General features: G+C 45.9%; 2 protein-coding genes across 3 annotated transcripts; one reads left to right on the top strand and one right to left on the bottom strand.

Annotated features, from left to right (window-relative positions):
• The first annotated feature begins 28513 nt into the window (after positions 1-28513).
• LOC101881119 (ficolin-1-like) lies at positions 28514-37156 on the top strand. The gene is made up of 9 exons (XM_031044150.1): positions 28514-28607; positions 29403-29516; positions 30242-30295; positions 31465-31495; positions 32810-32847; positions 34301-34428; positions 34844-34973; positions 35878-36012; positions 36894-37156. Exons 1-9 carry the CDS (start codon positions 28529-28531, stop codon positions 37139-37141), a joined length of 957 nt encoding a protein of 318 aa, XP_030900010.1. The 5' UTR covers positions 28514-28528; the 3' UTR covers positions 37142-37156.
• A 7122-nt stretch (positions 37157-44278) lies between these two features.
• On the bottom strand, positions 44279-71299 carry LOC101881288 (dual specificity testis-specific protein kinase 2-like). Of its 2 annotated transcripts, XM_031044148.2 has the most exons (10): positions 71170-71299; positions 60409-60576; positions 54343-54542; positions 50844-50965; positions 50643-50691; positions 49808-49957; positions 47741-47914; positions 47104-47187; positions 45935-46021; positions 44279-44431 (listed from the first exon to the last, which is right to left on the bottom strand). In XM_031044148.2, exons 3-10 carry the CDS (start codon positions 54529-54531, stop codon positions 44330-44332), a joined length of 957 nt encoding a protein of 318 aa, XP_030900008.1. In that variant the 5' UTR covers positions 54532-54542; positions 60409-60576; positions 71170-71299; the 3' UTR covers positions 44279-44329. The 2 variants fall into 2 exon arrangements, with proteins under 2 accessions (XP_030900008.1, XP_030900009.1); XM_031044149.2 differs by lacking the exon at positions 60409-60576.
• Positions 71300-71556: the final 257 nt, after the last annotated feature.

Below are 71556 nucleotides of genomic sequence, written 5' to 3'. Positions count from 1 at the left end.
CCAATGTACAGGGGGGTAATACAGAGAAATTGTACAAGGGAGTTAAAGGAATTCCTTTGCTTAAACAAAAGTATTGTCTGTCCTAAGTACCTGCCATTGCCACCTTGCCAAGGCATTGATTACTGCTAGAGGGGAAGCAGCAGATGCTAATTCTACTGACAAAAGCAGATGAAAGGTTCTGCTGATAAGCCGGGGAGAGGCAGACTGGGCGATCAAGCCTTAAGACCATGACAAAAACACAGGTGTTTGGTCCTATTAATAAGCGGCAGGAGAAGCAGACTGGGCGCCGACTAACCCTAAGTCCATGTCTGGAGATTAAAAGGTGTAAAGGTTAAGAAGAGGGAGACTCATTTACTTCATCCTGAAAACCTTGCCCATGATCAGAAGGGGCACTGCGCAAGTGCAAAGGACCTTCTGGCTCATTATAATACGAAGCGGGGATAGATAATACATATGTATAGGCGGATCGGGTGAGCCCGGGTTTTCGCTATATCCCAAGTTTTGGGAGCCAGGACGGACCTGCTAGGGGGGGCAGGTGAAGGGTAAAGCGAACCCACCAGGTTTCTGCTGTATCTCAAATTCTGAGAACCGTGAGGAGAGTAAGCGGAACCATAGTGTGAGTGGGGGATCCCATGTGTAACTTTGTGTTTCTGTGTGACTGAGACGTAGCATAGCTACGAAGCGAGTGTGGAGTCCCAATCCGCGGTTCCGTGTCTCCGCGAGGAGAGCGGCCGGAGACTGACGAAGCGTCTATATTTTTTTTGCACCTGTGTGTCCTGTCTGTGAGCGGGGGCCTGGCTGCCCCTCCCGCTATCCTGTCTGTGTAACCCTGTGTGTGTCCTGTCTGTGAGCGGGGGCCTGGCTGCCCTCCCGCTGTCCTGTCTGTGTAACCCTGTGTGTGTCCTGTCTGTGAGCAGCTTAGAAAAGGGCGGAGGGGGAGTGTCCGGCTGCCCCTCTCGCTGCTTTTTTTTTCTGTCCTGTGCATCTTCTTGTGTGTGTACAGCCATTAAATTATAGATACCCAATCGGTAATTCTCTGAAAACAGAAATAAAATGATTATTTTGTGGAAAAAGCCACAAAAGTTCTGGGAGGTTAAAAAGAAAAATTGGGAAAGGGTTTGTAAAAAAAAAAAAAAAAAAGTATCAAAGAAAATTTGAAGAGGCATGATTGTAAAGGAAATTTTGCTGTAACCGAAACTATGATCTAACAACAGGGGAGCCGATCTTCAGAACCCAGAGATATTATTGTACTGACCCCCTTAAGAATATCATACAACTTGTGTGTAGGTGCTCTCATTTTCATAAGTGCATTTGCAGAGTACTGGGAAAGAGAAGCTATAGAGATCTATAAAAGATTGGCTGAAATGGGAACCGGTCAAGACAAGGAAATTCTGAAGAAAAGCCCATTGGGTTACATTTTGGCACATTGGAAAGAACTGAGAGGGTCTTCTGGGGCCTCTGTAAACAAGAAAACGTTGGTAAAATATTATAACCAATGCTGACCTTCATACACTTTAGAAGATCAGGAAAAATGACCTAAAATGGAACTTTGAATTATTATACATTGTTATAATTAATGTTGTTTTTGAGGTGATAAGGAAAATGGAATGAAGTAATGTATGCAGATATGACAGAGTGCAAAATTAATATACCTCTTCCTGATCCCTTAATTTTGGCTTTGGAAAAGGACAGGAAAAACTAAAAACTAAAGAGATGTTGTTCAGATTGTGATACTGGGGAAAGATGTTAAGAAGTTAAGATGTTAAAAGGAGGAAGCTCGAGCAGCTCCTGTGTTTGAGCATGGGATGGGTGCCGGGATAGGCAAACAAATGGAAACAGACATGTTGATAGATAGGACTGAAGAGTTGTTGGATAAATGTGGACTGGGAGTAAAGGAGGAAACATGAAAAGTGGATAAAAAGAAAGCGGTTGCTTTAAAACTGGTGGAGAAGGAATGTTGAGCAGAGGTGGGGGAGTAGGCTCTTCTGTGGAACCAGATTGGTGTGTGTGCTATGGGGAGTCTGGACCCTGGAAGTGAGACTGCCCTGGAGGGGAGTGCAATGGGGCGGCTGCAGTGAATGAATTAGAACTAGAATTACATAAAAGCTGAAAAGAAGAGAGTTTATCCCCTCGTTGGGAGGGACCATTTCTTGTTCTTTTAACTACAGAAACGGCGATAAGAGCTGCTGAAAAAAAGGCGGACATACAAGTCTCGAGTAAAAGGACCCATAAAAGAATGGAAAGTTGTGACTGAACCCAGAGACGGCCAAGCTGACCCTCTAGAGGACTTGGATAAGTAACTGAGAGAATTCATATTGACTCCTGTAAATCTGATATGGGAAATGAAAATATAGTTGAAATTATTTTAAGAAACCATAGGATAAGGGCCAGTATTAGTCCATGTCCTCCTATATGCAACCACTGCAATTTGTATATTAGAGCCAAGTGTCCCAATTGTTTGAAGCATATTATTACTCATAGGAGAGACCATGAACAATTTTTGAGAAATCAATTACAGTTCTTTTTGCATTCAGTGTGAAATTACCACTTCGTTGGAACAGTTGTTGTGGGTCAAATACTACTGCCATAGTAGCCGACGGGGAATATACCTTTAACCTACCAGAGAGGGCAAGACCGGAGGGAGTCTGTGCTGCAGCTGAAAAGGTCTGCCGAGGGCTGCAACCCCTGGGGCTGTGACCGCTGAGCACTATGATCCTGACCGGACCTCTTTTGGTGTCGGTTCTGATAGGAACCATATGGGAAGATGCCGTGGCTTTTAAAAACATTCACAACAATTGTAGTTGAATGTATTACCACAACTAAATGAGGGATAATAATCTCTAAAACCTTGGTATATCACACTGTTTATGAATGCAAAGGAACAAAGATAGGCAGTTGCATCAAACCCAGTATGAATTGTGTCAGGAAAAACAAGCAAAACTGTGTGTTATGATCCAAAGGAACTTCCAACCTTGTATTGGGTAGAAATGAGAACAAATTCAGAAGAAGGGAAATTAATTGGAATAAGTGAAGTTATAACCAATTTGAGTACCTCACTGCCAATGATTTTTGATGCATGTGATATTATAGGTGAGGATTTAGATACTAATTGTGGAAGTTTAGAATGGAGGCAGTACTACAGTAGCCAACCAAAATATATTTATCCAGGTGGATACCAATGTCATATATGTACCTAATCAAACAACTAGGTATCAGTCATCACACCTCTGTGGAAGAAAAGGGTGGTCTTGTGTATGCTGGAATACTGCAGGCTGGGGATATGACTGTCAATGTAAGACTCTATGAGGTTTAATAGCAGGAATAGCTGTACAACCTGTGCCTGCAAGCCAGTACATTTAACTGAAATTTAACTGAAAAATTGAAAAAAAAAAAAAACAAAAAAAACAACAAAACAAAACCTAAAATTGGACTTAAAATATATGGAACTGGAAAAAGACCCAAATGTAATTATTAGTATTAAGATCAAAGAAAATATAGAGAGTCAATACAACTTTATTTATTATTCAATTCTTTTTATAATGAAATGGAAACTGGAGTCAAATATGAAATTCTCACAGTTGCTAAAAATCTCTTTATAAATCTTGCTGAAAATATATCTAAAGCATTGAATGTAACTAACTGCTATGTTTGTAGGGGAACTAACCAGGGAAAGAGATGGGCCTGGGAGGCAATGGAGAGTGATATAAGCGACCCTACAATCTGGAAAAATCGAAAAGGAAACAAAAGGAGACAACAATGGATCTTGCAAACGGGTATAATCTGAAAAAGTTGTTGGCAAAATTTAAAAAATGGTGTAAAACCAATAGGAAATTTACTTTGTAAAGGGGGTTATATGTGGAAGAGAGCAAAGAAAGACTGGGGAAGATGGGGAAATCCCATAGAAATAAATCACCAATTCAGTAACTGGACTAATGGAACTACCATACCAAACAGTTGGCCTACTCCAAATGGATATTATTGAATCTGTGGTAAAATAACCTTTGCATTTTTACCCCAAAATTGGACAGGTTCATGTATATTAGGAATGATCAGACCTAATTTCTTCTTATTAAGGAGAAAACAATATAAAAGAGAGCTACAAAATGGAAAGACAATGAGTGGCCACCTGAATGAATAATCTTATAATTTGACAACTTGGACTGAAAATGCATCCTGGGGATACAGAACTCCTATATGTATGTTAAATAGAATTATAAAGTCACAAACTGTGGTAGAAATAGTAATAAATAAAACAGAAAATGCATTAGGATTAATTGCAAAGCAAAATACTAAAATGAAAACTGAAATATATCAGAATCGTGTGGTTTTAGATGACCTGTTGGCTCAAAAAGGAGTGGTCTGTGGAAAATTTAATCTCAGTGATTGCTGTTTAGGATTAGATCTATTGTTTTTAAAAGAAGGAGGGTTATGTGTAGCTCAATGAAGAATGTTGTTCTTTTGCTGACCATACGGGAGTAGTCCAGAACACCATGTCTGAACTCCGGAAAAGGTTAGATCAACGTAAGAAAGATCGTGAGATGGGCAGGTCATGGTATGAAAACTGGTTTAATGTTTCACCTTGGCTAACCACTTTGTTGTCTGCTTTAGCAGGACCGCTTATTATGTTGATTTTGGAACTTATATTTGGGCCTTGTATATTACGCTATGTTTTACACTTTATTAGAGAACAGTTTGACATAGCTAAACTGCTTATTTTAACTATGAGGTCTGGGGCAAAATATAAGAGTGTATCTATTAATGAGGATGAAGATTGTTGTGAATGCGTTATGCCACATGAAAGCTATGCCTATTGTAATTGTGAGGTATTACCTTGTGAGTGTTATGACAAATGTTGGGATTGTGGAAAAAGGTTTGCTCGCAGTGCTGAGAATGAAAGTAGCATCTAATAAACAATAATAGGATAAAAAGAAAAAGGGGGGATTGTAAGAAACTATAGACTAGAATATTGTTTATTAAGATTTATGTTAAGCCCAATTTAAAAAGTAGCCAACAGACACTGATAAGATCACCGCCAGGTGCCCAGGAAATCGCATATGTGAATAGCCAAGATGACCACCAGGTGCCCAGGAAATCGCTTATGCAAACAGCCAACAGACACTGATAAGATCACCGCCAGAGACCCAGGAACCGACATGAACACAGAAGTAAAGATGTATAAAAAGGGGCTGTTTTAACTGCTCAGCACGGCAGTTGGTGGAGCGCAGACTCCCCTGTCGTCCAGCGCTGTATTTGCTCATATTCTACTTGCTATAATTAATAAAATTTTAATTGGATTATGACCCGTTGTGGTCTCAATTTATAACAATAAGCAAAAAAAAAAAAAGATAGAATATTGTACTAAGATATGGGGAGGGAAGACGGGTCCCAGTAGAGGTCCCAGTCCCGGGGGCCCAGGCAGAGGTCCCCGGAGTAAGACAATGGGTCAGAGTAAGAGTCGTAATTATAACCCAGAAAAGGATCCAAGGAGAGATCCTAAGAATAAAGCAGGGAGCAGCCCACCGGATGCACCACCGGACGGTCCCCTGGGGTTAATGATAAAGTACTGGGACATTCAGCCGTCCCAGGAAGGAAAAAAGAGTAAGGAAAAAATGGTCCATTACTGTATGAAAGTATGGGCAAAAGAAAAAAAAAAAAAAAAAAAAAAATCCACCCGATATTTGGGTCCGCAAGACACAGTGGGTGTCTTGTACAAAAAGGTTTTATGCACAAGAGGCAGCGGGCGTCCTATGGTTTGCAATCACAGGAGGCAGTGGGCATCTTGTAGTTAGGATCCTGCAAGACACAGTGGGTGTCTCATAGAAAAAGTTTTGTTTTTTAGGCAGCAGACATCTGATGGTCTGAATCCTGCAAGGTATAGTGGGTGTCTTGCAGAAAAGGTTTTGAGGATTTCAAAGGTATGTGCTGCATGAAAGTAATCTGACCATTCTGAATCAATCCATACTAAGCTGGGAAAACTGCAGGAGAATATGCAAAAGCTTAAAATTGTTGGAAGTGGATTGGATAAGGAGTTACTGGATGGTTCAGAGATATACTTAACCAAGGCCTTCTCCAGGTAACATGGATAGGTCTGTCATAAATAATAGAGTAAAAGAATTTACTCACTTTATAGAAAAAGGGGGAACTGATACACGGGTAACCAATGTACAGGGGGGTAATACAGAGAAATTGTATAAGGGAGTTAAAGGAATTCCTATGCTTAAACAAAAGTATTGTCTGTCCTAAATACCTGCCATTGCCATCTTGCCAAGGCATTGATTACTGCTGGAGGGGAAGAAGCAGATGCTAATTCTATTGACAAAAGCAGATGAAAGGTCCTGCTGATAAGCCGGGAGAGGCAGACTGGGCGATCAAGCCTTAAGACCATGACAAAAACACAGGTGTTTGGTCCTATTAATAAGCGGCAGGAGAAGCAGACTGGGGCGCCTACTAACCCTAAGTCCATGTCTGGAGATTAAAAGGTGTAAAGGTTAAAAAGAGGGAGACTCATTTACTTCATCCTGAAACCCCTGCCCATGATCAGAAGGGGCACTGCGCAAGTGCAAAGGACCTTCTGGCTCATTATAATACGAAGCGGGGATAGATAATACATATGTATAGACGGATCGGGTGAGCCCAGGTTTTCGCTGTATCCCAAGTTTTGGGAGCCAGGACGGACCTGCTAGGGGGGCAGGTGAAGGGTAAGCGAACCCACCAGGTTTCTGCTGTATCTCAAATTCTGAGAACCGTGAGGAGGGTAAGCGGAACCATAGTGTGAGTGAGGGATCCCATGTGTAACTTTGTGTTTCTGTGTGACTGAGACGTAGCATAGCTACGAAGCGAGTGTGGAGTCCCAATCCGCGGTTCCGTGTCTCCGCGAGGAGAGCGGCCGGAGACGGACGAAGCGTCTATATTTTTTTGGACCTGTGTGTCCTGTCTGTGAGCGGGGGCCTGGCTGCCCTCCCGCTGTCCTGTCTGTGTAACCCTGTGTGTGTCCTGTCTGTGAGCAGCTTAGAAAAGGGCGGAGGGGGAGTGTCCGGCTGCCCCTCTCGCTGCTTTTTTTGCTGTCCTGTGCATCTTCTTGTGTGTGTACAGCCATTAAATTATAGATACCCAATCGGTAATTCTCTGAGAACAGAAATAAAATGATTATTTTGTGGAGAAAGCCACAAAAGTTCTGGGAGGTTAAAAAGAAAAATTGGGAAAGGGTTTGTAAAAAAAAAAAAAAAAAAAGTATCAAAGAAAATTTGAAGAGGCATGATTGTAAAGGAAATTTTGCTGTAACCGAAACTATGATCTAACAACAGGGGAGCCGATCTTCAGAACCCAGAGATATTATTGTACTGACCCCCTTAAGAATATCATACAACTTGTGTGTAGGTGCTCTCATTTTCATAAGTGCATTTGCAGAGCACTGGGAAAGAGAAGCTATAGAGATCTGTAAAAGATTGGCTGAAATGGGAGCCGGTCGAGACAAGGAAATTCTGAAGAAAAGCCCATTGGGTTACATTTTGGCACATTGGAAAGAACTGAGAGGGTCTTCTGGGGCCTCTGTAAACAAGAAAACGTTGGTAAAATATTATAACCAATGCTGACCTTCATACACTTTAGAAGATCAGGAAAAATGACCTAAAATGGAACTTTGAATTATTATACATTGTTATAATTAATGTTGTTTTTGAGGTGATAAGGAAAATGGAATGAAGTAATGTATGCAGATATGACAGAGTGCAAAATTAATATACCTCTTCCTGATGCCTTAATTTTGGATTTGGAAAAGGACAGGAAAAACTAAAAGCTAAAGAGATGTTGTTCAGATTGTGATACTGGGGAAAGATGTTAAGATGTTAAAAGGAGGAAGCTCGAGCAGCTCCTGTGTTTGAGCATGGGATGGGTGCCGGGATAGGCAAACAAATGGAAACAGACATGTTGATAGATGGGACTGAAGGGTTGTTGGATAAATGTGGACTGGGAGTAAAGGAGGAAACATGGAAAGTGGATAAAAAGAAAGTGGTTGCTTTAAAACTGGTGGAGAAGGAATGTTGAACAGAGGTGGGGGAGTAGGCTCTTCTGTGGAACCGGATCTGTGTGTGTGCTATGGGGAATCTGGACCCTGGAAGTGAGACTGCCCTGGAGGGGAGTGCCATGGGGCTGCTGCAGTGAATGAATTAGAACTAGAATTACATAAAAGCTGAAAAGAAGAGAGTTTATCCCCTCGTTGGGAGGGACCATTTCTTGTTCTTGTAACTACAGAAACGGCAATAAGAGCTGCTGAAAAAGGTGGACACATGCGTCTCGAGTACCCATAAAGGAATGGAAAGTTGTGACTGAACCCAGAGACGCCAAGCTGACCCTCTAGAGGACTTGGATAAGTAACTGAGAGAATTCATATTGACTCCTGTAAATCTGATATGGGAAATGAAAATATAGTTGAAATTATTTTAAGAAACCATAGGATAAGTGCCAGTGTTAGTCCATGTCCTCCTATATGCAAACACTGCAATTTGTATATTAGAGCCAAGTGTCCCAATTGTTTGAAGCATATTATTACTCATAGGAGAGACCATGAACAATTTTTGAGAAATCAATTACAGTTCTTTTTGCATTCAGTGTGAAATTACCAGTTCGTTGGAACAGTTGTTGTGGGTCAAATACTACTGTCATAGTAGCCGACGGGGAATATACCTTTAACCTACCAGAGAGGGCAAGACCGGAGGGAGTCTGTGCTGCAGCTGAAAAGGTCTGCCGAGGGCTGCAACCCCTGGGGCTGTGACCGCTGAGCACTATGATCCTGACCGGACCTCTTTTGGTGTCGGTTCTGATAGGAACCATATGGGAAGATGCCGTGGCTTTTAAAAACATTCACAACAACTATAGTTGAATGTATTACCACAACTAGATGAAGGAGAATAACCTCTAAAACCTTGGTATATCACACTGTTTATGAATGCAAAGGAACAAAGATAGGCAGTTGCATATATAATCAAACCCAGTATGAATTGTGTCAGGAAAAACAAGCAAAACTGTGTGTTATGATCCAAAGGAACTTCCAACCTTGTATTGGGGTAGAAATGAGAACAAATTCAGAAGAAGGGAAATTAATTGGAACAAGTGAAGTTATAACCAATTTGAGTACCTCACTGCCAATGATTTTTTATGCATATGATATTATAGATGAGGATTTAGATACTAATTGTGGAAGTCTAGAATGGAGGCAGTACTACAGTAGCCAACCAAAATATATTTATCCAGGTGGATACCAATGTCATATAAATCCTGATTATGTACCTAATCAAACAGCTAGGTATCAGTCATCACACCTCTGTGGAAGAAAAGGATGGTCTTGTGTATGCTGGGATACTGCAGGCTAGGGATGTGATTATCAATGTAAGACTTTACAAGCTTCAATAGCAAGAATGCAAACAAACAATAACTGTACAACCCGTGCCTGCAATCCAATAAATTTAACTCTCATAGATTTGAAAAAAAAAAAAAAAAAAATGGAAACAGAAGCAAGTAACTAAAATTGGACTTAAAATATATGGAACTGGGGAAGACCCAGCTGTGATTATTAGTATTAAGATCAAAAAAACTGGAGTCCAATATGAAATTCTCACAGTTGCTAAAAATCTCCTTGTAAATCTTGCTGAAAATATATCTAAAGCATTGAATGTAACTAACTGCTATGTTTGTAGGGGAACTAACCAGGGAAAGAGATGGGCCTGGGAGGCAATGGAGAGTAATATAAGCGACCCTACAATCTGGAAAAATCGAAAAGGAAACAAAAGGAGACAACAATGGATCTTGCAAATGGGTATAATCTGAAAAAGTTGTTGGCAAAATTTAGAAAATGGTGTAAAACCAATAGGAAATTTACTTTGTGAAGGGGGTTATATGTGGAAGAGAGCAAAGAAAGACTGGGGAAGATGGGGAAATCCCATAGAAATAAATCACCAATTCAGTAACTGGACTAATGGAACTAACATACCAAACAGTTGGCCTACTCCAAATGGATATTATTGAATCTGTGGTAAAATAACTTTTGCATTTTTACCCCAAAATTGGACAGGTTCATGTATATTAGGAATGATCAAACCTAATTTCTTCTTATTAAGGAGAAAACAATATAAAAGAGAGTTACAAAATGGAAAGACAATGAGTGGCCACCTGAATGAATAATCTATTATGATTTGGCAACTTGGGCCGAAGATGCATCCTGGGGATACAGAACTCCTATATGGATGTTGAGTAGAATTATAAGGTCACAAGCTGTGGTAGAAATAGTAGTAAATAAAACAGAAAATGCATTAGGATTAATTGCAAAGCAAAATACTAAAATGAAAACTGCAATATATCAGAATCGTGTGGTTTTAGATGACCTGTTGGCTCAAGAAGGAGTGGTCTGTGGGAAATTTAATCTTAGTGATTGCTGTTTAGGATTAGGTCTATTGTTCTTAAAAGAAGGAGGGTTATGTGTAGCTCTCAATGAAGAATGTTGTTCTTTGGCTGACCATACGGGAGTAGTCCAGGACACCATGTCTGAACTCCGGAAAAGGTTAGATCAACGTAAAAAAGATCGTGAGGTGGGCAGGTCATGGTATGAAAACTGGTTTAATGTTTCACCTTGACTAACCACTTTGTTGTCCACTTTAGCAGGACCGCTTATCATGTTGATTTTGGGACTTATATTTGGGCCTTGTATATTATGCTATATTTTACACTTTATTAGGGAACGATTTGACATAGCTAAACTGCTTATTTTAACTACGAGGTCTGGGGCAAATTATAAAAGTGTATCTATTGATGAGGATGAAGATTGTTGTGAATATATTATGCCACGTAGGGGCTACACTGATTGTAATTGTGACTTATTGCCCTGTGAGTGTTGTGATAAATGTTTGGATTGTGGAAAAAGGTTTATTTGCAGTGCTGAGAATGAAAGCAGCATCTAATAAACAATAATAGGATAAAAAGAAAAAGGGGGGATTGTGAAAAACTAAAGAATAAGGTATTGTTTATTAAGATATATGTTAGGTATATATATGTTAAGCCCAATATAAAGGTTAGACAACAAAAGATATGAAATTGCTTATGCACACAGTTAACGGACACAGTTTATGCAAGATAAGATAACCGCAATCGCTTACACCAATTAAACCACAACCGCTTACACCAATTAAACCAGAAACCGTTTATGCAAACATAAGATGACCACAAGGTGTTACAGAAACTGGCTTGCAAGATGTTCCAGGAACTGGCAGAAATAAGACAAACCACTCCATATAAGGACATAAATGAAGGGTCAACTATGGAACAAAGGAGGAAAACTTCTTACTTCGGCCTCACCGACCACCGGGAGGCAGAGGTCGACCCCCTAGCAACAGCTGAAGCATGCGCAGAGTACCTCAACTACGTCATGAACACGGAAGTAAAAGATGTATAAGGGAGGGCTTTTTGAACTGCTCAGTACGGCAGTAGGCGGAGCGCAGACTCCCCTGCCGTCCAGCGCTGTCTTTGCTCATATTCTACTTGCTATAATTAATAAAATTCTAATTGGATTATGATCCATTGTGGTCTCAATTTATAACAGGAGGAAACATGGAAAGTGGATAAAAAGAAAGCGGTTGCTTTAAAACTGGTGGAGAAGGAATGTTGAACAGAGGTGGGGGAGTAGGCTCTTCTGTGGAACCGGATCTGTGTGTGTGCTATGGGGAATCTGGACCCTGGAAGTGAGACTGCCCTGGAGGGGAGTGCCATGGGGCGGCTGCAGTGAATGAATTAGAACTAGAATTACATAAAAGCTGAAAAGAAAAGAGTTTATCCCCTCGTTGGGAGGGACCATTTCTTGTTCTTTTAACTACAGAAACAGCGATAAGAGCTGCTGAAAAAAAAAAAAGGTGGACACACGCGTCTGGAGTAAAAGGACCCATAAAAGAATGGAAAGTTGTGACTGAACCCAGACACGCCAAGCTGACCCTCTAGAGGACTTGGATAAGTAACTGGGAGAATTCATATTGACTCCTGTAAATCTGATATGGGAAATGAAGATACAGTCAAAATTATTTTAAGAACCCATAGGATAAGGGCCAGTACTAGTCCATGCCCTCCTATATGCAAACACTGCAATTTGTATATTAGAGCCAAGTGTCCCAATTGTTTGAAGCATATTATTACTCATAGGGGAGGCCATGAACAATTTTTGAGAAATCAATTACAGTTCTTTTTGCATTCAGTGTGAAATTACCAGTTCGTTGGAACAGTTGTTGTGGGTCAAATACTACTGCCATAGTAGCCGACGGGGAATATACCTTTAACCTACCAGAGAGGGCAAGACCGGAGGGAATTGGTGCTGCAGCTGAAAAGGTCTGCCGAGGGCTGCAACCCCTGGGGCTGTGACCGCTGAGCACTATGATCCTGACCGGACCTCTTTTGGTGTCGGTTCTGATAGGAACCATATGGGAAAGTGCCGTGGCTTTTAAAAACATTCACAACAACTGTAGTTGAATGTATTACCACAACTAGATGAGGGAGAATAATCTCTAAAACCTTGGTATATCACACTGTTTATGAATGCAAAGGAACAAAGATAGGCAGTTGCATATATAATCAAACCCAGTATGAATTGTGTCAGGAAAAACAAGCAAAACTGTGTGTTATGATCCAAAGGAACTTCCAACCTTGTATTGGGTAGTGTTATAAATTGAGACCACAATGGATCATAATCCAATTAAAATTTTATTAATTATAGCAAGTAGAATATGAGCAAATACAGCGCTGGACGGCAGGGGAGTCTGCGCTCTGCCAACTGCCGTACTGAGCAGTTCAAAAAGCCCTCCCTTATACATCTTTTACTTCCGTGTTCATGACGTAGTTGAGGTACTCTGCGCATGCTTCAGTTGTTGCTAGGGGGTCGACTTCTGCCTCCCGGTGGTCGGTGAGGCCGAAGTAAGAAGTTTTCCTCCTTTGTTCCATAGTTGACCCTTCATTTATGTCCTTATATGGAGTGGTTTGTCTTATTTCTGCCAGTTCCTGGAACATCTTGCAAGCCAGTTTCTGTAACACCTTGTGGTCATCTTATGTTTGCATAAATGGTTTCTGGTTTAATTGGTGTAAGCGATTGCGGTTATCTTATCTTGCATAAGCTGTGTCCGTTAACTGTGTGCATAAGCAATATCATATCTTTTGTTGTCTAACCTTTATATTGGGCTTAACATATATATACCTAACATATATCTTAATAAACAATACCTTATTCTGATACGCGGATAGACTCCACAACTAGTTAAAGTTGTAAAGTAGGTATGCTTTATTCAGCGCTGAGGTGCATGGGGATAGCTCCTCCAAAACATGCACACCTCAGGGTGGTTGTCCCTTTACACTTATTCTCTTAAGGTATACATATACATGAGATTGCTCAATCCGCCTATACATATTTATTACCTATCCCCGCTTCGTATTATAATGAGCCGGAAGGTCCTTTGCACTTGCGCAGTGCCCGTTTTGATCATGGGCAGGGGTCTCAGGATGAAGTAAATGAGTCTTCCTCCTGTGGGCAGGGGTCTTCAAGATGAAGTAAATGAGTCTTCCTCTTCTTAACCTTTACACCTTTTAATCTTCAGACATGGATTTAGGGTTAGTTGGCGCCCAGTCTGCTTCTCCTACTGCTTATCAGTAGGAACAAACATCCGTGGTTTTTGTCATGGTCTTAAGGTTTGATCACCCAGTCTGCTTCTCTTGCCACTTATCAGTAGGAATAAACATCCGTGTTTTGTCATGGTCTTAAGGCCTGATCGCCCAGTCTGTTTCTCCCCGGCTTATCAGCAGGACCTCTCATCTGCTTTTGTCAGCAGAACTAGCATCTGCTTCTTCCCCTCCAGCAATAATCAATGCCTTGGCAAGGTGGCCGTGGCAGATACTTAGGACAGACAATACTTTTGTTTAAGTAAAGGAATTCCTTTAACCCCCTTGTACAATTTCTCCATATTACCCCCCTGTACATTGGTTACCCGTGCATCAGTCCCCCCTTTTTTTCTATAAAGTGAGTAAATTCTTTTACTATATTATTTATGACAGAGCTATCCATGTTCCTTCTATTGATTTATGGAGTGATTTTGATATAAGGTACAATCAGTAAAATGAGTAATATTATAATTAAGATTAGAAGACCTTGTTTAAGTATATCTCTGAACCATCCAGTAACTCCTAGGTTGTTTAGCCATTCATCCAATCCACTTTCAGCAATTCTAAGCTCTTTCATATTCTCCTGCAATTTCTTAAGCTTGGCATGGATCGATTCAGAATGATCAGATAAGTTCATACAACACATACCTTCGAAATCCTCAAAACCTGTTCTACAAGACACCCACTGTATCTTGCAGGACTCAAACCACCAGATGCCTGCTGCTTAAAAACTAAAACTTTTTCTACAAGAAACCCACTGTGTCTTGCAGGACCCTAACTACAAGATGCCCACTGCCTCCTGTGATTGTAAACCATAGGACGCCCGCTGTCTCTCGTGCGTAAAACCTTTTGTACAAGACATCCACTGTGTCTTGTGGACCTAAACCACAAGATGCTCACTGTCCCCTGTGACTGTAAACCACTGGATGCCTGTTGCCTCTTGTGGGTGTATACCAAACGGACACTAGCAGCCGGGTATACACCTAATTAGGCCAAGCTTCATGTAGTATGTGCAGCACTTGTACTGCCCTTATCTCATTCAGGTAGTAAGTGATACCTGGATTTATAACATTGTGTTAACACTTATGTATCACTCTATCTTTCACAAATTTGTCTGTTATTACCGCTCGATGTGATTTTCCAGGGAGCTTTGGAGCCTTTTTGAATTCAGACGCTTTGTTCTCTAATTTTGATAGTAGTGAAAGTTGTGAGTAATACTTGGAACGGCCCCTTCTACCTTGGTTCGAGATCTTCCTCTGTGGTCTGAAAGATTTTATGTATACATAATACTGGACTCTCCAGTCCTCTGCTTCGGGTTCCAGCCACATGGTTTTCTTCTCCCACTTGGAGAGGCACTCCCTGTTGGACCCCATATGGTCTTCCATATAAAATTTTACATGGTCTAGCCTTTTCTTTCGACCGAGGTTTAGTTCAAAGCCTTAATAGAGCCAGTGGTAAGGCTTGGTACCAATTTCCTGACATATTTTACCAGTCTGATGTTTTGATCAGATGAATCATCTTTTCTACTTGCCCACTGACCTGGGGCCTGTATGGTACATGTAGTTGCCAATCAGCTTCTAATTTTTGCTAGTTTTTTTTGTAACTATTTTGCTCTAAAGTGGGAACCTTGGTCGGAAGAAATTGCCTCTGGTACTCCAAAACAAGGTATATCATACAGCGATGTTCCAATTACTTGTCTTACATTATTTATTCTACAAGGGAATGCTTCTGGCCACCCTGAAAAAGTATCCGTTAACACCAACAAATATTGGTAACCTGTTCTCGGTAACTCAGGAAAATTTATTTGCCAGTACTGTCCTGGGTAGCTTCCTTCCCAGTTGTATCAATTTGATTTCTATTTTCTCCTTCCTACAATTTGCCTGTCTAAGTATTTATACAAAGAGTTGCGACCCCAGTGAGTTTTATTAGGTTCCTCCTGAAGTATTTTCCATAGTTGATTATGGGGAATTACAATTCGCCCATCATGTATCTGAACCCAACCCCCTTTTTTCCTGTCCTTTGAGATCTTCAATCAATTTTCTATCCTCCTTTGAATATCTAGGTTTAGATTTCTCAATTGTTAGTTTGCCATCAGGGATTCAGCTTCTTGTTTGGCTTCAATATTGGCCAAATTATTTCCAGTTTCCTGATCAGAGTCACCAGCTTAAATTTAAAAACCAAAAAAAAAAAAACCCATGAAGGAGATAACCAGTGGGCTTCTTTCTGTTCCAGAACTGCTAATACAACATGGGACACTAGTACAGTAATCTTTTTGTCCCAAGGTAAATTTGCAAGCCTCTTCAATGTTCATGACAACTGTAGCCACAGCTCTTGGGCATCTGGGCTATCCTTTGCTTGCTTCATCCAGCTGTTTTGAAAAATGCACCACTGTCTTCTTATAGGGTCCTAGTTTCTGAGCAAGGACCGAAGCTATTCCCTCTTCCGGAAGTCACAGAGCTGCAGTTCTCATTAGCTCTGTTTTAAAGCCCTCCTCTACAGAATTGGTCTATTCCAAAGAGAGAGGTTTCTTTTAACAGTTCATATAGTGGTCTTACCAGAACACCATAATCATGTATCCATGTCTGCATCATCCAGTCATTCCCAGGTACGTACTCCTTGATGGCTGATGGTCGTGGTGTTTGATAAATGGCTTCTTTTCTAGCAGTTCCAACTTCTATGTTCTCCTGTTGTTTCATATCCTAGGTAGGAAACTCAGGTTTGAATTAGTTTGGCCTTTTGTCTGGATACCTGATAATCATTCAGTCCCAGAAAATTCAACAATCCCACCATTAACGAGACATATTCTTCCTTTGTTCCTGTAGCAATTAATAGGTCACATATTGTAAGAGGGTCCCTCTGAGTGGGTGGATTCCATGTTTCTAGTTCCAGTGTTAACTGATTTCAAAACTCGTCGGACTGGTTTTAAACCCTTCAGGTAATACTGTCCAAATTAGTTTGAGTTTTCCTTACTGTGTCAGGATTTTCCTTATTCAAAAGCCAATAAATTCTGGTTTTCTTTGGCCAATATTAAGCAAAGAAAGAGTCCTTTAAATCCAAGACAGCAAACCATTTGATTATTATTCAATTTAGTAACAAATGCCTATACCCCCCTTCCTTTCAGTTCTGTAAAGTCAATCTGCCATTGTTGGCCTGGTCCATTTGTTCCCTTTTAGATTTTTCCAGACTGCAGGGTCACTTATATTACTCTCCATTGCCTCCCAGGGCCATCTCTCTCCCCGGTTAGTTCCCCCAAAAACACAACAGTTACATTCAATGTTTTACAAAGAGATTTTTTTTAGCAATTGTGGGAATTTCATATTGGACTCCAGTTTCCATTTCATGATAATACATGATGTTGTATTGACTCTTTATATTTTTCTTTGATCTTAATACTAATAATCACATTTGGGTCTTCTCCAGTTTAAGTCCAATTTTAGTTACTTTTTTTTTCTGTTTCCAATTTTTCAGTTAAATTTCAGTTAAATTTACTGGCTTGCAGGCACGGGTTGTACAGCTATTCCTGCTATTAAATTTCATAGAGTAGTCATATCTCCAGCCTGCAGTATTCCAGCATACACAAGACCATCCTTTTCTTCCACAGAGGTGTGATGACTGATATCTATCCGTTTGACTAGGTACATCATCAGGATTTATGTGACATTGGTATCCACCTGGGCAAATATATTTTGGTTGGCTACTATAGTACCACCTCCACTCTAAACTTCCACAATTAGTATCTAAATTATCATCTATAATATCACATGCATCAAAAATTATTGACAGTGAGGTACTCAAATTGGCTATAACTTCATTATAACTTATTCCAATTAACCTTCTTTCTTCTGAATTTGTTCTCACTGAGTTTGATTATATATGCAACTGCCTATCTTTGTTCCTTTGCATTCAATAAACAGTGTGATAGACCAAGGTTTTAGAGGTTATCCTCCTTCTTCTAGTTGTGGTAATGCATTCAACTACAGTTGTTGTGAATGTTTTTAAAAGCCACGGCATTTTCCCATATGGTTCCTATCAGAACCGACACCAAAAGAGGTCCAGTCAGGATCATAGTGCTCAGCGGTCACAGCCCCAGGGGTTGCAGCCCTTGGCAGACCTTTTCAGCTGCAGCACCGACTCCCTCCGGTCTTGCCCTCTCTGGTAGGTTAAAGGTATACCCCACAACAACTATTCCAACGAGGTGGTAATTTCACACCGAATGCAAAAAGAACTGTAATTGATTTCTCAAAAACTATTCGTGGTCTCCCCTACCAGTAATAATATACTTCAAACAATTGGGACACTTGGCTCTTAAAATAATTTCAGCTATATCTGCATTTCCCATATCAAATTTACAGGAGTCAATATGAATTCCCTCAGTTACTTATCCGAGTCCTCTTGAGGGTCAGCTTGGTGTCTCCGGGTTCAGTCACAACCTTCCTTTATGGTTCCTTTCACTCATGACGTGTGTGTCCACCCTTTTTCAGCAGTTCTTATTGCCGTTTCTGTAGTTAAAAGAACAAGAAAAGGTCCCTCCCAACGACGGGATAAACTCTCTTCTTTCCAGCTTTTATGTCATTCTTGTTCTAATTCATTCACTGGAGCTGCCCCATGGCATTCCCCTCCAGGGCAGTCTCACTTCCAGGGTCCAGACTCCCCATAGCACACACACCGATCTGGTTCCACAGAAGAGCCTACTCCCCCACCTCTGTTCAACATTCCTTCTCCACCAGTTTTAAAGCAACCGCTTTCCTTTTATCCACTTTCCATGTTTCCTCCTTTACTCCCAGTCCACATTTATCCAACAACCCTTCAGTCCCATCTATCAACATGTCTGTTTCCATTTGTTTGCCTATCCCGGCACCCATCCCATGCTCAAACACAGGAGCTGCTCGAGCTTCCTCCTTTTAACATCTTAACTTCTTAACATCTTTCCCTAGTATCACAATCTGAACAACATCTCTTTAGCTTTTAGTTTTTCCTGTCCTTTTCCAAAGCAAAAATTAAGGGATCAGGAAGAGGTATATTAATTTTGCACTGTCACATCTGCATACATTCCATTTTTCTTGTCACCTCAAAACAACATTAATTATAACACTGTATCATAATTCAAAGTTCCATTTTGGGCCATATTCCTTGATCTTCCAAAGTATATGAAGGTTACAATATTTTACCAACGTTTTCTTGTTTACAGAGGCCCCAGAAGATCCTCTCAGTTCTTTCCAATGTGCCAAAATGTAACCCAATGGGCTTTTCCTCAGAATTTCCTTGTCTTGACCGGCTCCCATTTCAGCCAATCTTTTACAAATCTCTATAGTTTCTCAGTGCTCTGCAAATGCACTTATGAAAATATGAGAGCACCTACACAAGTTTCAGTTACAGAAAACCTTTGCAATCATGCCTCTTAATTTTTTTTTTTGACATTTTTACAATTTTTTTTTTCCAGTTTGTGTTTTTTCTTCTTTTTTTTTTTTCTTTTCTTTTAATCTTATACACAGGACAGAGACAGGACCACAAAACATAGACACTTTGTCCGTCTCCGGCCGCTCTCCTCGCGGAGACACGGAACCGCGGATTGGGACTCCACACTCGCTTCGTAGCTATGCTACGTCTCAGTCACACAGAAACACAAAGTTACACATGGGATCCCCCACTCACACTATGGTTCCGCTTACCCTCCTCACGGTTCTCAGAATTTGAGATACAGCAGAAACCTGGTGGGTTCGCTTACCCTTCACCTGCCCCCCTAGCAGGTCCGTCCTGGCTCCCAAAACTTGGGATACAGCGAAAACCCGGGCTCACCCGATCCGCTCCCAGGATCGCTAGCAGCCGCTCTATCGGTCGGCGAGCCCCCCGCTTGCAAGCCATACCAACCAAGGGGAACTTCGCTGTGCGCCAGACGTCTCTGCGCGCCTTACCAGCAGCCCCGGGCGACGCGTACTCCTTACAGGCCACCTAAATTACCAAAACCTAAATTACCAAAACCCAAATTACCAAAACCCCAAGCATACCGTTTCTCCGCAGCCGGCACAGGTTGTTGTCTGTCCCCGCAGTGAGCAGACGAGAAGTGGAGGTCCTCCAGGCAAACAGCCTGTGGCGCCGAGGATGTCCACCCCTTGGCCGATCCTGCAGCCGGACAGAGGCCTCCTGCCTGGCTCGCCAAATTGATACGCGGATAGACTCCACAACTAGTTAAAGTTGTAAAGTAGGTATGCTTTATTCAGCGCTGAGGTGCATGGGGATAGCTCCTCCAAAACATGCACACCTCAGGGTGGTTGTCCCTTTACACTTATTCTCTTAAGGTATACATATACATGAGATTGCTCAATCCGCCTATACATATTTATTACCTATCCCCGCTTCGTATTATAATGAGCCGGAAGGTCCTTTGCACTTGCGCAGTGCCCGTTTTGATCATGGGCAGGGGTCTCAGGATGAAGTAAATGAGTCTTCCTCCTGTGGGCAGGGGTCTTCAAGATGAAGTAAATGAGTCTTCCTCTTCTTAACCTTTACACCTTTTAATCTTCAGACATGGATTTAGGGTTAGTTGGCGCCCAGTCTGCTTCTCCTACTGCTTATCAGTAGGAACAAACATCCGTGGTTTTTGTCATGGTCTTAAGGTTTGATCACCCAGTCTGCTTCTCTTGCCACTTATCAGTAGGAATAAACATCCGTGTTTTGTCATGGTCTTAAGGCCTGATCGCCCAGTCTGTTTCTCCCCGGCTTATCAGCAGGACCTCTCATCTGCTTTTGTCAGCAGAACTAGCATCTGCTTCTTCCCCTCCAGCAATAATCAATGCCTTGGCAAGGTGGCCGTGGCAGATACTTAGGACAGACAATACTTTTGTTTAAGTAAAGGAATTCCTTTAACCCCCTTGTACAATTTCTCCATATTACCCCCCTGTACATTGGTTACCCGTGCATCAATTCTTTAGTTTTTCACAGGTAGAAATGAGAACAAATTCAGAAGAAGGGAAATTAATTGGAATAAGTGAAGTTATAACCAATTTGAGTACCTCACTGCCAATGATTTTTGATGCATGTGATATTATAGGTGTGATACACGGGTAACCAATGTACAGGGGGGTAATACAGAGAAATTGTACAAGGGAGTTAAAGGAATTCCTTTGCTTAAACAAAAGTATTGTCTGTCCTAAGTATCTGCCATTGCCACCTTGCCAAGGCATTGATTACTGCTGGAGGGGAAGAGGCAGATGCTAGTTCTGCTGACAAAAGCAGATGAAATGTCCTGCTGATAAGCCGGGGAGAAGCAGACTGGGCAATCAAGCCTTAAGACCATGACAAAAACACAGATGTTTGTTCCTACTGATAAGTGGCAGGAGAAGCAGACTGGGCGCCAACTAACCCTAAGTCCATGTCTGAAGATTAAAAGGTGAAAAGGTTAAGAAGAGGAAGACTCATTTACTTCATCTTGAAGACCCCTGCCCACAGGAGGAAGACTCATTTACTTCATCCTGAGACCCCTGCCCATGATCAGAAGGGGCACTGCGCAAGTGCAAAGGACCTTCCGGCTCATTATAATACGAAGCGGGGATAGATAATAAATATGTATAGGCGGATTGAGCAACCTCATGTCTATGTATACCTTAAGAGAATAAGTGTAAAGGGACAACAACCCTGAGGCGTGCATGCTTTGCAGGAGCTATCCCCATGCACCTCAGCGCTGAATAAAAGCATACCTACTTTACAACTTTAACTAGTTGTGGAGTCTATCCGTGCATCAATTTGGCGAGCCAGGCAGGAGGCCTCTGTCCAGCTGCAGGATCGGCCAAGGGGTGGACATCCTCGGCGCCACAGGCTGTTTGCCTGGAGGACCTCCACTTCTCGTCTGCTCACTGCGGGGACAGACAACAACCTGTGCCGGCTGCGGAGAAACGGTATGCTTGGGGTTTTGGTAATTTGGGTTTTGGTAATTTAGGTTTTGGTAATTTAGGTGGCTTGTAAGGCGTACGCGTGGCCCGGGGCTGCTGGTAAGGCGCGCAGAGACGTCTGGCGCACAGCGAAATTCCCCTTGGTTGGTATGGCTTGCAAGCGGGGGGCTCGCCAACCGATAGAGCGGCTGCTAGCGATCCTGGGAGCGGATCGGGTAAGCCCGGGTTTTCGCTGTATCCCAAGTTTTGGGAGCCAGGACGGACCTGCTAGGGGGGCAGGTGAAGGGTAAGCGAACCCACCAGGTTTCTGCTGTATCTCAAATTCTGAGAACCGTGAGGAGGGTAAGCGGAACCATAGTGTGAGTGGGGGATCCCATGTGTAACTTTGTGTTTCTGTGTGACTGAGACGTAGCATAGCTACGAAGCGAGTGTGGAGTCCCAATCTGCGGTTCCGTGTCTCCGCGAGGAGAGCGGCCGGAGACGGACAAAGTGTCTATGTTTTGTGGTCCTGTCTCTGTCCTGTGTATAAGATTAAAAGAAAAGAAAAAAAAAAGAAGAAAAAACACAAACTGGAAAAAAAAAATTGTAAAAATGTAAAAAAAAAAATTTAAGAGGCATGATTGCAAAGGAAATTTTGCTGTAACTGAAACTGATCTAACAACAGGGGAGCTGATCTGCAGATATTGTACTGATCCCCTTAATATCGTAAAACTTGTGTGTAGGTGCTCTCATATTTTCATAAGTGCATTTGCAGAGCACTGAGAAACTATATAGAGATTTGTAAAAGACTGGCTGAAATGGGAGCCAGTCAAGACAAGGAAATTCTGAGGAAAAGCCCATTGGGTTACATTTTGGCACATTGGAAAGAACTGAGAGGATCTTCTGGGGCCTCTGTAAACAAGAAAACGTTGGTAAAATATTGTAACCTTCATATACTTTGGAAGATCAAGGAAAATGGCCCAAAAATGGAACTTTGAAGTATGATACAGTGTTATAATTAATGTTGTTTTGAGGTGACAAGAAAAATTGAATGTATGCAGATGTGACAGTGCAAAATTAATATACCTCTTCCTGATCCCTTAATTTTTGCTTTGGAAAAGAACAGGAAAAACTAAAAGCTAAAGAAATGTTGTTCAGATTGTGATACTAGGGAAAGTTGTTAAGAAGTTAAAGAAAGTTAAGGAGGGAGCTCGAGCAGCTCCTGTGTTTAGGCAAACAAATGGAAACAGACATGTTGATAGATGGGGCTGAAGGGTTGTTGGCTGGGAGTAAAGGAGGAAACATGGAAAGTGGATAAAAAGAAAGCGGTTGCTTTGAAACTGGTGGAGAAGGAATGTTGAACAGAGGTGGGGGAGTAGGCTCTTCTGTGGAACCAGATCGGTGTGTGTGTGCTATGGGGAGTCTGGACCCTGGAAGTGAGACTGCTCTGGAGGGGAAGGCCATGGGGCAGCTCCAGTGAATGAATTAGAACTAGAATGACATTAAAACTGGAAAGCAAAAAAATTTATCCCCTCGTTGGGAGGGACCATTTCTTGTTCTTTTAACTACAGAAACGGCAATAAGAACTGCTGAAAAAGGGTGGACACATGCGTCATGAGTAAAAGGACCCATGAAAGAATGGAAAGTTGTGACTGAACCCGGAGACACCAGGTTGACCCTCAAGAGGACTTGGATAAGTAACTGAGGGAATTCATATTGACTCCTGTAAATTTGATATGGGAAATGCAGATATAGTTGAAATTATTTTAAGAAACCATAGGATAAGGGCCAGTACCAGTCCATGTCCTATGTGCAAACACTGCAATTTAAGTATATTATTACTCGTAGGGGAGACCAGGAACAATTTTTTGAGGAATCAATTACAGTTCTTTTGCATTCGGTGTGAAATTACCACCTCGTTGGAACAGTTGTTGTGGGTCAAATACTACTGCCATAGTAGCCGACGGGGAATATACCTTTAACCTACCAGAGAGGGCAAGACCGGAGGGAATCGGTGCTGCAGCTGAAAAGGTCTGCCAAGGGCTGCAACCCCTGGGGCTGTGACCGCTGAGCACTATGATCCTGACCGGACCTCTTTTGGTGTCAGTTCTGATAGGAAAATCATTCACAACAACTGTAGTGAATGCATTACCACAACTAGACAAGGGAGAGTAACCTCTCAAATAATGATCTACCACACCGTTTATGAATGCAAAGGAACAAAGAAAGGCAGTTGCATATATAATCAAACTTAGTGAGAACAAATTCAGAAGGAAGATTAATTGGAATAAGTTACAATGAAGTTATAACCAATTCGAGTACCTCACTGTCAATAATTTTTGATGCATGTGATATTATAGATGATAATTTAGATACTAATTCTGGAAGTTTAGAGTGGAGGTGGTACTATAGTAGCCAACCAAAATATATTTGCCCAGGTGGATACACCTCTGTGGAAGAAAAGGATGGTCTTGTGTATGCTGGAATACTGCAGGCTGGAGATATGACTATCAATGTAAGACTCTATGAGGTTTAATAGCAGGAATAGCTGTACAACCCGTGCCTGCAAGCCAGTAAATTTAACTGAAATTTAACTGAAAAATTGGAAACAGAAAAAAGTAACTAAAATTGGACTTAAAATATATGGAACTGGAGAAGACCCAAATGTGATTATTAGTATTAAGATCAAAGAAAAATATAAAGAGTCAATACAACATCATGTATTATCCTGAAATGGAAACTGGAGTCCAATATGAAATTCCCACAGTTGCTAAAAAAATCGTGTGGTTTTAGATGACCTGTTGGCTCAAGAAGGAGTGGTCTGTGGGAAATTTAATCTTAGTGATTGCTGTTTAGGATTAGGTCTATTGTTCTTAAAAGAAGGAGGGTTATGTGTAGCTCTCAATGAAGAATGTTGTTCTTTTGCTGACCATACTGGAGTAGTACAGGGCACCATGTCTGAACTCCAGAAAAGGTTAGATCAACGTAAAAAAGATCGTGAGGTGGGCAGGTCATGGTATGAAAACTGGTTTAATGTTTCACCTTGACTAACCACTTTGTTGTCCACTTTAGCAGGACCGCTTATCATGTTGATTTTGGGACTTATATTTGGGCCTTGTATATTATGCTATATTTTACACTTTATTAGGGAACGATTTGACATAGCTAAACTGCTTATTTTAACTACGAGGTCTGGGGCAAATTATAAAAGTGTATCTATTGATGAGGATGAAGATTGTTGTGAATATATTATGCCACGTAGGGGCTACACTGATTGTAATTGTGAGGTATTACCCTGTGAGTGTTCTGATAAATGTTGGGATTGTGGAAAAAGGTTTATTTGCAGTGCTGAGAATGAAAGCAGCATCTAATAAACAACAATAGGATAAAAAGAAAAAGGGGGGATTGTGAAAAACTAAAGAATAAGGTATTGTTTATTAAGATATATGTTAGGTATATATATGTTAAGCCCAATATAAAGGTTAGACAACAAAAGATATGAAATTGCTTATGCACACAGTTAACGGACACAGCTTATGCAAGATAAGATAACCGCAATCGCTTACACCAATTAAACCAGAAACCGTTTATGCAAACATAAGATGACCACAAGGTGTTACAGAAACTGGCTTGCAAGATGTTCCAGGAACTGGCAGAAATAAGACAAACCACTCCATATAAGGACATAAATGAAGGGTCAACTATGGAACAAAGGAGGAAAACTTCTTACTTCGGCCTCACCGACCACCGGGAGGCAGAAGTCGATCCCCTAGCAACAACTGAAGCATGCGCAGAGTACCTCAACTACGTCATGAACACGGAAGTAAAAGATGTATAAGGGAGGGCTTTTTGAACTGCTTAGTACGGTAGTAGGCGGAGCGCAGACTCCCCTGCCGTCCAGCGCTGTCTTTGCTCATATTCTACTTGCTATAATTAATAAAATTCTAATTGGATTATGATCCATTGTGGTCTCAATTTATAACACAGTGTATCACTGTAAGGAGAGTTAACCAAGGCTCCCCCACACCAGCTCCTAGAGGAAACCAAGCAAATACCAAACCAAAGGTTCAGCAAGGGCATGTAGCTGGTGTGCAATAACTGATAGAGACCTGTCCTAATTGAAATCAGGAAACCACTGATTAGGGAAGAAGCCCCTAAATGCAAGTTCAAAGTGAGTGCTCTGCATTCATAAATCACTGCGCTGCCAGGCTGCCCAGTACTGAGACATGCTACAGCCACCATCAACTATGGGAAAGACTGGCTTTCCTCTGCCCAGCAGGAAGAGTCTGTGAGCACCAGTTAAGACCAGTGAAACCAGCAGCCTGACCTCCTTACAGCCAGGAGTTTCCACTGAAGCTGCAGAGAGTAAAACCTTGTTCAGGAGCACAGCATGTGAAACACAACGGTGAGTATGCTTCCCCATATTTCCCCTGCTTGGTGAGGACAACTATCTTTAGAAAATCTACTAGTTACCTGTGCCTTTTTGAAGCCTCAGGAACTCATTTGAACTGGTTTTTTAGTAAGGATGAGGGAAATGTGCGGCAGGGTTCTTTGCCCTGTGTTCACAAAACCTAGAATCAGGAAAGGGAAACCAAGACACACCTTTTGAAAAACCTGCTGCCTTAGCTTGGGCAAATGTCCCCACCACAGATACTAAGACTGGTTATGGACTGAAGTCTGCTCTGGAAATACAAATATTCATCAGAAAAAGTCCCTGAAAACTCTGTTATTCACACATAGTGAAGAGTTATAAATAGCACAGCCCACAAAAGGTAAAGCTAGAACATCTTTTCTTGTTGCTTTGGGTGATAACCCACCCTTGGAGGTTGACATTATTCCTTTCTCAGCAAGGCAAGCCTCTAAACCACATGGAAGCTCCCCTTTGAGCACCTGCTATAGTGCCAACTCTCGAGCAAGATCTTACTTCACACCAGTTAAAGTCAGATCTGTCAGAGTTTACCTCCCAGCTCCCCCGTGCCAAATATCTGCCCTTCTTGTAGCTTTAGGAGTTGTATAGCAACGTCCTTAAGGCAGCACAGAGCAGAGGAATGTAATGACTGGGCTTGCTTCCTGGTTTAGGTACTTAACAGCTTTTGCAGCTTTCCCCCTTTGCGCAGCTCTAACCTCCTGGTGGCAGCAAAGCCCCAGGACACCACCAGGAGCTAAGATTTCACAGAGAATTTTGCATTAATAATTTCTAAATCTTCTTTATCACACAGTATGATGCTCCCATGTGAACTTTTTGAAGCTCTTCTGTCATCTTGCCTTCTGCTTTGCTAAGCTTAATTTCTTGGGGATTTGCAGATCAGTTCAGTTCTGGGGAGTTTGCTCTTGCATTTATGTCTCTAGAGGTGAAGTGACAGGTCACAGTGTTCAGAGGTGCTCTCCATAAACCCAGTGTGCTGAAAACCGTTGTTTTCTTGTCCCCAAACTGATCCTGGACTTTCAAGACTCACCGGGGAAATTTCCCAGGGCTCAAGGGAGAATCTGCAGAGAAAAAAAGAATTGCTGATGGTGTAAGTGATCAGCCCTCTGCAATCTTCACTGGGTCATGGGATGAGGAAAAACAAATAAGGACATATTGATCACTGGGCCAATTTCAAAATCTGCCCTCAGGGGCCTGACCTACTTTGGACTAAGCTCATTTACTGTCAGTTTCTCCCCCTTCTCCCTGCATCCACAAGGGCACTGCTGTTTTCCTCAGATGGAAGTAGGTTGATATCTCCAGGTATCCCCCAGGCTGGATGGAGCCACAACTGCTAACACCTAACTGGATGCATCAGGATGAGCAGTTATATGACATCTGCCTACACAACATGTGTTCTCAGCCCAAACCAGACCTGGCCATCCAGCTAAGTGGCAAGCAGAAAGAGCAGAGTAAAGCCAATCTTACTACTGGTTTTGGCAGGAAAGATCTAGCAACTATGACAATGCATTAATCCATACGGCCATTGCTTTTTGGAGTGATAGATCAAGTAAAACAGCTGAGAACAGCAGCTTTTGCCTCCACAGAGTTAAAATAAGGTATTGCAACCTTTTTCAGGCACAGAGCACAGGATATAAGGCACTGGGCAGAAGGCTTCTCACACTAGGGGCTGACTCTTCTTCCTCTCCACCTGCTCCATAGGGCAGACATGAGTCCATGTCTCTGAACTAGCTTGCAACAATAAGGAGGATAAAAATGTTAATTCTGACCTCTTCTAAATCTCATATACTTTACAGGCTCTGTGTCTGAGGGTAACATGGGGGTCAAACTGAGGCAGTTTGGATCTAACACAAGTGAGCAGAGCACAAGGCATATAGCAAAGCAAAACCTTATTACTATTACAGTGAACAGGGACTGGAGAAAAAGGAACACAGGAGGGAAAGGAAAAAATCAGGGAGGTTCTCCCCACATAACCTTGCCTAGATACACAGTGGTTTAACTCTGTATTAGTCATGGATCATATATAAATTGAAGCCTCTGTTTGAAGGGCTGCAAAGTGATGTTAGGATGCCAGACATGAGCTAAAGCTGTGAAAATTCTTTCTGCCAGTGGCCTCAGCTGACCTTGTGCTTTTTGGCTCTCAGTGCCTTGGTTTCCCCATCTACACACTAAGCCATGCTCTTTGTAAAGAGTCATTTGTAGCAGGCAGCATGAGAGGAACCGTCTGCACTTAGCTAAACCTATGATTTTGCTGGTTCATTTCCTTTAGAAATAAAATATGGGAGGGAAAAGCATACAAAATTTGCAGAGGACAGAGGCGAGGCAGGCTGGGGCAGTCTGATGGGAAGAGCTTACCCATCAGACTTGTGAGAAGTGGCTTATTTGGGAAATACCTTGAGACCCAGCTAGAGTCCCAGACCTGAGAGCAAGCAGTGGGCAAGCGCAGAGCTGGAATTTACACTGGGTTTTTTTGTTAGGTATAAAAAGCTTAGATGGATCAATGCTAACCACAGAGCCTGGGATGTGGATGAGGGGAGCTGTGCAGAGAGCAGAGCCTGCCATGGGGCAGGCAGCCCAAATTCTCCTAGCACTGCTCAGCCTAATGGCAACTATTTGTGATGCCCAGGACACCTGCCCAGGTGAGTGAGGCATAAATCCTACTGCAATCCCATTGAGATAGCCTGCTTCAACTTCCCCCATAACACAGGGAGATTGGGTGAGGGTGGAGGGGTGTGATTATTTTCCTTCTGTGCTTTTCTTAATTCAGCTGTAAGTGGGGGGGGGGGACACACTGACATCTCAGCAGCCACTTTACAAAACTGTTAGTTCCACCCAAAGATGTGGCATCCTTTTCAACTTACCAGTGTCATCTCCAGGAACAGGCTATTCCAGCTGAGGTTTTTCCATCCTGGTGAAGGGGTTTTTGTTCATGGCACCTTGGCCTAGTTACTAAAGGATGCAGTGCAATACAGAGGATTGGTCAAGTGCTTGCTGGGTGCCAGGAACCCTGGCAGCTTGGGGATGCTGCACAAAGCTTTTTGTCTATATTCCTTGGGAAGGCAATAAGGGAGATGTCCAACTGACCTGCTGTTAGGAAATTTAGTAGAACCTTTACTGTCCACAGATCCGTCAGTGTCACTCTGCTGTCAATACTCCCTCAGGGTACCTATCAGGTGTTTTTTTTTATTAAGCTACAGTGTATTTGTCATGCATGTAATGTCATATATAACAGCCTTCTCTCCTACTGAACTCCCCTCAAGCCAGAGGTTCATTGTGTAGATCTTCTCAATGCCATCGGTTGATCCACACATCTCCAATCTCCCACCCTCATTTCTTTTGCTTGCACTGTTTCTCAACTCCAGAGGGTTCAGTTTCCTCTCCAAAACATTTCAGAGCCCTAATAATCTCCACAAAGACTGTCTTCATTTCCTCAGAGGTGAGAATAGTGGGACTCGGTGATGCTGACCAGCTTGCCATTCTCCAAGGATGCCCAGGGAACCCAGGTGCCTCTGGTCCAAAAGGAGAACCAGGTCTCCCAGGAACAAAAGGTGAGACCCCAAAAGCCAGCAGTGAACACTCTGAGATGAAGTAGCTTTGTTGCTTTGGGTAGGGGAAGCTAATGCTGGAGCAGTGGCTGTCCTGGCACTGGCTTCTGCAACTGGAGAGTCAAGAGTGGAAACACTACATCTAGAGATGCACTGGTGCACATGGAGTCACCTTTTTTCCCTCAGTCCTTTCACGAGTCTGAACTGGTCCTGGGGTGTGAAGTGCTATAACTCAACTCATTTGTTTCTTCTACAGTGAAAACATCTGTTTATTTTCTGAGTCTTTATTGAACTGTTGGTTGGGAGGGAAGCTGTGACGCTCCAGCATGTTTACCAGGAACAGCTGGGGAGCTGTGCAGGCACCCCATACCCAAGAAGCAAGGGAGATGGTGTCCTTAGGGGTTTCATAGCCAACTCATGGAGAACGTGAATCACATTAGCAGAGGGAAGAGATCCACGGCAGCAAAATCCATGGTCTGGCTTCAGGATGCACAAGGATTGTAGGAATTCCTACATGAACTGCAAATTAGGATTGGCAATGGCAGTACCAGTGTAGTGTAGCTTCAGTAGAAGAAAACGAGTAAGATAGGTTGCAGGATTGAATCTAATTAACAAAACCCAGCTTCCTTGTTCCTGTGAAAGCCAAGGCCCAGCTGCCCGGGCTTCTGTATCCCCTGCCCTCTGGCCAGTTTGCTATGTGCATGTACAGATTGCGTCTTTCCTTGCAGGAGAAAGGGGAGCCCAGGGACTCCCTGGGAAAGCAGGACCACCTGGTGTAAAAGGTAATGTGCAACATATGCAGGTCTAACCCATAAATCTACCCAAGTTCAGGACATACTGGGACACAGAGTCTATAGAGATGAACTGTAGTGCTGGTCATAGTCCAAGAAAGAGCCCTGAAGTAGTGTAAGCAAAGCAGAATTTGGGGGTATGGATCTTGCATGGGGTGAGTAGTAGAAAGAGTGTCCTTCAGTGGGGCCATATTACAGAGGAAGATATTACTCTTCTTATCGAAGTTCCCCACTGACCCTGACCACCCTAAAATCAGACCTCTCCTCATTCCCACCCTACCTGCCTCTACACAGCAAACCTGCCCAAAAACCTCCCCTCTTTGAAGAGCTTTACCATGCTTCCTCCAGGATGCCTGATGAAGAGACTCAATGCCAGATGTTTCCAGCAGACTCCAGGCCTGGTCTTGGTGTGCAATGCATTTGTCGCTCACTTGACCAGGAGGATGAGATCAAATCTCTAGGAAACAGCTGGCGCAGGGTGAAGCAAGGATGGAATGGGGGTTCTTCGCAGTAGTATGAGCCCCTGAAAAGAGGACAATGTGTGCTGAGAAATCAGCTTCCACTCCATCCAGGCTGTACTTGAGGTCCTCAGCAGGATCTGTGTGCTGCAGACTCTGGAAAATTGTCTCTTCTAGACAAATCGGTTCCCAGAACAAGGTGACACCCAGGAACTGAGCACAGATGCACTGACTACCTGGGAAAACAGCCCTTTTTGCATGATGAATATGTAGCTATCTCCTGGCCAAAAGCACTAAAGACTGCAGCTGAAACTCCAGCAGGAGATGAATGAACCCACTGAAAAAACAGCTATTGCCCCAGATTTCACAGGTGCCTGACTGAAAATGGGAAGTTCTGACAAAAGGTCACTGAGATGAAGCTGAGAGTCCCCAATACACTCCAGTAGATGGAGGAGCATTTCGCTCTCCCCTCTGTCCTGCTCCTCCTGAGCTCTTCTGAGAGATGCTGCTGATCAAAGAGCAGACAGGCTGGGTGGCAGCACCAGCTGAGACACAGGAGAGCACCATGGCTTCGCACCACTTGAGACCCCTCACCTGTACATTTGGGACATATGTAGGGGGTGGAGCAGATACCTGGGGAGTCACAGTAATCCCCTTGCTTTGTATCATCTGTGATAAGCATTTTCATCCTGTGTCTTGCAGGTTCAGCTGGAGAGCCTGGCTTCCCAGGTAAATTACACTGTGCTGAATTTATTATGTGAGCTGGTTTAGTTAAAATACTACTCTGTGATGTTCAGGAACAACATGCCAGGTGGAGAAACTACAGAGAAATAAAGCCCCCACATGGGGGGCTGTTTGGTGGCAGTTGTGCCCCACTGTAGGCTCAGCCCTGGACCAGATGGTGTAAGCAGCAACTCTCCCAAGCCAGCTCTTAAGCAAGAGGGGCTGCCCTCAGTTCCCCATGCTGCTGAACAGCACCATCACCTGCAGAAACCACAGGGCTTCCCATACCCCAGCCTGAGGGACCAGCCAGATTTGTGCAGACCTCTGACCTTCCTGTGCTATGGCAAAAGGCAGAGACTCAGAGGAAACTCAGTCACTGTCAGTGCCAGGGGAACATGTCTTTCTACCAGCACAAGCAAAAGCGTAGAGAGGAAACAAAGCTCTTTTCCCTAATGCCACCATCCGCATGTGAGGGCCACTGGCACCCATCACTGAGCATTGGCTGCACTGAGGCTGCCCTACAAGTTTGGCTTGTAATAGCTGTGGGCCAGGCACTGCTGATCTCGTGGCTCATCCAGCACAGCTGTCTCAGCTGCTCCCAAGCCATTGACTCTGCCATCAGCAAACATTCCCACCTTGGGGCTTCGACCCTGCCTTCCTACATGTGTGTTTCCTCCTTCCCACACCCATCTGCTCCTGTCGCAGCCCAATGGGACTCACTGGCATGACATGTTGATACCCAACTCCATGGGCTGGCCAGCAGCAGGCAGAGAAAGCAGGTCCAACAGAGACACATCTTGTGTCAGTCTTGCCATTTGGACCTCCCAGCCCCAGATCAGATGTCAGGGGAAAATATATCATGATAGGTCCAACAGTCTGAGAGGCAAGGCTGCTGCTCATTGTGGATCTGTAATGTGTCCTAGCCTCCTGGTAGCCACCCTGTGTGCCTGTTGGATGACCTGGAGATTTGCTCCCAGTGATTGAGGGTACTGGCTATCACTGCTGTAATAACAGGACTCTGTGACTTAGGTTCCCACCTGCCATTGTCCCTCTGTGCTTTCCTGGGTCTGTGCAAATAGGCTGGTGGGTCTCCTCGGGTGGGCATAGAACCAGCTGGGGCAGAACTTTTATTGAGTTACTCATCGTGCCTGGTTTCTCTGTGCCTCTGTTGTGTGCACAGATGAGTTAAACCCTTCCCATAACATCACAGCTCTTTACCAGTGCAGCAGAATTTGTTTTGAAAAGCAAATGATGTCACGTGCTGGAGGAGGGGAGAGCAGGGTGTGGAAGGTGAAGAGCAGCTGATTGGTGTTGTGTGTCCAACAGGAATGAAAGGAGAACCTGGATTTCCAGAAACCTGGGGTAAGTTTCATTCTAAGATACTTCATGACACTGGGCTTTCCAGAGCAGATAGTGGTGGAATCCCTGCACCAGAAGTCAGGATAGTGCAGCAATAAGTGACACTGAAGGACAGAGTAAGGAAATATCACTGTTAATCCATTTGCTTCTGGAAGCCATATACAGCTTCTGTGTGTTTACTCTAATCCAGCCAGGGCAAAAAAGTCCTGTCATCTGAGCACTACCTGAGTCACCTGCCTTCTGTGTGTCTTAGACATCTGTCAAGTTTTGAGAGTCTCTGTGTCCTGGTTTCCAAGATGAAACCACTAGAAACAGCTCTACAGACATGCTGCCACTTCAAAGGTAGTTATACCACCATGCTTGGAGTGGCAGGTACAGTAGATGCAGTGTTCACATGTGTGAGAGTGCTCAGATTAACTTAACCATTGGGAAAAGAAAGAAAAACAAGCTTCAGTTCACCCATCTGTCTCCATGAGCTAAAGCCAAAGCAGAACTATAACACACTCTGGCTATACTTGGACATAGGGCCACAGTCATGTGCAGAGACAGACTCAGGCACATCAGAGCTGCTGTAACACCAGATGCCAGTGAACTGGCCCCTTGCTGCCCCAGACTCTCCTCTGCCCTTTTATGTTTACTGAGCATGTAAAAATATTTCACTAATAAGGAACAGGCCAAGTCCAGCACCATCCCTCCCTTAGGAAGGACACCTGTGCCCACAAGACAGCCTGGTACAGCTCTGGATTCACTCATCAAACAGCACACTCAAGACACCCACTCCACCAGCACCACTGTCTCAGGTCATCTCTGAAGGCTTTCCCCTGTGAAAGCCACAGAGGCAACTGGAAGATGGGACATTTGAGAAGGACCATTCCAGTCAGTCCTTTCACAGCTGTGAATCTGAGTTTCTATGATTAGGTGTGGCTTTTGGGAGGAAGAATAAATTTATACATAATATATATGATTATGGTAAAAAGTGACACCTGTCCAACCTTCAGAAGTGACATCTGCTCAACATGAACACTGTTTCAGGTAGGTGTTTTCCTGTGTCACACCTCCTCTGCTGCTAACTACCCAAACATTCCCTGTACACCCACACACACACACATTCCTGAGCCTGAGCAAACTCTTGGAACATGAGTTTGTCATCCTGCTCAGAGCAGCTCCATCACCCACACCTCCAAAAGAGTCACTGCAGATGAGAGGAGTCTGCGCACCTTAGGCCATCTCTTAGAATGTGCCCATCTTTGCTATGACATATGGATTACGGACTCAGAAGCTGCAATGGGGTTTGCCTCCCAGCACCCTTGTGCCAGAGCCCTGCAGTGCAAAGAGCCAGCTGGGAGACTGAAGGGCTCAGAGCCACAGGTTTAGGGCATGAGGTTGATGGTGCTCCCTGGATGCAGTGAGCCCACTGTAATTCTTTCCACTCAATCTCTTTCCCTGATTTGCACAGAAGCCAGGAACTGCCAAGAGCTGTTGGATAAAGGCAAGATCCTGAGTGGGTGGTACACCATCTATCCCCAAGCCTGCAATGCCACCACTGTCTTCTGCGACATGGACACCGACGGCGGAGGGTGGATTGTGAGTAGAATGAGGAGAGGGAAGTTTCTAAGTTCCTACAGAGGTTTTTATTAAGGCTGCAAAGGATGGCACAGAAATAGAAACAAAAAGGGAGGAAAACACACACTGAGAGGACAACTGAGGCTCATGTCAGCAAGCCTGGGTGAATCCCTGTGTATGTAGGGGGATACTCCTGGGAGGTATCTCTGGGAACAGGCTGAGTACAACAGACCCATGCCCTGCTTAAATCAGAAAATCTTTTCATCCTCATTTTAAAGGGCAGATGGAAGAGGTCTGTGAATGACAGATTCCTCTGGAGTTTGGTTCCCAGAGAACTGCAAGTGTCCTGACACAGGTGGAGCATTTGCTGGACCACATGAGCGCTAAGGATGCTTTTGGGTGTGGGTAGCAGGCCTGTGGTTCTCCTTTCCTGCAGGTTTTCCAGAGACGGTGGGATGGGTCAGTGAACTTCTTGCGAGACTGGGATTCATACAAACGAGGCTTTGGCAACCAGCTGACTGAGTTCTGGCTGGGGAATGACAACATCCACTTCCTCACCTCACTGGGTAAGGTCTGTCTCTGTCCTGGACTGGGGCCCTCACAGTCCAACCCCTGTAGCACACTCGGTCTTTAAAGGACTGGACTTCCTGCATCTATCTGAGGTCCCAATAGTTAATCCTAAACAGCATACAGGCCCTTGCAGCCCATAGCACACAGGAAATTGCATTCTAAAAAAAAGCAAAAGTAGAAGCCAGGGAAGAGAATGAGCTGGTTACATGACCTATCCCAGAGATAGGCCAAAACTTCTTCCCATCTTCCTACTAGGACTGGTTGTGATGGCAGTCATCTTGCTCACATACAGCCTTGGAGTCACAGCTGTGTGCAGGAGTTCTGTGTGTGTAGATCTCATTGCCCATGACCACCCAACATCAGACCAGAAAAGGTGCTTCATAAGAAAGCCATCAATGCTTCTGCAGCAATTTCAAATAAATCATGATCTTGAGAGACAGTAGTAGAAGCTCCAATTAAGTTCATAGAATCATAGAATGAGCTGGGTTGGAAAAGACCATTAAGATCATCAAGTGCAACTATTTCACAGCACTGCCAAGGCCACCACTAACCCACGTCACTGAGGGCCTTGTCTACATGGTGTGTGAACACTTCCAAGGACAGTGACTCCACCACTGCCCTGGGCAGCCTGTTCCAATACCTGAGCACCCTTTCAGGGAAGACATTTTCCCTAATATCCACTCTAAACCTCCTCTGGCACAGCTTGAGTCCATTTCCTCTTGTCCTATCACTTTTTACCAGGAGCGGGGACCAGCCACCTCCTGGCTCCATCCTTCTGTCAGGTACTTGTAGAGAGATACAACTTTAGTTAGCTCAGAGCTTCTCAAACCCTTCACCCTGAAATCCAGGTTTGTGGTGACTAATCAGCCCTGCACCACTGCTCTCCATCTTCTCTTCTAGGACTCTCTGAACTCCGCATTGACTTGAGAGACTTTGAAAACAACTACTATTTTGCCAAATACGCTTCATTCAGAGTTTTAGGAGAGTCTGAGAAATATAAACTGGTTCTAGGAGACTTCCTTGGTGGAAATGCTGGTAAGTCAGCAGCAGCTCACTGGGAAATGCTGTTTTCTAGATCATTTCAGAAGTGTTCAGCTTTTATGGTGGAGAGCTGTTTTATATAAACTCCTTGTACCATCTACATTTTGGGTCAATCTTTAAAATCGGCCATGGTACCTCAGGTGCTGAGTGACCTTTGTGTGAGGGAAGGACAGGGACTCCCCTCACCCACAGGAGTGTGACCTACAGGCCTGCCACCTGGTTTAGCAGCAAATGTGGAGCCTGATCCTGAGCAGCACCTCATCCAACGTAACCTTCCCAACACTTTTGCAGCAGCTGGGCCAAGTTCTCCTTACAGTTATATTGAAAGGAAATGTTTGCATTTCCAGGGCTGGGGTGCTGTTAGCATCCCAGTGCATCAGCACTGCATCCTCTTAATGCCTGATGTTCTGCTTTACTTTAAAAAACAAATAAATCCAAATAAATTTGCCAAAATTCAATACCCCTCATTCAGAAACAAGTGAAACCAACACATGAGATAGCAATGTTCCTGGTTTATATGGCTTTGTACACTGCAACTCCGCCTGATAGTCCAGACCTCAGTATGTCTGCAGAGAATTTGAGCAACAGAAGTGAGCTGAGTGCAAGAGAAGTGACTCCTGTGTAACTGTGAGGAGAACCTGGCCCATTTGATTTAGAAGCATAGATACATTCTCTGTGCTTTAGCAGTCCTGGAAGAGCTCAGGATGGTCTGTTTCTCCAGGACCAAGAAGGAAACTTGGGCAACCAAGAGAACAGCAGGATTTATAAAATCTGCCTTGCATCTAGCAATTCCCACTGATGCCCTGCAGTGCTGCTCAGACATGTCAGGTTTTGTACTCTCTGTTAAAGTAACTGTGAATGTGTGCTCTCTGCAGGAGACTCCTTATCATACCACAAGGACATGCCATTTTCAACAACAGATGAGGACAATGACATGAGCTCCTTTAACTGTGCAACAGAATACAAGGGAGCGTGGTGGTACAACGACTGCCATTACTCTAACCTGAATGGGATGTATTGGTTGGGTGTTCATGGGAGCTATGCTGATGGCATTAACTGGAAGACAGGCAAAGAATACCATTACTCCCTTAAGCGAACAGAAATGAAATTCAGGCCAGTTTAATATGGCAAGAGAATGTCTGACTACCACCATCAGGTGCCATTCAACAGCCTAGATTAGGCACAAAACAATATTGTTTGAGGGCAAAATTGGACCAGGATGGATATTACAGGTTGTGCCTTCAGGCTAGAGCAGACTTTTAGAGACCACAAGAGTGGTGCTGGTTTGAGCTCCTATAAGCACAAAGCTCTCACCCTGGACTATCTCCAGCAGCCCCACAAATGCTGACTGAGCCTGAGCATCTTTTTCTGAAAAGTACATTGCCTTGATTTAAAGCGATGGTGAGGCTACTGCATCTCAGTAAAGCTTTCAGATATTATCACCCTAAATGGTGATTACTGGTAATTTTCAGTCTTTCCACATATATGAAGCTTCCAGTGCTCTTGCAGCCTGTTTTTCTGTTGGACCCAAGAGCCATATGAAAAGCACTGAATACCCAACAGCTCCCTGCTCTCTCCCTGCAGGCTGTGACAGAGCCACAATGTAAACTGGCATGGAAAGAACTGAGCTTCCAGCACAGGGCTGTCAGCACTGCCACCTGCCTCCTTCTCTCCCTACTGCCTCACAAAATCCGTGCTTCAGTACCTCAGCTTCTGGAACCATAGCAGTGTGGCCCAGAACTTCCCACCATGACAAAACTGCAGCCACTCCTCCAGAGCACATTTCTAGATCTCATTCTTTAGCAACTGTGGACCAAGAACTGGATACAGAACAGTCTGTCCAGCAATAGTTTTGGTACCAGGACACTACAGTAATCCCAAGTGAAGCCTTGCACAAGTGAACATAATGTAAATTGCCAGGAGATGCCAGTATCTTCCATTTCACCTTGTTTCCAGTGGCATTTGATGATGGGCTATCTGCTGGCAGCTGAAGGCAGTTCATAGTTACTGTGATGTTCTATTTGACTATTAGCAGAACTGGTTAAAGGGGTTCTTCTTCCTGGACACCTCCTCCACTGGGGAGGAGAGCTTGGTACTATCTCCTTACTACAGGAACAGACCAGAGTCAGTGGAAGCAGAGTACTTATTTGTGTATGTTCCTAATGGACCCAGGTTCATCACACAGTTATTGCATATGTGTGTAGCAATGGCAGCTACAGCCCTACAATACTGAATCCAAACTTCGTGGCTGAGAAAAGCAAAGAGGTCACTAATCTAGCACACCAGAGCCAGTCAACAATGTGCTAAGAAATAAATCTGAGGCCTATTCACTAGGACCTGCCCCTGCTTACTTCTCCAGGAGGTGTATTCTGTTTTTCTATTACTCTCAGTCAGTTTGATGTGTCCTCAACAGGAGCAGCAGCAAGGTCTCAAGCATCCAGCTGTGCCTCACCCAATCAGCCACTGATGTTATTGTCTCAGAGATGCCCAAGGTGCCAGTTCTGCAGAACCACAGACTCCTCTGCAGAGATGGAAGAGCTGCTGTCGTCAGTTTTAACTCAGCTAAAAGTGCTGAATACCCTTTCTCTGCTCTCCTCTATCTTCTCCTCCTACTACACAGAAACCTTCAACATTTAAATTTCATCTGTGAAGGACACCGATGTTACAGGGATTAAGAAAACACCAAGATCAGTTCACACAAACCCATCTAGTTGATATTCCCAGACTGCCACCCACCTCCATGGAGGAAATGTTCAGGTATGACAAACCATCACCAGTGCTAGGTGTTTGGCTGCAGAGTGAAATTCTCATGCATCCCCTAAGCTGGTGCAGTAAGCCATGGGTTGGCAAACCACTTCAAGGCAGGAAAATGCTTCCCATGCTGATACAGGCATGTAGGGGAGAGGGTCCTTGGGCTTGATGGTCCATTTCAGGCACCATGCCTGCAGCAGTCAGAAAGGGTTTGTGATTTCAGCCAGGATGAATTGAATCCCCAAAGTCAGGATGCCATTCCTCAGATACATACATGTACCACAAGCCTGGCACTCCCACCTTCCTCCCTCAGCTTTCACGGTTGACCAGTGGGGGAAGAGGCAGGGAACATACCTGAGATGTCCTAAAGTAATATGCTCCCCCAAACTGTCAGGATATCACCCAGTCCTTCTTGCTTTTCATTCTCTTGCCAAGGGTCCCCAGAAGAAAACTAAGAATAGTCCCAGTCAATCTGTGACTGATCCCAGCCACTGCTCATCTCAAGGCTTTTTTTTCTCTGTCCTGGAAAGCTCCTTCTGTGTTTGAAATTTTGTACTTGGAAATCCTCTTCTGCTCATTAGAGGACATGTAAAGGACCAACTCTGAAACCTACAAATTACAATGTCCCTGTAGCTTCTCCAGACATTTCTCTTGCTGCAAATAATGACAAGTGAGGCTGCAGGAGTCACTAGCAGAGCAGGTGGGCCAGGCTATGAGGTGTGGGAAGACAACATGGTTTCTGCAGTATCAGGGAGCCAGACACAATGAAAGGCTGGAAGCATCTCTGATGGCTTGTTGATGCACAGCCATCTGAAAGCAAAAGTGGGGCCAAACCAGTCCTCTCAGGTCCCACCAAGTCCAGTTTCCTGGCCAGATCAAGGCTGCCTCCAGCATTGTCTGGGACATGGAAAGACTCAGGAGTCTGAACCACCCACGTGATTGCTGGCAGCCTCCAAGGGCTGCAATACAGTTCTTTCCAAGGAGGAGCACAGTACTTTGGCCATGTGCAAGTGCCCAGAGGTTTCACAGCTATATATCTGAAATCTGACTGACCCCAGGAAACTAGACTTTGGAAGGAAAGGTCTTCTGAGACAAGACGGCACAAAATTAAATACAAACCTTTGTAAATAAGTAGAATCAGTTCTAAGCAACGTTAAGTTTGATGGCTTTGTAACAGTAGTAATGGAAAATAACTGAGGTAAATGTTTCACAGAAGAAAAAAAGATATATAGTCAGAATGCAGTTAGAGAACATAATGAGAATCCTTGTATAAGATAAACCATTGTAGTTGGCATAGTTTTAGGTTCTTATGACCTTAGTACAAAATAAGTGTAAGAAAACAGGATAAAAAAACAGGATGTGTAGATAAAGAGTATTTGAAACTAGCAGATGTCCAGGATGGGCTGCAGCTAAACTAACTGGTAAGTAGAAGGACAAGATGATTGCTATGTCTGCAGTGTTAACGAACCAATTAAGCTGGTGTAAGCATTATCTACTGCATGTATTTCAAAGGCTGCTGGAAGTGATGAAGATTGTTGGAAGAAGTAAATGAACCTGATACCACCACCACATTTTTGTACGCATGCAGGGAAACTTTCTGGAAGAATGATGTAATACATATGCAGCCTCATGAATATGTATGTATGTATGTAATGAATATGTACACTTAGTGACTATACAAGGACAGCTTGTTTAGCAATTTGGGGAGACACGCTATGGGGAGCAATCCCCCATGTCTCCCAGCGCCGCAATAAAGAATACCTGCTTGGCAACTTTGTTGGCGAGTTCCTGGTGATTTCTCCGAATCACTTCCTACCTAACACGGAGGAGAGGAGCTCAGAGAACTGAGTTTCAGCACTGCTCTATGATTTGGGTTTGGAGGCAGCAGAGCTGGTGGTCCTGGCATTGTGAATAACATCCTCAGATTTTCTGAGATGTCCTTGTTGAGAGCATTGCATCTGCAGAGTAACTAATGCCACGTGTGAGTCAGCATGAAGCAAGCTGCAGCTGGGGGAGGGAAATCTTTTCACTGTGTTTTGTTCTTCTGGCTTACAGGCTGCTGGGGTGGAAAAGATGAATCCTACATCCTTTGCACTATGTTTGTGCTCCTGCTGTTACCTTGTGCCCATCCAACTGAAGGGGTGACTTAAGACACCAGCTGACCCTTCCACAAACCAAGATACTCAGAATACCACTCTGTCATGGGTAATATTTTTCTGTAAGTTACTTTAATTAAAGGTTTATCATGCACAAAGCTGTTCATTTAGTTGCGTTTGGTGCCTCTGCTTGGAAACATGGCATTTCAGCAGCACCACTCAGCAGACCCAGGATGATTAAAACACAGCAGCCAGGGCTGATGTAGAAAAGACCCACTAAAATTTATTCCCAAATAGCATTTATAAAAGCAAACAAAGAAACAATGGAGGATGTAGGAACCCATGGCCCATGGGGCACAGCACGGCTAGGTCCATGCCATCAGCCACCTGCACAGCAAGTGGACAACAGAAGGAAGAGGCAAAGGCTCCTGGTCTGGTCCAGCAAAGGGGAGCCTGCTGCACTATCCCAGAACCTCCACCCACCATCACAGTTACTTCAGTTCAGTGTCAGGACTCCAAGACATGAAATGCAACCACTGACCTGGTCTTTGCATCAGACTGGCATGGGGAAGTCAGGCCCTGCACTCCCAGCACAGGGGCTTGTACCTGGAGGGCATCCCAGCAGGTTTCTCATGCTCACATCTCACCAGTGAAGAGAAACTCTTGGCTCATGAGATGTACTAGGCAAGTTCCCAGACCACTTCTGTTCTCTCCAGGTTCCCCAATTGGTTCTTCTAGTTCACACGGTGCCTGCAGAAAGTCTCAGTCCCACCTGCTCCTGCAGCAGGTACCAAAGGTCCTTCTAGCAAGGACATGATATCCTTCAGTCACCTATGATCCAGAGTATGTCCCCATCATGAGAGTGGATAGGGCACATGGCAAATCCAGAAGAAACACAATCCTTACAGCTCAGACTGTGCTGGATAATGCTGTGTGTGCTCTGTGCAGAAATCATCCACAAACACCACTGCATCTGTTTAATCCTTGAGCAAGTTTCTCATCCCCGAGCAGATAAACAAAACCAAAACATCTTCCTTCATAACACAGCATCACCAAAGTATACACAACTCCACATACCTCTTCTGCTATGTCCCAGTCCCACAGTTGTCACTCTGCAGGACCAGAGTCAGACATACGGCTGGAAGAAGGATGAACCCAGTCTCTGGTAGGGCACCATCAGCACCAAACCTTGCTGGTCCTGGGAGTGGGGTGGCCAGCAGAGAAGCAGCCTTGCAGGGAGACAAGACACCTTCACCCCATAAGAGGCCATATGAGGGATCGGTATGTTGAGTATGTATGATCTTCCTTTAGTCTACTCTTTTGTAGGGGAGGGCAGAGGAAGAATAGATTGCAGCTTGGCTGATCAGACAGTGGGGAAGGCTGAGGTCAGGCTTTGTGAAAGCAATGCATCTAGCCAGGGACTGAGCCAAGGTGGACAAGCTGTCCTTCATCCATAGTGGCCCTTGGAATAGCCTTTGTATCCTTAATGCTTTGGTTGTTAGGACATACTGTTAAGATTCCTCAATGTCAAGCCTACCCCTGTATAAAGGAAGTGCCCAGGGGAGCCTGTGAAGCTTTGGAAGGTTGCAGTTAGCTCCTCAGGTCTACCTCCTGGTAGCCGAATATACATCCTCTGACTCTCTTCCAACACATTGTAGTGGTGCTGGTGGTCACTACATCTCACTGAAGACACACATACATAACAGTGCAGCTTGCACTACTGCTGCAGTCCATTTCACTCCACTGGTCTGAAGTCACCAAACTGGTGCAATTCAAAAAGTGTCTCTCTCCTCCAGGTTGAAAAGCTTCCATATTTTCAGTCTTCTATTTCTTGAGACTTTGCTTCCCCCACACTGACAGTATCCAGCTGAGATGAAGGTATCTGCTGGGCAGTTTAGTGTCGAGCAGAAAGTTTCTTGTGCAAGTAAGTCAGTATGCCATAAAAGCACAATGACACCTTTGGGGAATGAGAAGCTGCAGATGCCCCCAAAAGCCCCCTGGCTGATACGGTGACCCTGGTGCCATTCAGTGCATTTCATGACAGCTCACAATTCCTTATGATCCCTGTTAAAAATGCACCATGCTCCTCCACCAAGTCTCTGTCCCAGCACACCATTCACACTCCCTTGTGCAGGCACCATGGCACAGAGATGTTAAATATACATGACACTAAATCAAGCTCCAAGAGCTTGAGATGAGGCCCCCATGCTGGAAGAAGGCCCAATCGGCTACATACTGTACAAATACTTTTTGGTAGACAGAGGAATGATCCTTGTTCCAAGGGCTTACAATCTACAAAAACAGAGCCACAGCTCCACCACTATACAAACATTAGACCCATTTACACCCACAAACATTTTGATCCCAGCAGAACATGTCTTTCAGATCAATGGCCCAGCAATCAGCTGACCTGGAGGCAGGAATTCAATTGCTTCTCTTAATTTGCAACATCAGACCATTTGTAGCTGTTATTCTTTCCACCTCTGGTTGGGGGTCACAGCCCCAGCACCATCCTCTGGCCCACAGAAGGAGACATGGTATCAAAACAAAGTCCTTCCCTGGCTGCCTGAGCCCTGGTGCCTGTGAGGCTGTCCCACATTGCCAAGGAGGCAGAGAAATTAGTGAGATGCTGAATGATGCTGGATCCAGCTCTCTCCCCATTTCACCTCACAAGCTGTTGGCAATTTGCTCTTTGCAGTGGGACAAGAAGGAGGGAGGCAGAAGCCTCCTTGAGCCACAGTCAAGGGCAGTTGGGAGAAATCTAGACTGCTGTGTCTGACAAAGCTTTTCTGAGAGGAATGTTAGTTGGTACCTTAATAAGGCACACCCTCCCCATTACCTTGGCTGCCACAGGCTGGCATCCCATGGGTGGCATGTCTGAGTCCCCAAAACCTTGCCCAGAGCCTCCATGCCCAGGTGAGCCCTGACCCAGGCAGAGACCTGTCCTGCATGGCTGCTGGATGAGTGCTTTAAGGCTTTGAAATATAAGGTGACTCCAAGCCTAACCAAGCACCTCAAAGCCCCTCTACTTCTCATGGCCAGACCCCAGCTCTCCAAGGCCATGGGGATGGAGAAGGGGAAGGCCCTGGGTCCAGGAGTCACAGGGAATCAGGAAAGGATAATGTTTCTATCAGGGATCAGAAAGCATCCTTAAGGGAATTCAGGGTCCTCCAGGATCATTTGCTTTTAACAAGCAAACAGACAAAGGCTGCTTGGTGTCCTAATTACATGTGTTAAAAAATTTAGCTAGGAGAAATATACCCTTGGTAAGTCCCTTCTCCATTTTTAACCCTGTTTTGCATCCAAGACCAAGAGAGACCAAGACTGTGATTAAACAAATTCCAGCAAATCACTTAGCTCTGCCCTTCCCCCCACCTTTCTTCTTCACTCCTGACCCCCCCCCCCCAGGCCGTTAATTTACTGTTTGGGCAATTCTCTGCCAAGCCTCACAGGAAGTGTGCAGCTCAGCCCAAAAACAGATTGTCCCTCCTAGGTTCCAGGCTCTCCATGACATCCTCCAACTCATCCAGGATTTCAGAGAATGATGGTCTCTTAAATGCTTCCACCTGGAATGAGAAGAGAAAGCTAAAGAGGACACCCTGGAATGGAGGCAGCTGCTCTGCAGTAGCTCTGTTGGCTCCCCAAGGTTGGGCAGTGGCATCCATCCATCATCAGCAGTGGTTTGGGTCACATGCCTGCTGATGGAGCTTTCTGTCACCACCACTTGGTGATCCAGGCCTGGGCTGCTGCAAAGAAGCAGGTGCAGGAAAGATTCCATGGTATGATACAGCTCCAGCAGAGGCAGTGAGATGCTGAAAACCAGCCTGATGTAGAATCACAGAATCACAGAACAGTCTGGGTTGGAAGGGGCTTTAAAGATCATCTAATTCCAATCCCCTGCCATACTGTGACCTGGACAGGATGTGGGAAATTCCCACCCAAACAGTGTAGGGGCAGGTGGCTGCAGGTAGGTATCAGATGGGAGATGTTAGATTATTCCATAAGTTTTTTCAAAAAGGTCAGGATTTGTCTTGTCTCCCTGATGCAGTTCATCCTCAGTGGACTGTGATCCCCCAGTGTATTTTGGGTGTACCCAAAGTGAGAGACATGGCCAGGGACATCCCCATCCTGCACCACAATCCATGCCCCCCAGGCTGCCCTTTATGCCTGATCCCATGAAACCAGCCTAGGGAACTGCACCAGAAACTCTCCAAACCTGCACTTCACACAAGGGCAGAGAAGAACAGCCTCAAAGGCCATTTCTGGCAGAAGCCCATTATTATATCAACTTGCATAAGAAAGATGCCCTTCAGCGATACAAGATCTGAACACATATATGTCTAAACCAGTTCCTGATGTGAATCCCTCCTGTGATTCAGGGCAAGTTATTCACACATCCTCCAGCCCCATGCAAGGATTTACTTTCATTTGCTGCCTTGAGCTCCAAGCAGTTAGGTGCATTACAGTCACCCAGCTCATCCACTCTCTGCCTGATTACTGTCTTTGTGATTCTCTTCCTCCCAGAGATGATCTTGGATCCTCACTTTCTCTCTGCTATATCTTCTGAGGCTTTGGACAGCACGGGGAGACACCCCTCATCTTTCACCATTAACTTCTATGCTGAAGCAAGAAAGGTTGGAGGAATATGCCCTGATGGTATCTGTAATGCCAGGGCTACTAATACTAAGGCAGTACTCTACAGAGAGAATCAGCCAGGTGCCCCTGCCTGCAGCCTGGCTTAGGGAGGGACTGAAAACCAGTAATATGCTTCCCACTCTATATTTAAGATGCAAGAAAACAGGCAGGACCTTGGGATGTTCTGGGCTCTAATCCACAAACAATACACTTTTCCTACCAGCAAACTTCAGGGTGAATTAAAGCATTAAAGGAAGATCTTATCACTTCACAGCTTACAGCAGAGCCCTGTGTGCTTGTACCTAGAACAGCAGGTTCAAACTCTCCATGATTCACAATTTTAGTCTCTGTTACACAAGTGTAATACAAAGCCAATAAAACCAATACAGGAAAAGAAAAAAAAAAAAAGAAAAAGAAACTAGCAAGAATCTCACCAAACAGCACCTAGCAGCAAGGTCCACCACCTGCTTGGGACATTCACTGATCATCCCCTGGAAGGCAGCAACATCCAAGCCGTAATCCTGTGAGGAAGGAGAAAGAGTACATAGGAAAGACTATAACGTCCTTTAAAAGCTCTTCATCCTTCTCAAAGTGTTAAAGCATAAAATGCTCACGGTTTAAAGCTTTTTAGAGTCTCCATCACAGCTAATTTACTGATGGCTATGCAAAGGTACCAGGACAACATCAGCTCTGGCAGGACTGCACAGAGAGTAAACCATTAGCAGAGCTGCAAGAATGCAGCATCCTTTTGCTTGATCTGTGCTATCCCTGTCCAGGCAGTATGTGTCCTCCTGGAAAAGCTCCGACTAAAGCAACAAGAGCCACAAAAGGCAAAACCAGAAGAGGAACCAGCAGCAGGTGCTGAGCAGTGTCTGCCAAGGACAAGACCTGCAAACAATCTGGTCTTCTAACAGCAAGCGAGAGTTGAAGGGGTCCAGCCAGCAGTCAGCAGTTTCCGTAACTACAGCTTTGCCACTCAATACATCATTACATATCATTACTACGATATATAATTCTCCTTCATCTTGTGAACACAGACAGAGCATTATTTCCTGTTCAGTCTCACAGAAACATGGAATAATCTCTGGTCACTGCAGGTTCTTTGCATTTGCTCCTTGGAAAGCAGCAGTTTGCTGTTTTCCTGATGGGTTTTTCATCCTTGTTCAGGATAAACTTTCCCTTCCCACTGTATGGAAGGGAAATGCTGCAAATGTTGAAACAAAAAAGACCATGTTTTTAGGGAAGCTCACTGTTTCCGCATGAATTGTGGATTAACTGCAGCATATTGGAAAATAAGAGTATGGGATGAAGTTGTGTTTAACCTGCCACTTCAATGTAGAAGCTGAAATGTCAAAGCAAAATGTATTTAGAATTATGGTCTTTAAAAGGAAGTACTTAATCTGAAATTGTTGATCTAACATAAGTTTCAAAACTATAGATACACTGAACTCTTGTACACTGAAAATTTTGAGATCAGATTTTATCACAGGAAAACCTCTAGAGAGAAACCTGAGTGTGATCCACATACACATGTGTACAGGTCTGTCTGGTCCAGAGACAACACGGAGACAACACAATTGAGACTGGCTGCAGGAATCATTACCTGAGTCCTGGGAAGCACTTCAGGGTCAGCTGGGATCCTGCCCAGGATTTCACAGAGGACAATGCCAAAGGAAAACACATCCACCTACAGAACGGGTGAAAGAGTGGGAGGTGGGACAGGATAGGCACAGAAGCAAAGTGTAAGAAAGAGGAATACCAACAACAAGGTCCTCAAAAAAAAACCCCACAAACGTTGGACATAGAGGCAGCAAACTCCTAAACTTCTGGGCTTCTGAACCCACCCAGAAAGACCTCATCTTTGGAAAGCCTGGTCCCATGCTCAATTGTTCAATATGTCTAGTGTTTTTATCACAGCTCTGGCTCTCTACCCCAGATCCTGCAACAGGCTCATTGGGCTGTAATTCACCAAGCATATTCCTCAGAGAGGCTTCACTGTTTGTCGACAGCAGCAGTCCATTTCCCAAAATGTTTAACTTAACAAGGCCACATAAGAAACTTGCAAGTTGCTAAGTAAAACATTACTGAGTAAAGGTCCAGGTAACAGAGGCAGTGTTTCCCAGGAAAGGAGGGAAGGGCTTTTCTGCTGCTGGGACATGTCATCAGCAAGCAGAAGAGAAATCTCCAGCACTCATTTGGGGGCTCTGGGAATGAACAAAGAGCTGGAAGCAGTGCCATACCTTCCGGTCATAGGGCTCTCCCCGCAGCATCTCGGGAGCCATCCAGAAAGCGGAGCCCACCAGAGAAAGTTTCCTCTCCGGATCCTTCACAGGCAGCTCCACCACCTCCCTGGCCAGCCCAAAGTCAGTCACCAGTGCCTCATGGCCCCGCGGCGTCACTCGAATGAGACAATTCTAAAAGGAGCCCATGGGATATGGTATGAGATGCCTACTGAGGAAGGGCCTGGGCACATCACTGAGGAGCACCTCACCGAGGAGCACCTCACCAGCCCTTGGCCCAATCTTGCCATTGCAGACCCTCCCCTCACCAGAGATCTGCATACCAGCAGCAAAAATGGAGTGCAGAGAGCAGATATGGGATGAATGAATCACAACTGAAGCCAGGAAAGGTACTTGGAAGAAGCTATTCAATGAACATGATCCACATCCTTCTCTCTGAAGAAGACCTCAAAATCTTGCATGTTGACCCCCTTCAGCTGTGGTAGGATCACAGCCACAGCACTTCTCACTACCCATAGCTACACGTCCCTAACACTGCTTTCTGGAGGAATTCCTATAAGGTTTCTCAAAACCCCATCAGTTTCAGCCTGTCCAGGTTCCCAGGATTTCCTCCTCAGCATCTCCTCCCAGGGAACTAGCTTTCTGCAGATGACTCTCACTCAAAAACTAGATTTCAGGTAAGCATGTACACATATCTCTCCCATGTCTTCCACCATCTGCAGGTTTCTTAGGTTTCCCTGGGGAAGGATGAACCTCTTTCAAGGTTCCTCCACAGCAAGACAGAAAGGACAGGCAGGGACCTCTAGCACTTTGTACAAGCAGATCTGGAAAGCTCACCAGTCACCACCAAACAGGAAATTACATCTCACCTGACTTTAGAGCACACTGGCCAAAAAACCTGTGGTCAGAAGTGCACCAGGCTCTTGCCTTGTTCTCAGCCTGGTAACTGAGCCAAGTAAACAGCCTGAGAATACCTAGGTGAGTTTTAGTCCTGTGCTGATGTCTCTCAAAACTGCATCACTTGACTGGCTTCCCCACTGCTGACCTTCATCCATATTTCAAGTTTTTCTTAAAAATCTCACTGAGCACCATCAAGAACAGCTCTAAGACATACCCCCCTACCTACTCAGCATCAACCGCCAGGACCTGCAGGCTCCATTTCAGTGAACCACTAAGCCAGCCTCTGGCATCAGCTGACACAGACATGGCCCAGGCTGCTGGCCAGCCCCTCAGCTCACATCCCCTGTGGTATCATGGACACTCTACAGATCTGCCTGAGGTTTGGGTAGTTTGTCCAAGACAGATCAACAAGGCACTTTCCCACTATGTTCCTGCTGCCATACCAGTGGCAGAGGAAGAGCCACATTAAAGCCCATCACTATGGACAAACCTTACAATGGCAAACCCCAGTGCTCATTCTTGCCTCCCTCAAGCAGCATGAGCCCATGCTGAGAAAAGCAGCCACCCAGGCACAAGTCTAATACATCGTGAACATGATGTACCTTTCTGTTACACCCAAAGCCTGTCTTCAGATGCCAGACTGCAGAGTTAGCGAGACCCATGGAGATGACCATCCTAAAATTGGTGATATGGACCCCCTGGATCAAGGAAGAACAACTTCTCTGCACTTGAGGAGACACACATCTCCTGGTGCTCTGCACACAGATGAGGACCATCTCACATGGCATTCATTCCTAGAGCCCATGACCAGCTCCTGTTAGCAACAGCTTCCCCTTTTCTGTGAGCAGGAAAGGAAAACTCTGAATCTGGAGTATCTTGCAACTGTAGGCAAAGAAAACCATGTGCAATCCTGTACACATTTCCGTCTGTTTCTTTGCTGAAAGCAACTGCACTAGGAGTAATTATTTTTATCCCTGTCTGGGTGTCCTGCTTGCCAAGTGATTAATGCAATGTAATGATGGGTTTTATCAAGAAAGCTTTCTTGCCTGAAGAGGGATTAGCACAGAGCAGAGGATCAGTGTGAGGCCTGAGGCTTTATGGTTACGTCCATAAAGGGTCCTCTACACAATCAACTTCAGCAGTCCAGAGGAGATTTCTAGTGCATACCTTGGAGTTGAGATCTCGGTGGTAGATGTTCTTGGAGTGCAGGTAGATCATGCCCCTGGTGATGTCAGAAGCTAAGTCCACTTTTTCCTTCCATGTCAAATCAATGTCTTTGCAGGCCAGGAGCTCCTCCAGGCAACCCCCATTTACATACTGTGGAACAAAAAGCAGTGGCTGTGTGGCAGGCACAAACTCTGCTGGAGCTCTCAGGAACCCCTCCCTTCAGGTTGAACACCACTGTGTGCATGGGCCCCTGTGTGGGGTAGAGTGCAAATACCCCTCCTGGCACAAGTAGTCACTACCCATCTCTAGGCTCTGCCCCACTACAGGGATGCTGTACAAGCCAGATGCAGTCGTGACTCACAGGCAGCAAACTACAGGCAAAAAGCCTAGCAGCAGCTCAGTGAATGCCTTCTGCCACCAACAGCATAGGAACAATGCGAGACCTTGCCAGTACCAGCCCAGGCTTTTCCATTAGACCACATCACCATTCCAGACCCACCCTGGAGGTTCTGCCACTGTCTGCTTCACTTTCTATTCCTGGCTGCTCTTCTTCCTGCCACCTGGCCCATTCTGGCCATTTGGTGGTACCAATCCAACCTGAAACACATTTTGGTTATCCTGTCTGAATCTCATGGCCCTGCAGTAAGTGTGACCAGCTGTGGGGGCGAAAGGACCAGAAGCTCCTCCAAGGCAATGTTGCTGGTCTAGAGCCATTCACAGGCACATGAGTTGGAGAAGTGTAGATACACATTACAGGATATCTGACATCCTCCCTACCAAAGAATTGCAGGGTCATTGCCTATTCACAGCACACTCACAAGCTAGAAATCTTTACCTCCAGAATTGGGTACAGCTTTTCATCCTTCACGCATATCCCAAGGTACCTAAGCAAAACACACCAAAAAAAAAAAAAAAAAAAAAGCAAAGAAGCCATCAAGGTTCAGCTCAACCCCTCATTGCAGAACAGCCTTAGATACATCAACCCAACTCCAGCCCAAAGCAGTGCCCACTGCTCATGGCTGGAGGATGTGCCCACCTGACGATGTTGGGGTGGGACAGCTTCTGTAGCAGGCTTATCTCACGTACAATCACCTCTTGATCCACATCATTCTTGTAGATCTTCACCACCATCACTTTAGAAGCAGCAGCCTGGGTCACCTGGAGCCAAATTTGGAGCAAGACACCTCATAGCTTCCAGAGGTCTGCCAACACCCCTGGACAACAGCATCCAGTCCCAGCCAAAGGCTTGAACCTCACTTCCCTGATGTCCAGAGCTTTTGCACAGTTATTTGCATAAGTGCAAGGTGCTCTTCCTTCCACGTAAGTTCCACTCCAGTGATGTCTACTTGGGTGGCTGCAGACAGCTACATCCCTCCTGTCCCAATGTATCACAACACTATTTCCCTGCCAAAATCTGTGGGTTCTAGGGCTCTTGGGAGGAGTTTCTCAGCCCACCCTGGGTTACCACAAAGCTGTTCTTCTCCCCTTTAATGCCGTGATTCAATGTCCTTTCCCAAACACAGCCTGCCCCCATATTTCCATCATTCCTTCCTACCTGGGCCTTATCACCGCACCAAGTGCTGATAACACTCCCCATCCCCAATTCTTCCTGCACCCCTGCCCATGGCCAGCTCCCGTCCACCCAGGCTCTGCCAGACAGACCCAACAAAGAAAGTGCAGAGTCAGCTCATCTCTCCCCCACATCCTAGGATGGAGGTCCCTTGTCTGCTTCCTAGCCACATGCTAACCTGAACCCCTGCTATAGCATACCATCAGACATTTAACTCCTAGAGCTTCCTCCAGGCGTGAATACTGGAAGCGAAAGAACAGCAATCAAAATGCTTTTCCCCCACCTTACAAGACTGAACAGACTGAGCAAGCATTTTAGGAGGAAATTTGTTGTCCCCTGTGGAGGCACCAGGATTGGGCAGTACTGAATGCAGGGATTTCATGCAAAGGTTCATGGCAGAGCCAGCATGAGCTGGCTTAAGAGCAGCAATCTGAGTCCCAGACTGTCACCCACTGCTCTCTGTTATGGATCACTTTGCAGTTACGGTTATTAAGTCAGTTGAGGGGAACAAAGAGCAGCATGTTAGACTTACCTGGGCTGAAAGGACAGAAAGGGTCATTATAATCAGGGTCACAAAACAAACTGTCTTCAGTAACATGAACTGCTGCTTCCTTTCTGAAGGAACTCAACCTGGTAGTCAATGTTATCGCTGGAATAACTTGAGCAGGTCATAAGGAAGCCAGAGCTCTGAACCCCTCACCTGATGGGACTTCATAACCACAGACTGTAGGTCACTAACCAGATGTAACTGACTGTAATTGCACAGGTGTAAATATAAAGGATGCTATCAATCATTTCTGCCCAAGACTGTGAGTGTCCTTATGCTCAGCACAGAGTACAGGGGGCATCTGAAATCTGGAAGATCTGAAAAACTTTCAGAAGAGCTAATACTGAGTTTCAGTGAGACCTACTAGCTCTGCACAAACTCCGGTGGAGACTCTGAGCTACACTCGGCTTTTAGGTAAGGTAGCATATCCCAGCTGGACACCAGTGGAGTTCATAATTGTACTGCCCAAGCTGATAGAGTCAGTAGGCGCTGGAGGGGTCCCTGTCCACAGGGAAACATAAAGTCCAGCCTGGTGTTGAAAAGAAATGACTGAAAAGCAAGGGTAGACCTACACCCCAAAACCAGTACTGGGAGAAACAGGCAAAGGTAACGGGCTCAGAAGGCCTCTTCCAAGACCACATATATTCATATATAAACAGTTCCTTATTGCACATCAGAAAACTAAGGCAGAGAAAAAGGGAAAGTAACTTGTGCCCAGGTCATGCAATACATAACCCACAGAGCAGAAGGCTGTGCCAAGACCTCTTGAGTCTGAGTCACCAAGCAGAAGTAAGTTCTTCCCCAGCCAAGCCACATATAACTCCTGAGAATGGGCTTACCCAAAGGAAAAAGGACAGCAAAAGCAATAGGCAGCCAGCACAGGCAGTGCCAGCACTGCAGGAAATCTGTGTTCTTCCTGAGAGAGCACTTTGGAAGACACCATCTGTTGGCAAAGAGCTTCAAAGGACCATGGCCAGTGATGCTTCGCAGCAGGAGTTCTGGTGTTCAGGGCTATGAGTCCAGAGGGGAGTGGCTGACCCAAGAGGACCACAAGTCATCAGAGCATTTGATTACAGTCATACTTCAGTATCCAGACAAATGTCAAGTCTCCACAAAGGACTGTCCTTGTCCCAAATCCTCCTCCACTGTCTTTTGAATAGTTGACCCATAGCATTTCAATCTTTTTTTTTAATATTTCTTTTTCTGCTTCTGATTCAAAAGTTATCTTATTTTCATTCAAGCTCCATGTCTCCAGCCTGCCTACTGCTGTAATTTCATTCACTGCCAGGGCAGGAGGAAAATGTCAGGCACAGAGGAAACAGCAACTGTTACTATGAAAACCTTCTAGATAAAGGAAGGTGATAGCAACAGCATGTTGTGTAGGTGGAAAGAAAATGCTAGAAGGAGGCTGTAGTGGGAAGAGGTATTTGTCATGTATTGCTCTAGTGTGCAAAGAGCTGCCACACACCTTTGGCTGGAGATTTCCCTTGAACAGCTTTAGTGCACTGTCCCAGGACCTGGCAAAGCAACATGACATCTGCTTTCAGAGACGAAGGCCGAGTCTTACTTCCTAATGTAACACATCTCCTTTCACTTTGCTGTTCATAAAGCCAAGGGCTGCAGGGAAAAGAGACCCAATTCCCATCCACTCCCTCTAATGAAGCAGTGGCACTCCCAGCCTGAGGAGCAAAGCTAGCAGCACCCTGGATCCTGTGCTTGCTCAGAGAGGGTTAAACAAACTCCCAGACAAATAGACCTTGGTGCAGGGAGGAACCTGACAGCCCCAGTGAGAAAAGCAGTTTTGTTTTGGTGACACACCAGTCTGCACTGGCTTGCAGGGAGCCATGAGTCTCCTCACACTAAGGCAGCAGAGGCAGAAGTAGATGGACCAGCAGCCTGTCCCAGCTTGATCCTGCTCCAGGCCCCCTGCTCTTTCTCAGCATCACCATATCCCAGGGCAGCAGCTGGGGAGGGGTGACAGTGCTGGCATCTCCACAGCGTGTGGGTGGTAGGTCTTCTGGGAGACACAGCTTAATTTTATGTTCTCTTTCTCTATATATTTTGCTACAGTTTTGGGAACAAAACACAGAGCATAAATATCCCCTAATCTCATCCAGAACCCAAGTTTGCTCCCTGACAAGATTGTTGTATGGCAAGATGACAGTATCAGTGAAAACTGACCAGGTGATCCTATTCCTTTTTCACTATGAAAGGGGAGATGTGCATCAAAGACAATGTGCTTGGTGTGCAGAGGCACTGTCCTTTCCTCCCTTACCTCATCCAACCTCCTAAAGAACGCTGGGATGGATGAAGACTAGGAAATAAATTTGGGAACAGATTCCTCAGGTAAGGCACTATCTACACAGCCTCAGCAGCTGCTCTTACACAAGGTCATGGGCTGCCGGCATATCAGTTTACCTTGTAGACCTTGGAGAAGAAGCCACTGCCTATCAGCTCAGCGTTGAAGTTTTCCCAGAACTCCAGCTTCCTAACAGCCGTGCGCAGCCTCTGCCAGCGGTCCACATGGTAGTAGGTGTCAGACGACTCACCACAGCACTGCATGGGGCCAGAGGGCTCCGGTGCGATCAGCCCTGCTTCACACATCATGGGGGCAGCAGCTAAAACACAGTGTGTTTCACAGTAAGCAGTCAGTGGTATTTGGACATCAAACAAATATCTGCACTAGAGACCAGGACTCAATGAAGCCTGAGGAAATGATGGAAAGAAGGTGAGGCACTGAGATGATGCACCCTGAAGCACATATTGCACCAGAACCCACTGGAGTTAGGCCTGCCTTACGCAGGCTGTATTCAGATTTCTTTAGATTAGGACTTAAAAGACATTAAATCTGCATATACCTTCTTATACCTTCTAAAGGTTTACAGCAGGTGGGATGCATCACCTTCCAGACATGACAGTGCAGCCCAGGAAAAGTCTAGGGGTCTTGGTCTTGCTCAGCCAACTTATGTTGGGTTAACTGGCCTTTCAGTTATAGGTAATATGCCGCATACAAATGCCAAATCTGTTCCACCAGAGCTCTAGATGAGACTTAAGCTACTATTGCAAACACAGGGTCATGACTTGAATGTAGTAGCAGGAAACCGGCCTAAAAAGGTCTTCACTTTGGCAGGTGCCTACATTTCATTATAAGCCCTGAAGAATCACAGAACAAGGAAGTGCCCCAGCAACCCTCCTGCTATCTGTGTCCTGAATTTGACTCCACGTGCCTCTGGTGAACTGTCTTCCTCTTACACTCCCCTGTTTCTCACACTTCCCTCTCCAGTCCCCAAACACTGTTCCCCTTCCTGACTTTTATAGCACTAGACTCACACTCCTTCAAAGCCATATGCCATTCTTTTCCTTCTCTCACTTGCCTCTTATTACTTCCAAAATGCAGGGGAGGCAAATCCAGTGGAAAACGGGCTTCTGACACCCTGAGGGAGGCGAGTAAGGTGCCACTTCCTTATAACTGTAACCAACCACTGGTATGCTACAAAGCTGTCTGAGAAATTTCCACTGGCAGCATGTGCCAATTCCTTGGCCTCTGGCGAGCTGCTTTACCATACTGTGACCAGATTAGACAACACTCAACAAAAGAGCAGTTTTTCAGTGCTTCCAGCTGAAGTAAACGTAAGCTCTGCTCTCCCTAAGCTTCCGCCCTAGTTCTTGCACCAAACAAGGAACTCTACCAGCATCCTGTGGATTATTTCACAGCTACTTTGCTTCTACAGGGAAAGGCAAAATTTCCTAGAATCATAACCCAACAGTTTGGGTTGGAAGGGGCCTTAAAGCTCACACCCAGTTCCAACCCCTGCCACAGGCAGGGACACCTTCCACTAGAGCAGGTTGCTCCAAGCCCTTGTGTCCAACCTGGCCTTATATACCTTGGACATAGATCTCCAAAAGTTCTGGGCAACATGTCAGGGGTTGGGGTTTTTTAGCTATTAGTTTGCACTAATAATAATAATGGCATTGAAGTCACTATCAATACTATTAATTTCCATCGAGACATGCATAAAATGTTTGCACCAACCACCTCATCCCCCATCGTCCAGCCAAGATCCAGGGAGCTGCCAAACAGAAACAAACAGATGTGGTGGCTGGGCTAAGCAGGGCAGGAATTTAGGAAGAGCCAACGGCTGGGACATGGGGCAGGCAGACAGCTGGGACCAAGCAGGGCAAGGATCTCTGACACAAACAGCAGGCAAGCTCCAGGCTGAGATTCAGGGAAACGCAATGAAGGGGAACAACAGCACAAACTTCTCAAAGCAGCCAAACCCAAGATTGCCACCACAAGACAGTCACACACAGACTGCAGGATTCCAGTTCAAGCAAAATCAACATGATACATGGGCTCCTACCTGACCACCTGGCAAACACCTGCAGGACCAAAGCCTTGGAAATACTCATGAACAGGGGAACCTGTGGCCATGATCAGTGGAGATCACTTAGATCAAAAAGGGCACATGAAAGAGATTACAGGGCCACAGTTTTACCCCTGCTATGACTCAAGGACAGGCAACTAAGGAACATTCCATGACAGGACACAGCTACAGGGGCCTGACTGGAGGTTTTTTCCTTGGGATGGTCACTGCTCCTTACAGCCAATACCACTGTAACAAGGCTGTGCCCAACCCCTTCCCATCCAGCCTGCACCCAGGCACCACATACTGGCACCAGGGAAGAGGCTCATGCAGAAGCAGGAGACAGCACTCACCAATCACATTCAGTGCTGCACCAAAGGATATTCCAACAAGGATGATTCATCCAGATTCTGCAAGGATCTCTCTCTGGTGTACAAAATGGCTCAGCTCTAGCAGAGCTTGTGGGATGGATGCAGGAGGGCAAGGCACTGGGTGCACAAGCTGGTGGCAGGGTGCAGCAAAGGGCTTTTGTTGCCCAATGCCATGCTCAGCATGCAGGGTCATGGCACAGCAGGGCAGACACAGGAGGTGCTGCAGCTCCAGGCCAAGCAAGTGGTGCTCCATGCTCAGTTGGCAAGACACAGAGAAGCTCATCCACATCCTGCACAACTGGCCAGGACATAATGCTGACAGGGTCTAAGTGATCCTTCTGACCCCATGCCACCAATGAGGATGCACTCTCAGCATTTACCCATTCCTGCACCCAATCCTGAGACACAGGTTTGCCCTCTCCTGTTGTGTGGATGGTAAAACAGTAATACAATGACCCACAGCCTCACTCCAGAGTGGTGGTCACTCACTGGGGCAAAGCTGTGGTGAGCACCCCCAGCTGCTGCTTTAGCTACCAAAGACCCATTTACCCAGCAGGCTCTGAAAGCCTCTTCCTCCACTTTAGCACCCTTCAGACACAAAGGAAAAAGGAGCCGTTCCCACCAGAGCACCAGACCTGACTCCAGCCACCCTGGAGCGCCTCTTGCCTGCAGGGTGATCCACAGGTTCCCTTGGGCAAGGCAGGCTGCCTGAGGCTGCCTCTTCCACAGGGAATGGTTTCCTTTTCAGAGGCCTCTCTGTTCAGTGTTTTTCCCATGCACCATCTCTTCCCTCCAGGACCTAGCTCCTCAATTGCCTTCTTTGTCCAGGAAAGAATCCCTGCAGCATCCCCAGCATGCCAGGAATGGTCCCTCACATTATGCTGCTGAGTGGGGGCAAAGTCTTTATTTTTTGCTTATAAATGTGCTGTTTGTCCCCAGATTAGTGCTGACACGTAGGCTGGGGGGTAAATGGCCTTTCAAAATGCCGAGATTTATTTGAAGGCTTCTAGGAGCTGTGGAGGACAGGGAGCAGGAAGGGCCGTCTTGGGGGACAGCAGGCAGGGCACATTCTCATGTCACCAGAAAGGTTTAGAGCACCCAAAGCCCTGCTTTTATCTGAGCACACAAAGCACTGGAGCAGCTGCCCATATCACCAGTGCTCCCAGATCAAATTCCACCAGCAGGGAGGACACAGGCTGAGGCACAGGAGGATGCTCATCCCCTTTGAGGCTGCCTTGCCTTAAGGGAGAGGGGAAACAGAGCCACTGGCTTTCACCACCCTCCGGGGAATCTGCTCATGTTCTCAAGCTTTCAGCTGCTGCCTCTGTACACAGCGGCCAACATGCACCTCCCAGCTCCCTAGGGTGGTGATAAGTACCAAGGAAGCAGCTCACAGGCAGCCTGGAAAGGATTGGATGCTGTGAGCTGTCACTGTAGGGAACACACTCCTTGACAGACTAAAAACATTACATTAGCAGTCACTTTGAGAAGCAGCCCTGGGACACCTTCTTCTTCTGGCCTTTCCTCATTGCAGACACCAGAGGTACCTGCTGCAGGGAATTCTCTCCCCCGGTATGGCTCCCCAGCAGGGCTCACTGGCCCACCACGAGCACAGCAAGGCTCCAGCACCACCAGGGCTGACAGAGACCCTCAATAAGCCTGGGCATGTATCCTGAGAGGGCAATCACAGCCAAAAGTGTGGCTCCAGCCTCATCACCAAGGCTGGCTACAGGCAGGGAAGGGCCTGGCAGGAGCACGCAGGCACTGGGGGGGTTGTTCTGTCTCTTCAGCAATGCAGCACCCACTGCTCTCAAGTAAACCACCTCCCAACAGACCAGTAACCCCAGACAGCCCCGAGCAACTGCCCAGGCCCTGCTGTGAGGATACAAAGCCCAAGCTTCAAACCCCTCCTCTAGGCAGCCAATTTTCCTGAAGAAAAAAAAAAAGGAAGAATAGACTCTTCCTCCCCTCACCCACTGGACAGCCAATCTGCCTCCCTGGGCACTCTTTCCAGGACTTTTCTTCCCATCACCAGGAAAGCAGAAAGATTCTCAACAGTCTCCTCTGCCACTATGTTGGAAGTTGGACTGGGCGCAGAGACCTCTCTGGACCAGGAAGCCCGGTGTCTGACAGCTGGAGCTTTCCCCTCAGGAGCAGCGTGTAACAGCTTATCTAGTGCTTACTAACATGCCACACAAGAACCTTCTGTGATCAGAGATCCCTGGAAACAAAATATCTTTGCCAGGACAGCAGGGTGCCAGCACTGGGGTCTAAAACAGAGGAACCCATCCTCCTGGTGGGCAGGGGGGTGTGCTCTGACTGTTTATGTAGGCATGCATGCACGCTTGTGCATGATTTGGCCTTGAGGGGATCATATACAGAAGGACGTTTAGAAATCTGTAGATGCTCATCAACATTTTTTAAGCATCTAGCACTGGGTTTTAGCTGATGAGTTGCTGATAATGATCCTGATGCTTCACTGATGGCCAGTTGATTACATCTTATTAATAAATCAGTAAATCACTTCAGTCCCCACATGGTTTAAACCACAGGAGTTGAGTAGTCTTCTCTTGCAGCACAGGTGATCATGAGGTGTATGGGAAACATTCCTACAGCCCCCTCCATCCTTCCCTCCCTACACCTGGCTCACCCAGATGGAGAGATGAGTGCTCCTCAGCTCCTACAGAAAACAGTGGTAACATTAGATGAGATCATCTAAACCAGATAAACAAAACACCTCAGTAGAGTTACTCAGCCTTTATCACTGTCACTAGAAATGGACTTTGTTCCATTCTGGCTTTTTATAACAGACATCAACAAACCTTCCTGTAGTATAAGAACAATGTAGTAAGTCAAGAAAAACCAAGGTGGATTTGCTGACCAATACTACGCTGCTGAACCCTAAGAATATGTTATCAGTATATTTGAGTTCTTGACCCACAGAAAAAGGTGGGTCAAGATACTCCCAGATACTCCCACCCTGGGGAGGAGGCTAAACCACAACTCCTGCTGTCCAGCAAGAGGGTGGTTTCCCACAGATAAAACAGTGACATTCACTAGTGCAAGGATGTGAGGAACAGCCCTGCAACCAACAGCTCCCAGCATCAACAGAGATCAGCTCCCTTTCCCTGCATGCCAAATTAGCAGTTAGCTTTTTGTAGACATCCTCACTTATGTGAGAACATCTAGTCTAAGCTTGGCTGTTTCCCTCAAGCTAATCCAAAAATATGTGATCTCTCCAGTCAAAAAGATAATTTTTGTTGGGGGAAAAAGAAACCTAACAAAATGAGTCAGGAAGGCAAATTCCCCTCTGCACAGGAAGGCAAAATAAAGTAAATTACACAGCAGGGATAAAGGGACAATTGCATTTCATTTGAGCACAAACACATTCTCATTAAATGAAATAAATAAATACAGCCTGGAAAGTAAGACTTTAAAAGCTCAGGGTAAGTTACTGACAGGATAAATAATTTTCACTTTGCAAATCCAAGGGCTTATTTTGCTGCCATCAGACTTGGATCAGACTTTGAGCCACAGACTTGGATGAAATCCTGCCTTCCAAGGATGGCATCATGCTCACAGGGCTGGAATCATACCCTGAACTGCAATCCCAGCTTCGATTTAGCTGCTCAGATTTCAAACCTATCCCTCGCCCGGTAAGAAAGAATCCTTAGGAAAAATCCAAAATCTGGGAAATCTGTTTCCCCCAGAGATTTAAACACAAAGGAAAATTACAAGAAAACTGGTACCTGAAGTATCCTCTTGCTGACGGGAAAATGCCAAGTAATAGGGATAAGGATATTGTAAGACCCAGCAAATGGGAACTCGGATGATCTAAGGACAGGAGGCTCTTAGCACAGGTAAGTATAGGTCTTTACTGTAACTGGTCACCATGCGACACAAATACCCTCTGAAATCTGAAACAGAAGCATAGAATAATAGAATCATATAGGTTGGAATAGAACTTCAAGATCACTGAGTCCAACTGTAAACTTAACACTGTGAGGTCCACGACTAAACCATAGCCCTCAGTGTCACATCCACATGTCTTTTAAATAACTCCTGGGAAGGTGATTCAGCCACTTCCCTGGGCAGCCCATTCCAATGCTTGACAACCCCCTTTATCTGAAGACATTGCTCTTAATATTAAGAGTTTAAACCCCCCATGGTGCAGCTTGTGTCTGTTTCCTCTTGTTCTAATGCTTATTCCTTCAGAGAACAGACCAGCTCCCTCCTGGCTCCATCCTCCTTTCAGATAGTTGTAGAGAGAAATAAGGTCCCCCCTGAGCCTTCTCTTGTCCAGACTAAACACCCCAGTTCTCTCAGCCATTCCTCATGGGACTTGTTCTCTACACCCTTCACCAGCTTTGTTGTCCTCCTTTGGACTTAGTTAAAAGGCTCCACACATGTTATACTCAGGGAGGACCTAAGTGTTGGAAAACCTGATCAGGACAGTTTTGATCTAACCAAAAAGCATACAATTTCCAGGTGAAGACCTATGGCTGATGCTACCTACAAGGGGGAAACAAGCTTTTAAGATCTTCTGGCCCTAAAAATCAGTATTACCCCAAGGTTTTCAAGGAAGAGATTAACTGCCTGTAACTTTGGCTTTACCAATGAACATTTTTGAAGGTAAGTGGAGAGAGAGACTTGCTTCTCCAGGAACTGACTTTACCTCCACCCCACAGAACAAGTCTACAAGGGAATGAAGACACAGGCAGCCCCTCCTCCAAGGAGCCCTGACCTTCAGCTCCTGTGTGCCCACATCCAGCGAACTGAGTCCCACATGAAATGGCTTTCATACAACTGTTTAAGACTCATCAGGCGAGGTTGCATAAAGACATTTAGGCAGCTAAAATGCAGTTTGGCCTCTAGCAGGGTTAAGGATAGTCGGGCACCTGAGTTTTCCAAGAATGACCTTTGTTCTGGTCTGAGTTTGGCACAAGTTTAACCAAACCATCTATGAAGGTCTGTGCGGTGTCCTCCCCTGTAACACGCCCCATCCACAGAAAGTGCCAGAGAACTACCTGCATGGTGGGAAATAAGGGGATGTTCCAAAGGAAGAGAAACAAGACAAGAACAAGCGAAAACACTAGCCAGGGCAGTCAGCAGAGGCTTCACACTGGCTCACCCTGCAAAACAGATGATGGACAAGGCACATGGATTCATTTGAGATGGAAAGGTGCAGAAGAGAGTAGAAAAAAAATAGTCATAACAACTCAGCAGTCACAAGCCTGATCCCACACATTGTCTGTCCCTGCTCTCTTTGCCACACTCTTCGTGCATTTCTGTGATTTTTTTTTTCATTCTGAAGACTCATGCTACAAGACCCCTAAATTGATGTCATATGGCACTTATTTCATCAGCATATCTAAACCTCATTTCCCTTGATATTTAATTGACTCTATACAAATGAAAAAGCAGAGCAGGGCACGTGGGTGTTTAAAAGGAAGCTCGCTGTGTGGGAACTGTCAAGCATTTCAGCTGGCTCGAACATCTCCAGCCCACCCTCTCCATCAAGAGAAATGCATCAGGATGAGAAAAGATACTGTGACCTTATAGCTGAAATGTCTGAGGCATCATCTAATAGCAATTACTGTACTTGCTTCTTGTTACAGCCCACAGACAAAGGCTGGGAGCTATGAAGGGATCAAGGAGGGAGGTGGGAGCTGCACTGTCAAACAGTCCATCGAGGGGTGGGCTCTTTGCAAACCAAAACATGCTCCACAGCAGGTGAAGGGCATGGCCTTTGTCTTTGGGGTTTCCAACCAAAACCCACAAAATACATCTCAAATCTCAACCTATCTGTATTGTTCCCAGAAGCTGAGATTATTTTTAGCTCAGGGATTGTTCCTGGTGCAGATGGTCAGAGTCCTAAAGTTGAATAAAGGCTCTGGCTATCTGCCAAGAACTGTAGGCAAATCACCCCACTGTGAATGAGCCTCTCCAGAGGACCCAGTGGACCTGAGACCCATGTTCCAGCCGTATCTCCATCCCTCAGAGACAAGGGGATGAGCTGGATGAAGACAATAGCTAATGTGACCCCACCATTGATCACTGTATCTCCAGACTCCCAGGAATCATGGAAAGAATAGCCTAGAGGATCTTTGTGGTATCCTCCAACACTGTGGTCCTTGCTGCTGTTGTGAACAGGGACAGCCTGGAAAGACCACAAAACACTGCTCTGCTGACACTGCTCCTAGGAAAACACTAATCATGATTTAAACATTTTGAGGTCTTTGAAATCTGTAGGTGGGCAGACACCAGAGTCACCAGTGTGACCATGCTGCTCCACGAGATTATTCATGTATGGCATGGAAAAATCCTGCAGAAGTGGCACAGCCCAACAAGAAAGAAGCAGACTCAGGACACTTGGGCTGCAGCCTCAGTCAGTATCTCTTGGGCATCACCTTTTTCCTTCCTTCCTCTTCTTGGCTTTTTTCAGTCCTTCAGGACAGGGACCAGATCTCAACCCACCCACAGTTTGCAAATGGGACAAGGTCAAATGCACCCCATCTGTGGGCAGTGAGAATAACACCACAGAACAGTACCCCAGGAGGTGGCATCCATCTTCTTTCAGAGGTGTTGGTCTTTCTCCAGCAACTGTTAAAACCACTTGGACCAGGCACCCCACTTTCAGAGAACTAAACCTGGCAAGAGGCAACCCTAGGCCCCAAATACCCTCAAGGCTCCAGACCTTAGTTTACCCTTTCTCTGACAACAGCCACTTGAGTGGAGAGGAACAGCAGCTGAGAAACACCTGAGGGAAGCAACATGGAGACTAAACCAAGGCAAACACTATTGCTCCCTACAAGTGCCTGACAGGAGGATGGAGCCAGGAGGGGCTGGGCTCTGCTCCCAAGGAACAAGGGATGGGACAAGAGGAAACGGCCTCAAGCTGCACCAGGGCAGGTTTAGATGGATCTGAGGAACAATTCCTGCCCCAGAGGGTGCTCAGGCATTGGAACAGGCTGCCCAGGGCAGGGCTGCAGGCACCATCCCTGCAGGTGTTCACACAGCGTGGAGACGAGGCCTCAGTGCCATGGGTTAGGGGTGGCCTTGGCAGTACTGGGGTAAGGGCTGGACTTGATGAGCTTAAAGGTCTTCTCTAGCCTAGCTGATTCTATGGTCTTTAACTGAAGGGTTATCCCCATTATGGCAAAGGATGATTCCCCAGCTGAGGGAGCACAACCTGTACTTGCTGCCCAAGGTCTCAGTAGGCATATCAGTCATACACAGCAAGCATCAGCATGCATGGAAAGGCAGAGAACAGTGGCAATGGTTTTTTAACTCATACTCACACCAATGAAGACCCCACTGGATCTGGTCACAGCAGAGGTGTATTAAACAGCCTTGTTGTGCATCCCTCCCTTACTTCACCATCACAGTCTCCTACCCTTGCCATGATCCCCTTTCCATACAGCAATACTTGAGCTCTGCTTTGTTTTCTCAGCTCTGCAAGACCTACGGCAAAACCAAAGCATTATCCTTCCATTAAGCAGAAATCATTCATCCTCTTCCCTTCCTAAAGAGTCCGCTTTTCCTCTCTCCATATTTAGAGGTCACAGTGCAAGGAAAAAGATAAGCCAAAGTGCTGGTTAGAGGACAGAAAAAACAGCCCCCAGCCTCCTCCTCACAGCAGGGGTATGAGCAGGCAGCCTCCAGCTGTCTCAACTTTGAAGCCTGCATAATTCAGCAGTGAATTTGATTCATGCTTCCTAACCCTGCCTCCAGAGCAAGATGCAAGTTCGTCCTTGAGGGGATAGCTTCAGTGTAACTTTAACTCTTGATCCACCATGAGAGGAAGGGCAAAGCTTCCCCTGGGCTGAGGCATGCTGAATATCCATGTTCTCCAACCCTTCCAGCTTGACTGCCTCCAGAGTGAAGAGGCAGACTTCACATGCACCAAACTACTCTCTGGCCACGTTTCTCTGCCTCCATCATTTACAGGAGCCTCTGGGGCACTACCCAAATAATTCACAGAGTAATATTGCATTCCTCATAACATCTCTGTGCCCCAATTCCCAGGCTGCACAAAGAGGAGGAAAAGCCTGAGCCTTCAAACCACTACATTCACTCCAGCACCTTTGCAGATGTACCACCTCAGACCAGTGCTGGGCAGCACAGTGCAACACGGATGGGGTCGTGGTAGGTCCCCAAGATAGAGGCACCTTGGCAGCAGACCTGAACCCAATAGAGGACACAGACACCGTGGCAAAACTGATGTGGAACCTTGCTGGTTCGCAGAGGTCATCCTAGGAGAAATTCTGCCCCCTATGAGCTTAAGAAGCCCCCAGCACATATTTCTCCTAGAACACTATCCACTCTCCAGCCAAAAGTAAAACTGTAGTAAATACCCAACAGATAAAGCTGAAAACCAGTTAGAGCATCTCAGACATCTTTTTTCCCAGCAGTGGATAATTAATCACAGTAGTCCCATTGACTTCAGCTGGCTGTCTCCAAAGCTGGAGCTACAGTCTTCAGCAGCCAAAGGATTGATCTTTCCAGGCAGCTTAAAACAAATTAATAAAACATAAAAGATTTGTAGCAAATTTCCCCAACCTTTTATGGATAAGGGGCTTCTCAGCCCTCTTCCTGCAAAAATCTAGAGCAAAATTATTTCAGCAGGTCTGCCAGGGACTGCTGTGCTTTGAAGGTTTTTCAACACTGGAAAAATCCATTTTCAGACCTGCTTTTATTGCGTTCTGCAGCTTGTGCACAGAAACAAACCACCCCCTCTCATACTGCACAAAGTCAGGAAGTGATGAATTCTCATAAGATTCACCAGCACTGAAGCAGGTTCATTTCAGCCAGGCCTCAGCCTCTGCCATACAAATCTTCCCAGAAGCTGATGTGACAGCCAGTGCTAGTGTGATGGCCTGCTGTGTTCTGCCACCCTGCTGCACCAACAGGCTTGCAAGGAAAACAGAGTGGCTTCAAGACTTTGTGTTAGAAATGTGACTGAGGCTCCACTTCCCAGCAGTGGCAGAGGATTTTGAACTGCAAACACAGGTATATTCACTGACTTTTGCCCCCCTCCCTGCAACAGATTCTTGCTCAAAAAAAAAACGCACTTCAAGAACCAGCTGCTGATGGTGGGACACCAGCAAGGGAGCACCCCATGGGAGCTGGGCCCCTCCATCCCATTTGCACACGGGGACTAAAACCACAGTAATCTACCTGCCAGAGGCTGCATAAGATAAGTACTTTAAAGGTCATGCTTTGAGATGGAGGAAACCAAACCCACCTCGACACAGCAGGCGAGTGCATTCTCACAAGTTCCACATCCCCACAGCACTTGTGGGCACCATGTCCCTGCTATTCATATGGCCCTTGCCCTGACCCCCTGCAGCTAGGCTGTGCAGATGCAAGGGGAAAATGTTCCCTGCTCCAACAGCCTCCAGGATTTATCCTGACAGACATGAGTCCTTCCCAGGGGAATGAAGGAATGAGAACTCAAATCCTGCTATGTCAGGGCAGGGTTTGTCTCCCCACCTCACGCCGAGTTTGCCTCAAGCATTCAGGGCTACTGTCCCTTAACACCCAGCTCTCACCTCTCTCTAGTGCGACCCTTCCTCCTGCCGTGCCTACTATAGCCCATCCACCACTGGCTTATGAAAAACCCTGACTTGTGAGAAGTTGAACTTCAGCTGACTTACAAGTATCAGGTTAGCCTGGCTAGGGAAATCAATCACTCCCATTAAATCCATTTCTCAGTGTAATGCTACGTAAACAAGCAGTATTTGCACGACAACACGAGATTCTAAGAGGCTTTTCAATGCTGGGGACACTGAATGCAGTGAAGTCTCTCTCCAGGGTATCACACTCAACAGCTCCCTAGCTGCCTAGGAGAAAAACAGATCTGCACCTGCGATAAGCATTTTCTTATCAATCTAGCACAGCAGGCTGAGCCCCCAAGGCAATCCCAGCTCCCTACACTTGTTATCTCTTACCAGTCCACTGTTGCAAAGCAGGAAGACTTGGCTAGCACTGACAAATGGAAAAACTAAAGCTAAAATGTAAGCAAGGCAAGTTAAGTGAGTTGCTGAAGGCCACGTGAGGAGCCAGTGTCAAGGTGGGGTGTCAAGTATGAGCTGTGAGAGGTGACAAGGGCACCCCTCACCCTTGCGCTCAGACCTCATTTGCCTTCTGGGCTCCCATTTGTAGCTCAGCACAGAAGGTGCTGATACAGGGATTTGTATTGAATAGCTCTCAATGGATGATTTCCTTCTATGAATGTGCCCAGTAAAGTTTTTGAAACTGCACAGGATTTTAGCCACAGAACATGCTTTGGCCAGAAGTTGCACAGCTCAGCAGCATGGCCTGCTGCATGGGGAGCCCCTCCTGCAGCCCTGATCCAGCTCTGGGGCAACAGCACAAGAGGGACGTGGAGCTGTTGGAGTGAGGCCAGAGGAGGCCATGGAGATGCTGCGAGGGCTGGAGCAGCTCTGCTCTGGAGCCAGGATGAGAGAGCTGGGCTGGGGCAGCCTGGACAAGAGAAGGCTCCTGAAGGGGAGACTTGAGAGCAGCTCCAGTGCCTAAAGGGGTTGCAGGAAAGCTGGAGAGGGGCTTGGGACAAGGGCCTGTAGGGACAGGCCAAGGGGAATGGCTTGAACCTGCCAGAACTAGGTGAGCTTTAAGATCCCTTCTAACCCTATGAGGGTGCTGAGGCATTAGCACAGGTTGCTTAGAAAAGCTGTGTCTGCCCCATCCCTGGCAGTGTTCAAGGCCAGGTTGGACACAGGCGCTTGGAGCAAGCTGCTCCAGTGGAAGGGGTCCTTGCCTGCGGCAGGGGTTGGAAATGGATGAGCTTTATAGCTCCATTACAACCCAAATCAGTCTGTAATTCTGTGTTTCTATGATTCAATGATTTACCTAATTGCAGCTGTCACCAAGGAAAGAAGAGGAGCAGAGCACCAGCCAACCACTTGCTAAATAGCAGCAACAGGGTATTTCATGTTTGGTGGCTAGGGATGCACACCTCTAGCCTTAAGCACTCATGAAGACAGGCTGAGAAAGTTGGGGCTGTTCAGCCTGGAGAAGGCTGCATGGAGACCTCAGAGCAGCTTTCCAGTATCTGAAGGGGGCCTACAGGGTTGCTGGTGAGGGACTATTCATTAGGGACTGTAGTGACAGGACAAGGGGTAATGGGTTCAAACTTAACCAGGGGAAGTTTAGATTGGATATAAGGAAGAAATTCTTTACTGTTAGGGTGGTGAGGTACTGGAATGGGTTGCCCAGGGAGGTTGTGAATGCTCCACCCCTGGCAGTGTTCAAGGCCAGGTTGGATGAAGCCTTGGGTGATATGGTTTAGTGTGAGGTGTCCCTGCCCATGGCAGGGGAGTTGGAACTGGATGATCTTAAGGTCCTTTCCAACCCGAACTATTTTATGATTCTATGATTCTATGTTGAAGATCATATGGGATAGGAGCCAAAGCTTTTGCCATCAATGCTCAAAGTTGAAAGTTGCCTCAGACACTGTGCTGCTTTACATAAAGTTTTCATTGCGAAATCTGCCCTTAGGGAAGAAATTATGCAAGACTTAATCTGAACAGTAGGAATACCCCTGAAGCATTTTCTTTAAAAGCCCTGATGTTTTAAGCTCTGACTACAGGAAGCTGCCAGGCTTCCAGTCGCCAGCAGAAGAAAACCAGCTCCTGTGCTCACAAAACAGACAAGCAGCAGCTTTCTCAATATAGAAAGAAGCAGGGACATGCAGAAAAATCTCTTCTGCCATAAATGGGCTTGCCCACTTATGTCCCATCCTCTCCAGAGAAATCCTGTGCCACTCTCCAGGTGCAGGTACATTTGGGTGCAGCCTGAAGGTGTGAAACTCACTCCTGAGACAAGGAGGCACAAAAGCACAAAATGTAATCAGTTCTAAGTAATGTTAAGTTTGGTGGCTTTGTAACGGAAAATAACTGCGGTGCTTGAAGGTAGTTGACAGAGTTTCAGGTCCTTAGGAACTTAGTACAAAAGGTGTAAGAAAAGCAGAATAGAAAAACATGACCTGGGGATGGTAAGTATCTGGAACTAGCAGATGTGCAGGATGGGCACACTTAAACTAACTGATAAATAGAAGGACAGGATGATTGCTATGTCTGTCATGTTAATTAAGCTGGTTATGAAGATTGTTGGGAAAAGTCAACGACCTTAAAGAGCACCATCACATTTTTGTATGCATGCAGGAAACTTTCTGGAAAATGATGTAATATTCCCAGTGAACACGTAAGGATGGCCTGTAGAGCAATACGGGGACACACAGCAGGAGGAGCTATCCCTTGTGTCTCCCGGTGCCACTATAAAGAATACCTGCTTGTCACCTTGAAACTCTGTTGGCAAGTTTGCTCCTGGAGTTTTCTCCGAATCACTCCCAAAAACTTTGCCAACTGGCGTAGAGAAGAGCTTTAGTAATGACACGACCTTCAGTTTCAGCCCATGAGCTTAGATTGCTTTGCGTTCCTTTGAAATACCACCAGAAAGCACCAAACCTAATGATCACAGGAATAATAATTTATATAGAAAAAAGTGTCTACAGCAATCATCAGAAGTGGAGGCTCCTGAGGACTTACTGTGCAAGGGGGACCTTGCCTGGTGGACCAGCACAAGACAGAAACACAGCTGCATCTCAGCCCACATAACCTCCCCAGTATGTGTGAGTAGCTACACTCCTGAAAGAGCAAGACTGAATGGGAAAAGAACAAGGAAATATGTGCCAGGTACTCCGAGTGACTCGGCCCTGACTCCTGCCTGTGGAGGGACCCTGAGACAGGTGACGATTCTCCAGCAAGGTCCCTGCAGAAGCCTGAGGGCCTCTAAGTGCTGCCCGGCCTTCCCCATGCTGACATCCCATGATGAGCTGACGTTCCAGCTCCGCAGCATGGTGCATCCCTCAGCCTCACTGCTCAGATCCAGCTTGGGTTTATATTCTTTTTTTGCTCAGGGATAGGTGCACTGCAACTCTTGCCTGATGATTCAGAACCATCTGCATGCCAGTAGTTCCGCTTTGAACACTTCAGCTGGCCACCTGTAAGCTTGTGCCATGCTGTGACTGACCCTGCATGGTAACAGCAGTCTTTTCACACTACAAAGTATTGGCTTTTCACCACTTGTTTACCCCACAGCTTTACCTACACTTTGCAGCAGGTTTTACACAGGCTCCAATTCAGCTTTCCCTCTTACCTGAGTGTTCGGGGATTTTTAATAAGAAAAACATAATACATTTGAGATCCTGCTGAAGGCAGCTTGAGCATGCTTTCTCCTGGAAGCTGCTGTCTCAGCAGTGGAGATGCTGAACTTGGCAGGGAAATTGAAGGAGACCTGGAGCTGCTAGGCCACAGATGGGGGAGGCAGATTTAGACAGAGGGGAGACTGAGATGAGCTCTTAAGCACAAGTCCTTCCCTGTGAGGGTGCTGAGGCACTGGCACAGGCTGCCCAGAGAAGCTGTGGCTGCCCCATCCCTGGCAGTGTTCAAGGCCAGACTGGACACAGGGGATTGGAACAACCTGGTCTAGTGGAAGATGTCCCTGCCCATGGCAGGGTAAAACTGGATGAGCTTTAACGTCCTTTCTAAACCAAACCATTCCATGATTCTATGAATCCTGCCTGATCCAGCTGGAGTCATTCCTTCCCTTGGCAGGGACCCCTCCTGAGGCAGATCCATGTCTCCAAGCCAGGTGCACCAAGAAAGGGCAGGGAAAGAGGGACCTTTCCTGCAAAGCAGAGATCGGGCTGAAAAACTTTCCTTCAGCAAACCAACCTGAGCCACTGTGTGCACAGAATGTGCAAGCAGCATCAGAACAGCATTAAAGGCAAACTTCTTGCTTGGACATGGGGAAAGGTAACACAGCAGCTGCCGAGGAACTCCCGGCCAAGCCAGTAGTCTATTTCCCCACCCTTGGGATCTACATTTTTCTTGCAGCCCTCCAAAAAGCCCAGAGCCCTTCTCTGAATCAAGACTAGGGACAGTGCTACAGGCTGTGGACCACCGAGTGGGTCCCGAGGACAGCAGATGGGAAACTAGCCACAGCTCCACTGAGAACCAGGCCAGAAGAGCTGCTTCCATGAGCGGCGGCTCCTCCACGCCATCACTCCCAGGGTCAGCTCTGCCCTATGAACTGATCTGCTCAGCTGCTCCCATCGGGACAAAGCACAAAGCGGGCTCCCGGCACTAGACTCAGTTCTGTCTCCATCCCCGGAAGGCAGGAGCGGGTCGCCCAGCTGGGCTTGACCTGTCGCAGTGTCGCTGTCAGCTCCTTCAAGCACCCTGTAAACAGCAGGGTCTCGGTACCGCAGGTACCGGCCAGCCGGGGCACCCCTGCTCCTAGAGACGAGGGAGCGGAGCTTCCATGGGGGCTCGGGAGCTCGGAGCTTCAGGGGCGCGGTGCAGCGGTCCTGCATGGTCCGGACCGCCCGCTCCGCCGATTGCCAGCGGAAGGCGCAGAACGAGCCAGCGCGGACACGGCGGCACACGGCTCGACCCCCCCGCCCGGCCACAGCGCAGACTCACCTGCCGCGGGCCCGGCCCCGCTGGGCCCCGGTCCTGCAGGACGCGCTACTCTCCGCTCCGCTCGGTTCGGCTCCGCACGGCTCGACACGGCACAAGCGCCACTGGCACGGCGTGAGCCCACTCGGCTTGCCTCGGCCCCTCCCGTCTCACGGCAATGCGCCACTCCCCACGCCTTGCACCGCCCTCCCCAAGGAAGGCATCATCCCCCCGCACACCCCCTCCCGCCGCCTGCAGCCCCTCCTGGGGCCCCCCGCCGACACACGGCATTACTTGTGTCCAGTGTGCGGCTCCGCACTGTGTTCCCCACGCCCAACCTCTTCCGTGAAGCGCAGCAGAGACGACCCACAACTATCCCCACACCATACCCCACGGTGGGGCCATGGCCGG

This window comes from Melopsittacus undulatus, chromosome 11 (genome assembly GCF_012275295.1).
Source record: "Melopsittacus undulatus isolate bMelUnd1 chromosome 11, bMelUnd1.mat.Z, whole genome shotgun sequence".
NCBI lineage: Eukaryota > Metazoa > Chordata > Aves > Psittaciformes > Psittaculidae > Melopsittacus > Melopsittacus undulatus.
This window is presented reverse-complemented; position numbering and strand designations above follow the sequence as displayed.

Coding starts and splice junctions, on each gene's coding strand:
- LOC101881119 (XM_031044150.1), top strand. CDS start 28,529: ATGGGGCAGGCAGCCCAAATTCTCCTAGCACTGCTCAGCCTAATGGCA. Junction 31,496..32,809: donor GAGCCTGGCTTCCCAGGTAA/ATTACACTGTGC, acceptor TGTGTGTCCAAC/AGGAATGAAAGGAGAACCTG. Junction 34,429..34,843: donor CCGACGGCGGAGGGTGGATT/GTGAGTAGAATG, acceptor CCTTTCCTGCAG/GTTTTCCAGAGACGGTGGGA.
- LOC101881288 (XM_031044148.2), bottom strand. CDS start 54,531: ATGATGTGTGAAGCAGGGCTGATCGCACCGGAGCCCTCTGGCCCCATG. Junction 50,692..50,843: donor TCCCACCCCAACATCGTCAG/GTGGGCACATCC, acceptor TGTTTTGCTTAG/GTACCTTGGGATATGCGTGA. Junction 47,915..49,807: donor ACCGAGATCTCAACTCCAAG/GTATGCACTAGA, acceptor GGCTCCTTTTAG/AATTGTCTCATTCGAGTGAC.